Genomic DNA, 72,089 nt, shown 5'->3' with positions numbered 1-72,089 from the left:
CTCTATTGGCAAAAGAGTGAAACTGAAAATATGCCTGCTTAGAACTTTACTCTGATGATGTCACCAGTACAATCTGATATCATTTTGTTATTGTGAAGTTTCCTGAACTGTGTGAATTTCTACTTGTTTTGTTTTCCACTCATCAAGAAGTTTGGACATTCTCTCATAGATGACACAACAAAAAATCTATGATCTTGCACCCTGCTGGGTGGTATAAGAATTTATAATTCAAAGAAGTTTTGTATTCATAAGTGCTTTCTGATCGATGTTCATTAGTTTTTGGGTTGGCAATATTTCCTTTTTATTTCCGCCAGTTTTGAATCTAGTCAATCCCTAATTTTTGTAATTAATTTTCTACCAATCAAGGTCTTCTTCTTCGATTTTGAGTGTAACTTTTAAACTGACCAATAAACATGAGAGGGTGTGGCTAGTTTAATCTTGAATGATCTCGAACTTCCCCGAGGGTTTATAGGCTGCGGATTTTCTCGTTTCGTGGCCAACTGATCGTCATCTTACTGAGTTTGTGTGTCAAGCAGGAGGCGGGCGGCCTCTTCTTCAGCTTCTAGAACTTCTACATGGTAATGGCCACATAACATCTTCATTTCTTGCTAGCTCCGAATTTTAACCCGAGGAAAAGGTCGGAATCATTAACTGTGTAACACACTTTTGCTAAAAATGCAACTGTCTGCCAGCTAATGTAAAAATTTCATAAAATCATTAACTGTAAATTGGGGATAGAGAGTGATGTACCCTTTCGAGCTCCCCTCCATATTGGTTTGCGGTGACTACGTTTTGTAACTGGTTTTCTTCCTTTCCGTAATGTTTTAATTTATTCTCATACGAGTCACCTCCATAGTTTGGGAACAGCCCCTGTTTCATCGGCCTAGTGCCTTTTAGGTTTTATGAGTTCATATCTAGGAGTGCAAGTATACGCCTCCATTCATTTTGTTGTTCGGGCCATTTATTTAACCGTTATTTTACATGAAGGCCCAGTTGGTTGTGTGTTAAATACCCCTGTATAATCATTTTCCTATTGTAAGTTGTGCCTTCAGAGGCCAGAATTTGTAAGCTGATGTTGCCTTGAGTAGGCTTGGAAAACTGAGAGCCGGTTAGCTCTTTTGCAAGGTTTTTGTAAGATTTATAAATTCCTCTTGAAGGCAAGATGTTGTAATTTCGGGAGCAAGTGCTCTTTGAATTAGGGGATTTCTGCCATCGTACAATTTGTGCTCTTTTGTAAATTTGAGCTAAGAGCTCAGGAAAAGTAAAGTGAGGGCTTGAAGACCACGATCTGTTTATACCACCAATGTTGTCTTTTCTAGACTTGTTTAATGATTGCTACTTGTACCTGTAAAATTGTTAAATTTTGTGTTTTGAAAAGATAACCTTCAGTTTACGTTTTAAAATCAATTCTGGACATTGTAGTTAGACTCATTCACCCCGGTACCTTCTTTCACCTCTGCGATCCACAGGTAACCCCGGAACAATTATTATTATTATTATTATTATTATTATTATTATTATTATTATTATTATTATTATTATTATTATTATTATTATTATTATTGTTCTGGACCCCACAGCAAGATGCAAGGCGGCTACTTGGCGGTAAATTACATCTGCTGCCATTGTCATTGCTGAAAATGTGACCAGCACGATTTTCGCTGTTAGGCAAGTGCGAGGGATTTCTGGCGATACGAATGACATACTTCCGTGCATTACTGACCTTACTATAGAGGTGAACAATTGCACGGTCAATCTCATTCCTATCGTTTATTTCAAATGTGTTTAATTTTATATATGTATATATATATATATATATGCCAGGAGAATCTACTGTAATCTAAGAACATTCTCCAAAGGAAAACATGGCTCATGAAAACGAACCCAGGAAAGATTAAAAATGATCTGATCAGAATAAGTACATTGAAAATCCACAGCCTGTTTCCAGTCATTCGACCGAATCAGGAATTGAATGCATAAAGTCCCCATCTAGCGGCGAGGATAGGAATTGTACCGGCTGCCGAGGCCTGTCGCACTCTTCTGGGGCAATGATTAATGAATGACAAATGAAATGAAATGATATGGGAGGGTGTTGGCTGAATGAATGATGACAGGGTAAATGGGAGTACCCGGAGAAAAACCTGTCCCGCCTCCGCTTTGTCCAGCACATATCTCACATGGAGTGACCGGGATTTGAACCACGGTACCCAGCGGTGAGAGCCGGCGCGCTGCAGCGTGAGACACGGAGGCTCCTTATAAGTAAATTATGAACGGTAAAATCAATTAGTCTCGCCTCTTTTTTCACCCCACCATCGTTAAGTTGCTTTACCTCCCCTCTCCGCCCAATCCCAAAAGGAGGCGCGTTTCTTTTTTTTTGAAAAAGGAGATTCCAAATACCAATGTTTACGTCTGTTACTTTCAGTTTTGTGATATAAGTATCCCCATAAACATAATTACCTCTTTTCACTTCCTTTCACACTACCCCTTAAGTGAATTTTCCGGCAAAAATAGTTGTTTCCTTAATAGTAAAGTATATTCTAAATACCAATTATCACGACTCTAACATCTTCAGTTTTTGAGATATGTGTCCTCATGAAAGGAGTTTAACTCCTTTTCACTCCCGCCCCCCAAGATGATTATTCCCCGTCTGTAACATTTTACGTTTCTGAGATATACTGCAGATATCAGTATCCTAATTAAAAGAATTCAACCCCATTTTCAGTCACTTTAACCCCCGCACCCAAGTGGTTTTTACGAAAACTAAAAAAACACGTTTCTTTATTTTTAATAGAGATAAAAAAATACCATTTTTCAATTCTGTAACGTGTTAAGTTTATGAGATATACTGTAAACATTCTCATTTTAAAATATCACCCCCTTTTTACTTCCCCTTAAATGGAGTCTCCAAAAATAAATGGCCTATGTTTCTTTACTTTTAGAGGAGACTCCAAATATCAATTTTTACGTCTGTAACATTTTACGTTTCTGAGATGTACTGCAGATACAATCTTTCTAAAAATTAACCCCAAATTGTCACTCCTGTTTAAACCCTTTAATTGGAATATTTTTAAAGCAAAAAATACATGTTTCTTTATTTTTAAAGGCGATCCCATATACCAATTTTCAGGTGTGTAATATCTTCAGTTTCTGTGATATAAGTATCGACATTAAAAGCATTCAACCCCTTATTCACCCTTTTCACCCCTCCTATTGGGATTTTCAGAAAAAAAAATTAATGTTTCTTTATTTTACACATATTCTAAATATCAATTTTTACATCTGTAAACTTTTAAAGTTTTGAAATATAGATACACTCATTTTAAAAATTCTCCCCCTTTTTCACAACCACTATTTGGATTTTCCAAAAAAAACAGTAAATGTTTCTTTATTTTTAAAGAAGATCCCAAATACCAATTTTCAGGTCTACAATATCTTCAGTCTCTAAGATATAAATACCCTCATTAAAGGCATTCAACCATTTTTCACAACTTTTCAACCCTCCTCTTAGGATTTTCCGAACACTAAAAATTTGTGTTTCTTTATTTTTAAAGGAGATTCCAAATACCTATTTATACATCTGTAAATTTTAAAAGTGATGAGATATAGATACACTCATTTTTAAAATGAACCACCCCCTTTTAACCCCCTTAGCGACGGAATATCAAAAAATTCTCCCTTAGCGAGCACCTACATGTTAATATGAATGTATCCCCCAAAATGTCATTTCTTTATGTCCAGTAGTTTTGGCTCGGCAGTGATGAATCAGTCAGTCAGTCAGTCAGTCAGTCAGTCAGTCAGTCAGTCAGTCAGTCAGTCAGTCAGTCAGTCAGTCAGTCAGTCAGGACAAGTTCTTTTATATATATGGATAAAATATTGTACCATTCTATTTAACCGCGAGAATGGATATTTAACGCAGTAAAATGTTTCAGTAGGACGCCGCTTGTGAGGGCGTGATGCTATATGGAGCGCGGGAATCGAGAAGGTGATTTCCCGAGGCAAGGCGTGGTCATGTGTGACGAAGAAAGAATATGTGAGGAAGAAAGAAAGAGAGATGGGATTTTGTCTGGGGGAGATGCCTGCCATCTTAACAGAGATTTTTAGCGGGAGCAGACAGGCCCACCACATTACGGAAATTGAGTCGTAATTCCCGTAATTGGAGGTTTCTCAGGAAAATGAAAAGATGGAAATGATTGCCAGAATTTTACGAAGCTATAGATACGTCTAGGTTTATTAACATAGAATTAGATCAATAAATATAACCACCGTGGGAAGCTCTGTAGTGGCCACATTCCAGACTCAAGTTGTTTCTCGGGGCTTTCCCTGGCGTCTTTTGTGTGTTGCCTCATATAAATGTTGAGTGATATGGGGGGAGATGATCCAGTCGACGATCATATTGCTGCCAGTACGCGTCGCACGTCTGCCTAGATTGCGCCAGAAACCTTTTGTTTAGAACAAAGACAGTGTGTAATTATTGCAGTGCGATGACTTTGATCCAGTGGATCGGTGACTTACAGAGTTACAGGTGGTGGATTTATAGGTGGGGCGATGTTCAGATACCTATCAGTGAGATCGCGTGTGGTTAATTGTATCAGCAACAAAAGAACGCCGTACTTATAGACTCTGATAAATAGCGGTAGGGGCGAAGCTCCCGAGGTACCGAGGAAGAGCGGACGATCGGCTAAGGAGGTCTATATTTATCCTCTGATAGACTGTTGAATCCAAATTAAGCGGGCATAAAAACACAATAACCGAGTGGATAGTCTCTAGAGCAGAAAATAGTTTGTGGCATAGTGCACAAGTTAGCGAGTATGCAGTTATACGAGAATGGAGGACGAGGAATGTATATTGCAAAGTGTTAGCGCTGTGTGCTAGCTCAACCTAAATGAAGTCCAGAATGTTGCGTTGTGTTTAAAGTGAATATTTCATTGTAGTAAGAAGACGAGATATTCCGAGGGAAGTGAGGTGCAAGAACTTCAGAACGTGGCTTCGAAGACGCTACCTTGAACGAGGCATCCCTCAAGAAGAAGACAGCACCATGGACCAGCGGGGCGGGAAGACCGGACTCCAAGAATCGACCCTGGCCGAGACCTCTACCATGATGGGCTAAATCATGATAGCCTACCCGGAGGGACAGGGGAGGAGATCCTCATAATGAGATAAGTGGACCATGAGATACTAGACATGTAGTAGAGTTAGGGTGTCACGCAGAGATGGTAGAATTAAACTTGTAAATATTAACATAGGATTTGATTGTGGCCCATCAGGCTGCATATTAAGATAGTTTGGATATATCTAAAGGGTAAGTGTAGATAGGTTTTCTTTTCTTTATGTAAAGCAGACAATGATGTAAATTTGTTAACGCGGCAAGAGGTAGTGTGCCTAGTTGATACATATTGTTTGAGTACGATAGACCGGACATTTTTCTTTTGGGTCGGTTAGTTGTATACATGTCCCTTGTAGGATTAGGATCACTATGTGTAATTCCCATTATATCCCTGGGGGAAGGGCAGTCATACCTGCGTAAGGTAAGGCATGCTGATGGTATTTATTTAGTTAAGTGGCTCTATTAACGTGGCTTAGACGGGCGTAAACTATAGCGGAGGCGCAGGTTTTAAAGCTATTTGACTCTGTGCTACTCTGCCAAACGTTGGGTTTTAACCTCTGACGCCCAAGGTTACTGTTGACGCGCCGCATATTGACGGTGATGGTTTGATGTGATAGTATGGTAGAACACTTTATGTGATTCAACTGCGACCCGTGTGGGTGGTTAACTGAAGTCAGGTGCGTAATGTGAGATGTGTCTTTCCTCACTTATTTTGTGGCCATTTGCTGTTATGAGTAGAAGCTTGAAAGTCCCTTTGTGAAAGAATGTAGGGTAAGACGTCTAGCGGTAGTTTGTGTACAAGTTTTTTTTGATGTAGGGGGAGGCTCCAGACCAGACTGCGGGTTAATGTTCGCCTGCTCTGTGTTGGGGTGAGCTCGGCCATTTTTAAATCGCTCTGGAGGTAGGTCATTCTCCTTTGGCAGAGAAGCATTTTGCAAACACAGTGCGTCATTTATTTTAACCATTTTACCTCCTTTTCCTTTCTTGTTTGATTCGCATTCTTAGGGTTGCGTATTTTACTAATGTGATCTTGGCACTATGCGACTGTTATGATTGCCCTGTTGACACAAAGTTCTGCCTGGTGGACGTGGGTTCACGTCCGTGTAAATATGTCATTGAGGGCGCTAGAGTAGGTTATCTGAGATTATTTTTATCACTTATTGTGCTGCTATTTTTGTGTATATAAATATCCCGATATGGGAGGAAACTTTCATAATAGCGGTAATCTCTGCGGGTATCCTTAATTCTACCATCATGTCATTTTATGTCGCAGGCATAGTGATGATGTTTTCCATGTTGGAGACACATCCGTTTCGTTTCCTGGTTCACAGATCGACAAACTTCAGCACAACGTCATAACCCAGATTATGTTTTCTTTTGAACTGTAGACGTGAGCCTTTGGGGCATTTATTTTGGCACTACAGGTGCAATCCTTGTAAATAACTTGTGTTGTGAATACAAACTTATGCTCAAAAATTCTGATCACAGCGAAAGTGTTCCTCATTTCGTAGTTTAATGTAATTGTACTAGCCCCCATGATCCTCTCGTCACAAGAACCCAACTATCGACCATTTCTGCCGACTGCAGCTGAGCTGGTGCCCGTATGCAAGAGCAGGTGAGCAGGTAGGTATGATCCTGCAGTGTTGATGTGCCCTGTAGGGTACATAAGAGTGTCGCCCAAGAGCGTGCGGCGAGAGTATCTTTGGGGAAGGATAATAATATCCATCATAACGTAGTAATTTGCCTTTAATTGTGTATAACGAGAGTATAGATGCAGACGCTATGAATATCCAAGGTAGGATACAAAACGTGTCTGAATGAAGGTGGATTATTAGTTAGGAGTTTTCTTTGATAAATGAGGAACTGAAACAGAGAAGCCAGTAGTTTGGCATTGAATCTGTTCAAATTTTGGTGCGTTATTTTAACAGTGAATATTGTACATGTTTTGGTGTCGATATTCTGTCTTATATTTCGTAATCATGGTGAGGATGATTTTCTTTCAGGACTGTGATCTGGTAATAAACCATTGCTATGCAACACACTGCTATTTAGATTTAAACTATAGTGTGTTATGTCATTTTGGTCAAAATTTCTGACGTTTGTGGTTCATATCTGATCAGACAGAGCATAAGTTGATAGGTAGAAATTTAACGAAATCTATGGTGATGACGGTGTGCGGGTAAGACCTCTAAGTCTCTCTTGAAGGGTTGGCGTATTCGCAGTATAATAAAATGCCGCTGACATTAGAAAGTTTTCGGGAGATGTTGCGGGAGGAGCTAGGACTGTTTAAGGCACAGCTTCAGGAAGTGTGTGACGAATTGAAGGCGGTAACAGAGGGTATAAAGACACAGCCTGCCGAAGCTGGGAAGTAACGGAAAGTGAAATTAGGACAGTTAAAGATACAAGCTCCTGACGTAAAAGTACAGCTTACAGACGCAGATGAAACACAGTCGATAGACACTAAAGAACAATTAGACTCGGTAGCGGTCAAGAATCATCAGACACTCGTTAGTGTGGTAGAAGCAGATCAGAAAGTTGAAAATACACACCCCAGCTACATGGCTATTTAGGAGAACATAGAGAACACAGTTGAGGTAGAAAGGCAAGGCGAAGCGACCCTAGCTTCTCAGATAACCAACGAGGGGGAGAATCGCGCCAGTATGTCTGAGGCGACTAATGCTACAACGATGACAGATGAAGGTAACAGCCTCCACGGAGCGGAATTGGAGGGGAAGTTGAAGGCTGACAGAGTTGATTTAAGGCGTGAAGGAAGTCCAGCTGAACAGCGTACCCAAGAGATGACGGCAGGCTTTAAAGCGAATCCAAAACAACCCACACTACACAAAAATGCTAGACAACGGAAGAAAAGGAAGGAATTTCTGCAATTTACGTTGAAAGGATGCTACTCTAAATTGTACCGAGGATCAAGTAAGAAGAGGAGACGACAAAGAAGAGAAAAGTGGCTGTATGGAAGAAGGATGAGATGGCTACTGGTACCGCGCGCGAGGCGTAAGAACAAATTACGGTACGAAAAGGACCGGTATTATTATGGGAAGGCCGGTAGAAAGCGGAAGAAGAAAAGGGGAACTTTGAACTCTAAGCTCAAGAAAACGGAGCTAGAGATAGTAAAGGGTATCTCTCATAATGGACCCTCATTGCCACAGGTTGAATCGGAGACAGATTAGACCAAGAGTGCTGGCGTCGAGACTAAATTGTATCATATGTAACAAAAAAATTTCTAGATATAATTTCCTGTAAGTACTATATAATTGTATGCAAGAAACTCAGAAATGACACTGACACGAGAATCGAGGATAATACAGAGAATGAAGAGAAAGATGAAGTAGAAGAAGAAGAAGAAGGAGAAGAGGAAGAAGACGTGGTAGGTGCAGATGAATCAGTGGAGACGCGAGATGCTGGAAATGGAGACCTCGACCACAATCCGAATGAAGTATCCCTAAATGTAAGAAAGGTAGATGAAGTTTCGCCGCAGAGCAGCGCAATAAAAGGAATGGCTGCAGTGGAGTGCAATGAATGTTCGGGGAATCATAGAAAATTCTTGGCTTTGTTGGATACATACTTTGAAATTAAGAGGCAACGTGAAGAACTATTGGAGAAAGTTCCGAAAGCACCACAGGATGGCTCGGAATGAAAGAAAGGGCCACGTGAGCGTTAAATATCAGACGCAAAGAAAAATACAAAAAAAGAATTTTTTCATATTTTTATTTGGTGTGTAGGGAGGCAAATGTACCATTCTATTTAACCGCGAGAATGGATATTTAACGCAGTAAAATGTTTCAGTAGGACGCCGCTTGTGAGGGCGTGATGCTATATGGAGCGCGGGAATCGAGAAGGTGATTTCCCGAGGCAAGGCGTGGTCATGTGTGACGAAGAAAGAATATGTGAGGAAGAAAGAAAGAGAGATGGGATTTTGTCTGGGGGAGATGCCTGCCATCTTAACAGAGATTTTTAGCGGGAGCAGACAGGCCCACCACATTACGGAAATTGAGTCGTAATTCCCGTAATTGGAGGTTTCTCAGGAAAATGAAAAGATGGAAATGATTGCCAGAATTTTACGAAGCTATAGATACGTCTAGGTTTATTAACATAGAATTAGATCAATAAATATAACCACCGTGGGAAGCTCTGTAGTGGCCACATTCCAGACTCAAGTTGTTTCTCGGGGCTTTCCCTGGCGTCTTTTGTGTGTTGCCTCATATAAATGTTGAGTGATATGGGGGGAGATGATCCAGTCGACGATCATATTGCTGCCAGTACGCGTCGCACGTCTGCCTAGATTGCGCCAGAAACCTTTTGTTTAGAACAAAGACAGTGTGTAATTATTGCAGTGCGATAACTTTGATCCAGTGGATCGGTGACTTACAGAGTTACAGGTGGTGGATTTATAGGTGGGGCGATGTTCAGATACCTATCAGTGAGATCGCGTGTGGTTAATTGTATCAGCAACAAAAGAACGCCGTACTTATAGACTCTGATAAATAGCGGTAGGGGCGAAGCTCCCGAGGTACCGAGGAAGAGCGGACGATCGGCTAAGGAGGTCTATATTTATCCTCTGATAGACTGTTGAATCCAAATTAAGCGGGCATAAAAACACAATAACCGAGTGGATAGTCTCTAGAGCAGAAAATAGTTTGTGGCATAGTGCACAAGTTAGCGAGTATGCAGTTATACGAGAATGGAGGACGAGGAATGTATATTGCAAAGTGTTAGCGCTGTGTGCTAGCTCAACCTAAATGAAGTCCAGAATGTTGCGTTGTGTTTAAAGTGAATATTTCATTGTAATAAGAAGTCGAGATATTCCGAGGGAAGTGAGGTGCAAGAACTTCAGAACGTGGCTTCGAAGACGCTACCTTGAACGAGGCATCCCTCAAGAAGAAGACAGCACCATGGACCAGCGGGGCGGGAAGACCGGACTCCAAGAATCGACCCTGGCCGAGACCTCTACCATGATGGGCTAAATCATGATAGCCTACCCGGAGGGACAGGGGAGGAGATCCTCATAATTAGATAAGTGGACCATGAGATACTAGACATGTAGTAGAGTTAGGGTGTCACGCAGAGATGGTAGAATTAAACTTGTAAATATTAACATAGGATTTGATTGTGGCCCATCAGGCTGCATATTAAGATAGTTTGGATATATCTAAAGGGTAAGTGTAGATAGGTTTTCTTTTCTTTATGTAAAGCAGACAATGATGTAAATTTGTTAACGCGGCAAGAGGTAGTGTGCCTAGTTGATACATATTGTTTGAGTACGATAGACCGGACATTTTTCTTTTGGGTCGGTTAGTTGTATACATGTCCCTTGTAGGATTAGGATCACTATGTGTAATTCCCATTATATCCCTGGGGGAAGGGCAGTCATACCTGCGTAAGGTAAGGCATGCTGATGGTATTTATTTAGTTAAGTGGCTCTATTTACGTGGCTTAGACGGGCGTAAACTATAGCGGAGGCGCAGGTTTTAAAGCTATTTGACTCTGTGCTACTCTGCCAAACGTTGGGTTTTAACCTCTGACCCCCAAGGTTACTGTTGACGCGCCGCATATTGACGGTGATGGTTTGGTGTGATAGTATGGTAGAACACTTTATGTGATTCAACTGCGACCCGTGTGGGTGGTTAACTGAAGTCAGGTGCGTAATGTGAGATGTGTCTTTCCTCACTTATTTTGTGGCCATTTGCTGTTATGAGTAGAAGCTTGAAAGTCCCTTTGTGAAAGAATGTAGGGTAAGACGTCTAGCGGTAGTTTGTGTACAAGTTTTTTTTTGATGTAGGGGGAGGCTCCAGACCAGACTGCGGGTCAATGTTCGCCTGCTCTGTGTTGGGGTGAGCTCGGCCATTTTTAAATCGCTCTGGAGGTAGGTCATTCTCCTTTGGCAGAGAAGCATTTTGCAAACACAGTGCGTCATTTATTTTAACCATTTTACCTCCTTTTCCTTTCTTGTTTGATTCGCATTCTTAGGGTTGCGTATTTTACTAATGTGATCTTGGCACTATGCTACTGTTATGATTGCCCTGTTGACACAAAGTTCTGCCTGGTGGACGTGGGTTCACGTCCGTGTAAATATGTCATTGAGGGCGCTAGAGTAGGTTATCTGAGATTATTTTTATCACTTATTGTGCTGCTATTTTTGTGTATATAAATATCCCGATATGGGAGGAAACTTTCATAATAGCGGTAATCTCTGCGGGTATCCTTAATTCTACCATCATGTCATTTTATGTCGCAGGCATAGTGATGATGTTTTCCATGTTGGGGACACATCCGTTTCGTTTCCTGGTTCACAGATCGACAAACTTCAGCACAACGTCATAACCCAGATTATGTTTTCTTTTGAACTGTAGACGTGAGCCTTTGGGGCATTTATTTTGGCACTACAGGTGCAATCCTTGTAAATAACTTGTGTTGTGAATACAAACTTATGCTCAAAAATTCTGATCACAGCGAAAGTGTTCCTCATTTCGTAGTTTAATGTAATTGTACTAGCCCCCATGATCCTCTCGTCACAAGAACCCAACTATCGACCATTTCTGCCGACTGCAGCTGAGCTGGTGCCCGTATGCAAGAGCAGGTGAGCAGGTAGGTATAATCCTGCAGTGTTGATGTGCCCTATAGGGTACAATATGATCTCTCTCCTTTAAAGTATGCGTTCGAGTAGGCTATACGCGTAGGGTTTTTGGTATGAAAAATGAAATGTCGTATGGCTTTTAGTGTCGGGATATCCCAGGACGGGTTCGGCTCGCCAGGTGCAGGTCTTTCTATTTGACTCCCGTAGGCGACCTGCGCGTCGTGATGAGGATGAAATGATGACGAAGACATCACATACACTCATCCCCCGTGCCATTAGAATTAACCTGTTAAGTTTGAAATCCCCGACCCGACCGGAAATCGAACCCGGGACCCTCTGAACCGAAGGCCAGTACGCTGACCGTTCAGCCAACGAGTAGGGTTTTTGATGTAATGTCCGTACAGTATTTTCTGCAGAGTAAATGGTCACATCTGCTTGTTCAGGCAATTGTGTCAGAAATTCTTCCGAATTTCGTACAATAGATCCTCTGTCAAACCTGACCGATGTTCTGCATGTTTCTTACTTAATTCTGGGGCCAAGTTCGTTCGTTATGAAATGAAAAAAGTGTAAAAATATCTTCGTTCCCCGCTTATTTCTACAGAAATTCTAGCGTTAAATTTGTTGGACACTTAATCAGCGACCGAGGAACAATGCCTGTATTTTTGTGCGAAACATCTGCGAAATCTGGAGTTCCTAATAGCATACACCTAGATGTATCATTAATGATCAAGGGTTCACTTCGAATTATTCACAATCACCTTTACAACCAGCAGCGGCGATTAGGGGGTGCGAAGGGGCAGGGGCAGTTGCCCCTCCCACTTTGTGAAGGAACCATTGCTCTTTTATTCCAGTTTTATCCGTCAGAAACTAGGAATTATATGAATTATTAAAACAAGCAATTTCTACAAGACGTGTTGTCTTATTAGCTAATGATTTTTTTTCGCTAATAGCTTTACGTCGCACCGACACAGATAGGTCTTATGGCGACGATGGGATAGGAAAGGCCTAGGAGTTAGAAGGAAGCGGCTATGGCCTTAATTAAGATACAGCCCCAGCATTTGACTGGTGTGAAAATGGGATTCCACGGAAAAACATCTTCAGGGTTGCCGATACTGGGATTCGAACCCACTATCTCGCGGATGCAAGCTCACAGCCGCGCACCCCTAACCGTACGGCCAACTCACCTTGTATGATTTTCCTTAATTATTAACAAAATTACTAGCGGAAATACCCACAAAATGTCGTTCGTCGTGGATAACAGATTTGTATCGTGCCACAGCTAGTAGTGGGCACATTGGATGTGCTGTGAGGAAGGGTAGCAGGGTTTTATATATTGCCAGTCATGGACACTGAGGTATGATTCACCTGCTTGCCGTGCGCATTCGTCAGTCTGGCAGTCTCTTTAGTGTCTGTTAGTTTCTTAGTGTATAGCAAATGCTAAATTATTTTTAATTATATAGTCCCGCAGAACTTCTATTTAACTGTAATAGATGTGTACATGTTGTACGGCGAGTTGGCCGTGCGGTGAGAGTCGCGCAGCTGTGGGCTTGCATCCGTGAGATGGTGGGTTGTATCCCCACTGTCGGCAGCCCTGAAGATGGTTTTCCGTGGTTTCCCATTTTCACACCAGGCACGTGCTGGGGCTGTACCTTAATTAAGGCCACGGACGATTCCTTCCCAAGCCTGGGCCTTTCATATCACATCGTCGCCATAAGACCTGTCTGTGTCGTTGCGGCGTAAATCAAGTTGTAAAAAAACTGTCAACCTATACCTCTCTGTTGAAATTCGCTCAGAGGGCATAAAAAGCCATTTTGTAGCATTTTCTCTGTGTTGATATATATCCCCCCTCCCCCAGCCGCCGCCCGCTATATCCTTGAGACCGGGTACTTTTATTGTCTGTACACTTCTAATTCCCAATCACCGTTACTGTTTACAAACCATTTTAACGCCAATGGTTCATTATTATTTTCATGTTCAACACTGTGCCCGTTCACACGTCCGCGACAGCTTTCAAAATGGTGCCGACTGAAGGTATGGGCCATGTAATCTATAGGAAGCAAAGAATAGACACCAGTTGCGGTGACACAGAAGGCCATACACGTCATGGAACGGTCAAGTATTCAGGGTGAAACGGACAATGGACTGTCTACTGTATTGTTTTACAAAAAAAAGTAGAAAACTTGATTGTTAAGAAAACTCCATCTTAAATTTTCTCAACGGAGAGTGAGGACGGAATTACCGACCGCGGTATAATTCTTTTAGGAATAACAAAGGATCTAAAGATATATTAAAGGAAAAAGCATCGGAAACGAGAAGAAACAAGTCAAATCACCGAAAAATAGCATAGTTGACTCGAGATATTAAGAAGGAATCACCTACAAGAGCTACGAGATACGCGTGGGTGGATACTCAGTGCAGTGATCTATAGTCTGCAAAGGGAGACCAAGCCAACATAAAAAGGATCACACACAAGAAGAGAAACATCTCCAATGATTGAATCAGAATAAAAATAAGTTTGTCTCAAGTATTATTACTTGTAAAAAGAAGTTTTCCTCAAGATCTACAAGAAGGGCAGACAGAGAATAGATGCACTGAAATCATTACCAACGAAATCGAGGATACGTCGGAGAGCCACGAAAGAAATAATAAAATTAAGGATTACAGACGTCAAAAAAAAGAATTGTATAATGGCTGTACACTGCACTATAATCATTAATTTAGATGCTGACAAGAAGACCATGAGGATGATGTGCTAAATACACATGATGGACCAAGCTGGGGACCAGTACATCTTGCTATACGACCGAGCCATGATGAGGAAGACGACGGGAAACCATCCGACCGAGCCATGATGAGGAAGGCGTCGGGAATCCAGACAGCACTTCCGTGATGAAGAAGCGGATGATGTACCAGATGTCCAACCCATGACCTAACCGAAGACCCAACTACATCCATTTGGGAGCAGAACAGCTGGACCAGGGACAACCATGAGCGAGCTAAGTCATTTACAATATTTAATCGCATAATTTTTGGTTTGCCTACACATGTACCTTAGGTATGTGCCGATGGGCCAATTAGAGACCGATACATAAGAAATGCAAGTAAATGTTACCAACGAAGTGTGAGATATTTAAGTCCGTAGTTACATGATTTAGCAATATAGCAGTAGTTTCTGATGTAATGGATATATACGTCAACGTATATCGGTCAAAATACTCGTATGTAGCGTGAGGTTTGAAAGAGAAGTTTGGAAACAGCTGATTATAATGACATACTGGCAGATTACAGAGATTTCATAGAGGTAATGTTACAAGTTGACGTCACGATTGGTTGCGCGCGGTGTAAAAATAAACAGATGGAATCACACATTGTTTTGCTTCACAATAAGGGCATTGAACTCAATCATAGGTTATGAGATATAGCAACTTTTAAATGTTGTCTTAAGAAACAGTGTGGTACTTTGACATGGTCGTGTATTTGGGAACGCGACGAGTTATTATTGAGGCTACGATGTTAAGATATTATATGGATGTTGAAATAAGGTTACGATTGTGCCAACTGGAGGAAAGGTATGAGTTATATAGTGATATGAGAAGTTTTATTCGCACTACGCAGGGGCCATTGAGTGCCTGCAGCTTAAGATATCCCACACTACATTTTTTTAGATTCGTATACGTGAGATTGCCCACACCGCTGGAGCGACCTAAGCCAAGGTATGAACAGAATTTACTATTGTAGAAGTATGCTTGTGACGGAATCGTATGTCAACTTTAGATGTGTTGTAATGAATATAGGAATACAACGATACGTTTGATAGCTGTATTTGACCAAATGCATTCACGACACCGACATATATGAGAGTATGTTTCTGAACACCGCGGCATAGCGCTCGCATAGTAACTGCGTAAGAATAAAGTAGCTTGCATTGAAGTAGAATGTTATGGAATATAACGAAGGAAAGGGACATTGAACCTAAAAGGACATGTGTATGACAGCCAAAGATTATGTTGAAATTAGTTAGATAGCTAAATAGATTAACATTCTCTGTTTGAACTTACATTTTCTCAACGAACTATAGCTAGGGAAAAGCTAGAATAGGAGACGTATTTAACAGACACTAGGAACGAATGCCTTAGTTCGTAAGAAGTTATCCATGCACAACGAGAACGTAGCAATAAAACATGAGTTCGGATTTACTCAGATTTACTCAGATTTATTCAGATTTACTCAGATTTATTCAGATTTATTCAGATTTACTCAGATTTACTCAGATTTACTCCGATTTACTCAGATTTATTCAGATTTATTCACATGGAATTATGCATTTAAGTTCACTCATATGGATTCATCCAGTTAAATTTACGCATCTAGATTTACTTATTTCAGTTTGCTTATATGAATTTACTTATTAGTGACTCGTCATTGACTGAGTATTAGCTACAATTTACCATGTGATGTTTTTCAACGCTCAATCCTAATTGGATCGGCGAGTAAATATATCTGTGATACAGTTCAGTCCTCCGATTTAAAAATGATGTTTGGGTTCAATTTAAGGTTGAACTTATTAGTGGACTTGAGATACACTTCGGCTTAACATTGTGTCTAAGTGAGACTTGTTTAATTAGTCTTAAAGCAAATGAGCTATCGTAACAAGTTGATTGTGTTGGTATTACACCTATGTCTCAACTGCAGTATCGACCTTAAATGTCCAGTGATCTATTGTAAATATGTACATACTCAATTTTTACTTCACGAAGGAACTGATCTTCATAGTTTAATACTGGATATTGTTTCCCTTTCTACGAGCCAGCGCTGACTCATAATCCATACTTGTTTTTACGCAATTCCAAATAATGCCTCGCATAAAATGCCAATTTAATAATCCAATATTTTATCAATAAATATCTTATTTATTTTCTACAATTGTATGTGTCATGAATTCTTCCATTACAGCCTAGTTCATAAGTTAGTTGCTAGCTAAGAGAAGTATTGAGTAATTAAGTATTGCATTTAATCATGACCAGTTCTCACGTAGTCAAATATTCAGATAAAATTTGTCGACGGTTACTACTATTACGTCGTGAGTTTCTATAGGCGTCACCCGTGAGTTGCTAATCTCTTCGTACTCACGTTAAGCGTATCTTGTAGTAAGATAACATGTCTTACTTGCCATTAGAAAACCCTGAGGTATCCGCTGAGCGACCCCATTTCGTCTGACTAGGCTGCCCAACGACGAGTTGAAATGGAGGTATCGGGTAAAGAATGTAACGTTCGAACAGACGCAATTGTTACAACACTGTTGATGTGGTACATTGTGTCATGTTCGGCAATCCACAAATTGGGAAGTATTAATAAATTGTCCTCTATCTTCTCTGATTCTATAGGGAATCTATCTTCTGGATATGTTGACATTGGTTGCAAGGACAGTGTGGGGTAAAAACCTTTTCCAAGCTGAAATGTATATTTCACGATAGTGTTTATGAAAGGTAGAGCTTCAGTAGTTCCCAAGTTTCCTGCACAGTATCTGCATTCTTTGAAAGAAGAAAGAGAAATTTTGATCCTTCTAACACGAGTAGAAATCTTTGTAAATGTTTCAGCCGATACGGTCCGGACGACTTAATTCTTTTCCATACCAAGCGATCGGAATTGGCCATGTGAGGTAACATGGAATGGCCTATGGCTTTTAGGCCGGCCCCCTGATGTAGGGGTAGCGTGTGTGGCTCTTACTCGGAGGCCCCGGGTACGATTCCCGGCCAGGTCAGGGATTTTTACCTGGACCTGAGGGCTGGTTCGAAGTCCACTCAGCCTACGTGATTAGAATTGAGGGACTATCTGACGGTGAGATAGCGGCCCCGGTCTAGAAAGCCAAGAATAACGGCCGAGAGGATTCGTCGTGCTGACCACACGACACCTCGTAATCTGCAGGCCTTCGGGTTGAGCAGCGGTCGCTTGGTAGGCCAAGGCCCTTCAAGGACTGTAGTGCCACGGGGTTTGGTTTGGTATGGCGTTTAGTGCCGGGAGTGCCCAAGGACAAGTTCGGCTCGCGAGATACAGGTCTTTTGATTTGACGTCCGTAGGCGACCCTCGCTTCGTGATGAGGATGAAATGATGACGAAGACGACACATACACCCAGTCCCAGTGTCAGCGGAATTACCCAATTATGGTTAAAATTCAAGACTCTGCCGGGAATCGAACCCAGGAACCCTGTGGCCAAAGGCCAGCACGCTAACCATTTAGCCATGGGGCCGGAACCTGAGGCGAAAAGAATAATATTAAAAGCCGATTTTAGCTTCGTTTCATTTTCAGCAGCAAGATTTACTTAATATGGAGCATGAATATTATCAGCTAGCCTATACAGGGTAGCCGTAACTTAATGCGCATCATTTAAGGATATATTTCTTGTTAAACTCCATATATGTTGAATCAACCACATTAAATACAATTTCTAACAGTTTACGGGATAGGCAAGACAGAAAAAACGACAATTTATGTGATACGAACTGTTAGACTACGGCAGTAATAATGACACTAAATAATTATCTTTACTTTATGAGATAACTAATGACGGTCAGCGAAAGTCCTGTTGCTGTAGCAAGTTACTGCAAACTTATGGAGACCTTTTTTTTCCTGTCATTTGTATTTTTACCGCTGTTAGTTTCCTAGAAATGAACACATAATTGCCAGGTTTTATATGATTATTACTGAAATATTACACCATTCTATTAAAGGCACGTGATTTATAATTTTGCGTAGATCTTGACGCGGAATTACGTCAATATTGAGAAGATTATATTTAATACATTTATATGGGCCTACTGTGTGAGGTTGTCATAACAAAACCTCCATCATTTAAAAATATATTCCTGGTTTAATTCTATACCGTTTTTTCCAAACATATTTCAGAAAGAATTATGTCCGGCTCCATAGCTAAATGGTCAGCGTGCTGGCCTTTAGTCACAGGGGTTCCGGGTTCGATTTTCGGGAGGTTCGGAATTTTTTACCCTCATTGGTTGATTTCTCTGGCACAGGGGCTGGGTGTGTGTGTCGTCTTCATCATCTTTTCATCCCCATCACGACGCGCAGGACGCCTACGGGTGTCAAATCGAAAGACCTGCACCTGGTGAGCCAAACATGTCCTCGGACACTCCCGGCACTAAAAGCCATACGCCATTTCATTTCAGTAACAGTAGGTTAGGAGATGTCTGAAGTTAGGAACAATTCGACAGCGATTTCTGTAATAGAAAATTTAAGTTTAAAAAACTGAAGATATTGAAATATTCGGCATAATTGGTTAACATGGTAGCATGGTAGCTTCCGACGAATGGCTTGTATTTCGTTCCCAGGTGAGAAAGAATCTAAGATTGATTTGAGAGTCTCGAATAAGGTACATTCAACCACAAGAACACAAAGCGGGTTAAAATGCCTTTCTCGACATTAGAAGGGGGTTTCCTGTGGTTTCCCACTCCAACGTTAATACAAGTAGAAATGCCTATTAGAATCGTCCGTACACCGAACAATATGAAGGGCTGCAAGTAACCAGCTGGGACATAAATGGAAAGAGCTCCATCATATTTTGAAATGCTTCCTGCCTTTATGAATACATAACGGCAATGGTTAATCAGCCATCGCATGTGGAATGTTCTTGAAAAAGATGGGAAGAATTCATGTAGAAAGAGAGGTTAACGACCCGGTATTAAGGAGGAGTCCTCTATTATACAGGAAGTAAAGGAAAGAAATCAATCAGACGCCGCGTTCTTTTCAGAGCTGTGATGAAAACGCATTCATTGTAAATTGTTAGTTTAAGATATGTATTAAACCTATTGAGTGTGGTCAATGACCCCGGAATTGCTGTATGTAACTATCAGGTGCTCTTATAATAATTTAAAGGTGCATTGCTTTGTTCAGAAATTCTGCTATTTAATGAAGATGATATAATAATAATAATAATAATAATAATAATAATAATAATAATAATAATAATAATAATAATAATAAAAGTAATAATCTAGAGAGTTGGTTACCCGGTTTTAGTCACGTTAGCTGTGAGTCAGTAGGTGCGAAATCCACTTTCAGCAAATCTCAAGGTGGATTGCCTTGGTTTCCCATTTTCACACCAGGCAAATGCTGGCTGGGGCTGTTACTTAATTAAAGCCACGGTCGATTCCCTCTCATTAGAAGTCCTGTCCTACCCCATCGCCGCCATAAAACCTCGCTGCGTCGGTGCGAAGTAAAACAAATATGATAATAATAATAATAATAATACTAATAATAATAATAATAATAATAATCATAATAATAATAATAATATAAGAGAAGAAGAAACTGTGGACAGATACATTTTTAAAAAGAGGGTAGTAAGTATGGAAGGATTCCAAGGAAGATTGAACAAGAAGCCTGGTGCGAAGTGGTCCGAGGACAGGAGGAAAAAGCATAGTGAAAGGATGAAAGAATATTGGAAGGAGCGGAAGAGAAAACAACACAGTATTAATAACTGAATTGAAATTGGCACGCGGTCCTTAGCAGGCCTCATCCGAAATAATAATGATAATAATAATACTAATAATAATAATAATAATAATAATAATAATAATAATAATAATAATAATAATAATAATAATAATAATCATTTTTATTAAAACAAGCTTCATGGCGAAATAGCACCGAAGGGCCATGTTCTACCAAGTGACCGCTGCTCAGCCCGTAGACCTGCACATTACGATTCTTGAGTGGTTAGCACGGCGAAACTTCACGGCCGTTATTCCTGGCTTCCTGGACTGCGGCCGCTATCTCACCGTTAGATAGCTCCTCGTTTGAAACCACGTAGGCTGAGTGGACCTCGAACCAGCCCTCAGATCCAGGTAAAAATCCCTGAAACGGCGGGGAATCGAACGCGGGACCTCCGGGTAAGAGGCAGACAGGCTACCCCTACATCACGGGGCCGGCTAATAATATCTTAATATTAATAATAATAATAATAATAATAATAATAATAATAATAATAATAATATGGCTGCTAACGATTTTCAACGGCACTCGAACGCGTAGAAGCTTTTCGGTGACAAGGGTGAGAAGAGGCTGGGAATGGGACGTAAGGATCACGGCTTTAAGATATAGCTCCAGCATTTGCCTAGCGTAAAAAATGGCTAAACTACGGAAATCTATCTTCGGAAATGCCGACGGTGAGTTTTGAACCCACCATCTACCGAATGCAAAGCCAACTTACCCGGTAATAACACTAATCATCATCATCATCTTGTTCATTTTCCCAATTAACTGGGGTCGGCATATCGTATAGATGTGTTCCATTTTTACGACGGATGCCTTTCCAGACGCCTCCCAGGCACATAGATACAGGGTGTAACAAAATGTACGGCACACATTGCAGGACACATTCCTTAAACATAGATGAAGGAATTATGTTATATGAACATGGATCCGGAAACACTTTATTTCCATGTTACACCTCACTGTCTCCAACTCATTAATTATGGGAAACACACAACATACCACACGCAACTCTTCCTCACAGGGATGTTCAATATGCCCTCCGTGAGCGTTGATACATGTTTGCCAAGGTCGTGCTGACCACTGGAACAGTGGATGTTACCTGTAAACAAGCAATGAGGTAAGTCGCATGGCAACAGAGACATGTAAAACAAAACAAAACACTGGCGGTGCACCGTTACCAGACGTAACCAAGAGAGCATGTTTAAGGTGTAACATGGAAACAAAGCGTTTCGGACCCATGTTCATAGAACATAATGTATTCGTCTACGTGCGAGGAATGTGTCCTGCAATTTGTGCCGCACATTCTTGTTACACGCTGTATATGAAATCCATCAGGAGAATTTTCGTCGTAATGGTTTTCCGTGGTTTCCCATTTTCACACCAGGCAAATGCTGGGGCTGTACCTTAATTAAGGCCACGGCCGCTTCCTTCCAACTCCTTGTCCTTTCCTATCCCATCGTCGCCATAAGACCTATCTGTGTCGGTGCGACGTAAAGCCCCTAGCAAAAAAAAAAATCGTCGTGCTCCTTTTCCTATGCATGTATATAAAGGAAAGCGAACCTTACCGTAGCACACTGTAGGAATGCGAATCTCCATCACGTATTTACGCACTCGTACAGTGTACAGTACTTCATTCAAGGTACTGCCCTTTACTGTACACCTTCACATATGGAAATAAACACAACGGACTGTGTTGTGATGCACTGAATACCCATGTGTGATTGAGAGGCGTAACCAGTCTTATGGAAAATAATGGATAGGAAGAACATTGGCAGACAAGTGATATCTTTTGTTTCTTAACCCCCGATATAATGATGAACAGCCTATTTATAACAAGCATAGCAGTGCAGTTAGCTGATCATTTCCCTTCCGTTCTCAAAAAAGAAAGAAAGAAAGAAAGAAGGTTCGATTACAGCCCAGGATGGGATATTGTTCCTCCGCCGACGATATGTTCCTCGTAAATGTATTTGTGATACGGAACTGAAGTGAAATAGTCTCCCTATTTTAACTCCAAATATAGAATCCTCATCACCAGTTGATTTGCCTCCTAATTTCTCGCCTAGTGGCCGCGCGGTTTAGGCCACGTAACTGTGAGCTTGCATTCAAGAGATAGTGGGTGCGAACCCTACTGTCGGCAACCCTGAAGATGGTTTTCCGTGGTTTCTCATTTTCACGCCAGGCACACCTTTCAACTCCTAACCATTTACTATTACATCGTCGCCATAAGATGTATCTGTATCGGCGCGACGTAAGGCAACGTGTAAAAAGATAAAAAAAATAAAAAAATGATTTCTAGGAGCCGATGAGCTCGATGTTAGGCCTTTAAACAGCAAACATCATCATCATCATCATCAAAAATGATTTCTCGCTACGAAACTTGAGTCAATGTCCCCGCTTTGCTTCAGACGACTAGACGTGGGTTTTTCACCACTGTCCTTCGTGCGGCTCCATGTGAAATTTATACTGGACTAATTTTGGCTGAATTATATAGTTTTCAATATTTCCACTTTTCCAATCAATCTCATTCTATTATCACCTCATAGCAGTACGTCATGCCTTCCTAGTTCCACGTTCTTTTTCCTTGGTATTAATTGGGAACGTCAGCATCTATTTAAACATTTATCTGCAATCAAATTAAGTAGAATTGTATACCTGAACATTTTAATTATGTAACTGAACATACTTCCAATAATAATAATGTTACTGGTTTGTACGTTCCACTGGCTACTGTTACTGTTTTTGGAGACTCCTAGAACATACTACAATCACAGTTAACCAGCGTGACAGACCACGTGGAGCACTTGCACTTGTTGCTCTTTTTTTTTTTTTTTTTTTTTTTTTTTTGCTGACGACAGATGTAACTGACGACAAATACCTTCGAGCACTTGTGTACATTGGATTTGAAGGCATAACCAAATCAACGAGAACATAAATCAAAAGCTGTTTAAATCACTCGTGTATATGCATTACCCGAACGGGTCGAGGATAGTTTAATAACGGCACTCCTCTGACATGATCAATACAGCGAACTTACAAGGAACCTTTCCCAATCGACCCCATCAAAATCCCACTATTCATCACCCACTTCTGACGTATTTGTTGTGCAGGCATCTACCAACGAGAGTCTTGGCTAGTTACGATGCCGTGGTCTTGTGCCGCGTCAATAGAAGCATATATAAAAAGGAACTCCAGTTTAACTTGTCTTTCTTTCATTCAAAAATTATTTCAGAACTACGTGAGATTTTGGTTTGTTTCTTGAAAAGTTAAAAGTGCCTTACATAACAGATTGACAATAATGAAACTGCACAGCTATATTTACCATCAGTTCAAGTCTGAACGATATGAGCCGCTGGTTAAATATTTCATAAGTCCGATGACTCCATATACCGATCTGACTGCGTTGATAATCATATTCCTTTCGTTTGTACTACGGAAGGAACTCATCACTCTGGACAGGATAACTGTTCCCGTACCTGTTTCATTCGCTGTTCATATTGTAAACAAACGTCATTTCTTAAATACACCTCCGTCTCCTACCCGGTCATTTCCCAATTTATTAGGTTCGGCACATCTTGTGAATTTGGCCCATTTTTACGCCCGGATGCTGTTCCTGACGCCAACCCTATATGGAAGGATTATTCGCCATTGCGCATTTCTTTAGTGGATGTCATTGTGATGTGTTTTATGCGTACATGAGAAGAAGTGTATTATTAAACGAATGCAAACGCCCAGTTCTCGAGGCAGAGGAATTAACAAAACGCAGTTTAATTTCCCGACCTGGACAGGAATTGAACCTGGGCCCTCTAAATCGAAGACAAGTACACTAACCATTTAGCCAAGGATACTGATGAACCTCCTTGAGCTTACCCTGATATTTCTGGGGTCTTGGTCATGAGTTTAAGGCCAGATACGATTCCTGACGCCAAGTGATTTTGGGATGTAAATCTCATTCCAGGGTCGACCTGGAATCGAACCTCATCTTTCTGGGTGAGAAGCCAGCAGCTAAGCCAGTGAGATAATCAGGACCCCCATTTGCTAAATACACCAAGAAAATTCGATACTAAATCCAAACAGCAAATTTGATTTTAACTCACACCACAGTGTTGAAACACCTGAGTCGAGAAAAATAGTAGTATTTCGCAGAAAACTTTCGATGTGTTAGCGCGACATTAAACCAGTATCAGAATACAAAACAAAGGAAAAGTATTGAGTAAGGGAATTTGAAAAGAGTTAAATGTAGGATAGAAAATATCATTTTGGGAAATGCAGTATTTTTATCACTTTAATTTGATATTACCTGGGAGGGTACCTTGTTAATTGTTTGTCTTCGCATCCAAACATTTAATTCAGATTTCTGAAAATGAAAACCTACAACCTGTTTTCCAGTCAGTGACCGGGTCACGGATGGGACGAATGAAGCCCCCATCTTGCGGCGAGGATAGGAAGTGTGCCGGCTGTCGAAGCCTGTCGCACTACTTTGGGGCAATGATTAATGACTGACAGATGAAATGAAATGATAGTGGAGAGTGTTTCTGGAATGAAAGATGACAGGGAAAACCGGAGTACCTGGAGAAAAACCTGTCCCGCCTCCGCTTTCTCCAGCACAAATCTCACATGAAATGACCGGGATTTGAACCAATGTATACAGCGGTGAGAGGCCGACGCGCTGCCGTCTGAGCCACGGAGGGTCTAATTCGGATTTCTGCTGTTGCAAAATTGTAATTGGTGATCGTGGTACCTTAACTGCGGTTTAATATGATTCAGCAATCTATTCTGGTATTATCAAAATGATTCCGTTTTGCTAGTCCACATAAAGTCATAAACTTTAAATTTGAGTTATACTTCTTTAACATATTGTGGTCACCGGGTGAGTTGGCTGTGCGGTTAGAGTCGCGCAGCTGTGAGCTTGCATCCGGGAGACAGTGGGTTCGAATCTCACTGTCGGCAGCCCTGAAGATGGTTTCCCGTGGTTTTCTATTTTCACACCAGGCAAATGCAGGGGATGTACCTTAATTAAGGCCAAGGCCGCTTCCTTCCCACTCCTAGGGCTTCCCTATCCCATCGTCGCCATAAGAACTACCTGTGTCCGTGCGACGTTAAGCAAATAGCAAAAAGAACATATTGTGGTCAAGGTGTCATTCCTGTTGCTTGAAACCATTCGTCATACGCACCTGAATTTTTTGCATGGAACATATGATTAAACTGTAGTACTTCTTGTACACGGACGCTCATCTCTTTACCTATGGGGTCATTGGGTGAGGGTTCCTTGTTTGTTTTGGGCTCCACTTTGAACTGTCCATGCTCAGCATATGATGCTAGTGAAAGCGCTATCTGTTAACATAACAGTAACACAAGTAAGTTTTAGACCTCGCTGGGAGAGGAAAGACAGTGGTCGTGGCCTGAACTAATACGTTTGCCTGGAGTGAAAATGGAAAACCACGAAAATTTATCTTCATGGCTGCCAAATGTGGTTGGAATATAGCTTGCCTTATAGGTAGTTCGTTCGGGGAATTCCTACTTTATTTTTTCTTCTAATGATATTCATTATACTTTGAAAAATTGTTCGGAAGATAGGGATTTTTTGGGGGGATTTTTATTATTTATCATTCCTGTCTAGGTGAAGAATATTCGATGGGATGTACGCGTGAATTTCTGCGCCAAACTTTTTCCTAAACCTGCAATGTGCAACCTGGTCTGATTTAAATATCTCCTGGCCGTATCTTACGCGACATCTTACCGCAATTTAAATGCGCATATAGTCTCATGTAGGCTTCCCCGTACACAATAAAACCGTATCAGAGACAGTGAGTGAGGCCCATCTTAAAACACTGATCCCTTGTTATATAATAATAATAATAATAATAATAATAATAATAATAATAATAATAATAATAATAATAATAATAATAATAATAATGTTATTTGCTTTACGTCCCACTAACTACTCTTTTACGGTTTTCACTCTGTTATTTATTTTTTTTGCTAGGGGCTTTACGTCGCACCGACACAGATAGGTCTTATGGCGACCATGGGATAGGAAAGGCCTAGGAGTTGGAAGGAAGCGGCCGTGGCCTTAATTAAGGTACAGCCCCAGCATATGCCTGGTGTGAAAATGGGAAACTACGGAAAACCATCTTCAGGGCTGCCGATAGTGGGATTCGAACCTACTATCTCCCGGATGCAAGCTCACAGCCTCTCGCCTCTACGCGCACGCCCAACTCGCCCGGTCTCTGTTATTTAGGGCGGAGTCCACTTTTCTAATAATTGTTATGATAACTTACTGTACTGAGCAAACTATATCCACCTCTACAGTTGTTGCTGGAAATCGCGTATCTGATTGTTTCAAGAGCCCATTCTTTTCTGAAAGAAAATGACGGAGCGGTTGCATGAAAGGCTTGACAGCTTATGACCAATTACAGACATACTTATTCACCATCATATAATTCTGTTTCACCACATCGATATTGATGGTAACGCGGGTTTTCATATTATTCTATAAACTATGGAACATGAATGTTATGTAGGAGATGTGATTGCTTACGACATGTAATTACTTCTGTTACATAAACAAGTTTTCGAAGTGAGAACTTCGCTCCGTAGTTAATACAGATTTATTATTCCCGGCAGGGTCGGGAATTTCAACCATCATTGGTTAATTTCTCAGGCACGGGGTCTGGGTGTATGTGTCGCCTGCATCATCGATTCATCCTCATCACGACGCGCAGGTCGCCTACGGGTGTCAAATCGAAAGACCTGCACTTGGCGATCCGAACATGTCCTCGGACAATCCCGGCACTAAAAGGCATACGCCACTTCATTTTTCACAGAGTTATTATACACAAAACCGGACGCAGCAACGGAAATGTTCGATGTATTCCAAGTTATTCGAAAGCATTTAAGAAACTGTCCGCCTCTGTGGTGTAGTGGTTAGCGTGATTAGCTGCCACCCCCGGAGGTCCGGGTTCGATTCCCGGCTCTGCCACGAAATTTGAAAAGTGGTACGAGGGCTGGAACGGGGTCCACTCAGCCTCGGGAGGTCAACTGAGTAGAGGTGGGTTCGATTCCCACCTCAGCCATCCTCGAAGTGGTTTTCCGTGGTTTCCCACTTCTCCTCCAGGCGAATGCCGGGATGGTACCTAACTTAAGGCCACGGCCGCTTCCTTCCCTCTTCCTTGCCTATCCCTTCCAATCTTCCCATCCCTCCACAAGGCCCCTGTTCAGCATAGCAGGTGAGGCCGCCTGGGCGAGATACTGGTCATACTCCCCAGTTGTATCCCCGACCAAGAGTCTGAAGCTCCAGGACACTGCCCATGAGGCGGTAGAGGTGGGATCCCTCGCTCAGTCCGAGGGAAAAACCGAACCTGGAGGGTAAACAGATGATGATGATGATGATTTAAGAAACTATCAGGTAAACATTTGATAGAGAATCTTCCACCTGGACGACGGTGTCAAATGCGGATTGATTGATTGATTGATTGATTGATTGATTGATTGATTGATTGATTGATTGATTGATTGATTGATTGATTGATTGATTGATTGATTGATTGATTGATTGATTGATTGATTGATTGATTGATTGATTGATTAGTAAACAGCAAAATGCAATGCATGGGAAGCACAAGACTTAGTATCAAGAACGATTTCCTAGACGAACATAACCAACTGCAGATACGTTTCGAAGGGCTGAAAGACGTCTGCGATGTCCGCTGGAAGAGAACTACCCGTTCTGGGTGTTCTGGTGATGTCTGGTGATACCCAAAATGCAGTTGAGAACAACCTGCATACCAGTCATTGTGAGCACTTGCTTCATTTATTAGTTTATTAAGCGTCAAAAAGTTGAATGATCATCCACAATTTCATCGCACCTCCGGCTATAGGCTATCAATCAATAGAGATAAATTTAGAACTACAAACAGACAAAGTGAGGCAAATATTAGTTTATAGGAAGAGGAGTTAATGATTAGAGTAATTTGCTAGGGGAGGTGTTAGATTATTTTCCAGATTTTTTGAAATTATTTATGACAAAACTAAGTAAACAACTGATTGGGAATCTGCTACCAGAGCGACTGCCCTAAATGCAGATCGGGGTGATTGATTGATTGATTGATTGATTGATTGATTGATTGATTGATTGATTGATTGATTGATTGATTGATTGATTGATTGATTGATTGATTGATTGATTGATTGATTGATTGATTGATTGATTGATTGATTGATTGATTGATTGATTGATTGATTGATTGATTGATTGATTGATCTTTCCTACATGTAAAAGCTCTACTCAGGCTTATTCGTCTACTAATTTTATTCCACCTCATCTCTCCATACTGCTCTAGTCAAGCAGCTGGTCTCCTTACTCCCAAATCTTCCCAGCCCAAACTTTTGAACATTTTGGCAACGCTACTCTTTTGTCGGAAATCACCCAGAAAGAATAGATCAGCGTTTCTTTGGATTTTTTCCAGTTCTCGAATAAAGAAATTCCGGTGAGGGTCCATATACTGGAACCCTGCTCTTAACTGTGATCTTAGCAGAGACGTATATACTCTCTCCTTTACATCCTTAGTACAACTCCAAAATACCCTCATAAACTTATTAAGAGATCTGGACCTTTATTTACAATCACATTTGTGTGATTACCCCAATGAAAATATTTTTTGTACCACCTATGAACCCACGAGGAACATTCACCCCATTAGCGCAGTAATCAAAACTTAGAATACTTTTGATCTTTGTGATAACCACAAACTGATTTTTCCTTCCGTTTGCCATCATACCATTACCTGCTGTCCATCTCAAAACACTGTTGAGATCTTTTCTTGCAATCTCTTATCTCTTATTTATTACTCTATCATTCGCAAAATCCTTCACTCTGATGCCAGTTCTTTACCCATATCGTAAATACACTGAGTGGCCAAAAGTCATGGTATGACCCTGAATGTGATATTAATAACGAGTTGCTCCTCTGCGAAGCCTCAAAACGGCAGAAATAGGGCGGGGCAGCGAATCTACAAGGTGTTGAAATTGTTCTGGAGGGATCTGAACCCACACATCCTGCACTGCTACCCACCATTGGTCTTGTGTAGTTGGTGCGGGGTTCATGGAGCGTACACCAGCATCGACGGCATCCCACAAATTCTCGATTGGATAAAGATCGGGGGATCTGGAGGGCAAATCCATGCTCCTAACTTCACTGGAAAGCTCCTCAAACCCACCTGCGTTCCACCACATAGCGGTGACATGGCACATTGTCGTGTTGAAACATGGCATCTCCACCACGGTACTCTAGGGCCAGAAAGGGTTGCAGATGGTCTGAAAGAATGTCCACATAACGTGCACCTGTCAGCGCTCCCTGCAGCCGGAAAATGGGACCTAATTACGCCAATGAGAACGCCGCCCAGACCAGAACTGAGACACTTCACGGCTGGACACAACCTTGTTGACACGCAGGATCCATAGCTTCATGGGGCATACGCCACACTCCCAAGCGCCCATCAGCTCGATACAACTGGAGCCGGGATTCATCTGACCTTACCACACGCCGCCACTGTTTCATGATCCACTGCCGATATTCGCGGGCCCATGCACTTCGTTGAGCTCTGTGTCACGGTGTCAGCAAAGGGACACGAGTTCGTCGTCGGTTTGTGAAACCTATGAGGTGCAATTAGCTCCTTACAGTCCTGGTAGAAATGGGTTCCTGATTTCCAACATTCAAACGAGCGGCGATCTGACTCACAGTAGCCCGTCGAGTATGGTCTTCCCACGCGGCAGTTTACGCAGGTGGTAACATTCTCTCTGCGATACTGAAGATCCACGCTTGACACTGTTGACCTCGGAAACCCAAATCCGCGTGTAATCTCTTCAATGCTATGGCCCATGCGCCGTGCGCCGATGATCATCCTACGTTCACAGTCAGTTAACTCGTGACGTGTTGTCATATTCACGACACTGGTATCTGTGACAGACTGCTCAGCTACTCCGCAGCTAGCCGCAAAGCTCAGGAGTCATACATGGCACATTTTCTTGTGGGAAACCCCATCCCGTGACGTTTGGCCACTCACGAGGGAACACATATATGTTACGCTCGGATTCGGTTGAAATTTGGTAGGAATATTCGTGGGAGGCAGTAGAATGCTAAGGTGAAAGCTGTATGTGCCCAGCGCACGTTTAAACGCCAAAATTGAACAAATAAATAGTCGTAAAATCAGAAGTGCCGCGGGAGTATCGGGGTGTGGCAGAGAGGTAGGGAGGAGCGAAGCAGCGGACGTGAACCAAGCAGGCTGTAACGAGCTGCGCCAGCAGGCAGGCAGCGTATAGTTAGATCAGATGTGCAAAATATAAATATGAAAACAGCACATGAAACAAGTGTTCAAACGTCGTCCTTTGTATATTTGTTTCATGTGCTGTTTTAATATTTTCGTTTTGCACATCTGATCGGGAAGTTAAGAGGAACGCGCTAACTATACGCTGCCTGGCTGCTGGCGCAGCTCGACACAGCCCGGTTGGTTCACGTCCGCTGGCTGCTTCGCTCCTCCCTACCTCTACGCCAAACCCCGACACTCCCGCGGCACTTCTAATTTTACGACTATTTATTTGTTCAATTTTGGCGTTTAAACTTGCGCTGGGCACATGCAGTTTTCACTTTAGCATTCTACTGCCTCCCACGAATATTCCTAACAAATTTCAACCGAATCCGAGTGTAACAGATGTATGTGTTCCCTCGTCGGTGTATATACTGTATATACTGTACTACTTCACCAGGGAATTGTTGCCGCTAGACATGGAGCGCTGCTGCTGTGCATACATTACGTCAGCTCGCCACGGTATGGCTGCCGCAGACGGGAGAGAGGCAAGAGGGGGAACGCATGTACAGTCATACAATGAGAACAGTACCACTAACCTACTTGAAGTTACATTGTACTAGACGATGATGGTCCTGCACACAAAGGATAGATACCAGGTTCTTCATCAGCTGTGTCGGTCTCACTATTCTCACTATTGTCCGTACCAGGTTCACTTGCAGTATCAGTATCCATATCACTTTGTTCAGTGTTGTCACGACACTCATTTTCATTTGTATTTTCATCATCACTATCGTCACTGTCAAGGCCAACATTTATGATGATATTTTCTATGGTTTCCTCCATTAACCCATCCCTGTACCAATAACTTTCCTCAACTGTTCGTACTTTTGCGCAAGCTTTTGCCCAGTCCTGTTGAGTGATTTCACTTAAAGAAATGTTGGTCAGTTCCTTTAGTGTTTTTAAGCTAATAGCAGATACATTTTTAGCAGCAATCTTTTGTTTTAACAAATTCGAAATAAGTTCAATCGGATTAAGGTCACAATGGTATGGAGGGAGCCTTAAGACAGTAAACCCCTTTTGTTCCAACATTGTATCCAATCTATATGCCTGTTTTGGCTTATTACATGTTATAAGTTTCAAAAGTTCATCTCGTCTCCAAGTGGGATCACAATATGTGTTATGCTGAGTAAGCCATTCTACCATTTCAGCCTTACGAGATGCATTAGTGGGGGCTTTATTGACTTGCGCAGTATGATAGGGCGCGTTATCGATAACAAGTATGCTCTCAGGTGGAATATTTGGAATAAGTTTATCTTCTACCCATTTCTGATAATTATTGCAGCTATTAATTTCATTATGGTAATCTTGTGATTTGAATTTTGAGTCATAAATTAAATCTGCTCCCTCACGCATGGACGACAATAGCTCGTTGTCCTGGACTGTGATTCGTCATAACCCCTGCGACGTCTTCATGTTGCCTACATATTTTTACAGTGTAGTGTGTATGAACCCACGTTTCATCCGTGTACACTACTGGTTTATTTGGACCCTTCGCGTTATTTCTTATAGCTCGTAAGTAGTCCGCACGTCTAGCAACAATGTCTGACATTCCTCGAGGATAGTTCGTTTATTTTTACACTTCCGGAAATAAAACCCCATTTCCTTTACAGTTTTCCGGAAAGTTTCCTTTCCTCCCTTAAACTGTATTTCATGTTTCGCAAATACGAGCAGTTTCCGCAGTGTAGGAATTTATTTCTTTTGTTCGTAATACTCTAGGAATTTTCTACGAATACGACATTTATCAAAGTCATCAATAGAAATCATTTTTCTTTCAGACCGTTTTTTTTTTCGTGGTGTTGTAACCTTTTCGCCGGTTTGCTCCGCCTTTTCAATGTCTTTCAAAATATTTCTTACGGTTTTTTCGGACTTACCAACTATATGTGCCGCCCCTAAAACTGCTTTTTGAAGAGGTATAATTACTTTTCTTCTCTTTTTTTCTTTTGCTTACAAAACTGCACGATATTGTATATCGTTTTCTTCTCCGCGGAATGAGTCTATTTCCCCCTTTTCCTGTTTCGACGTTTCGATTATTATTATTATTATTATTATTATTATTATTATTATTATTACTATTATTATTCGTACTATGTACTATGCACTATTATTATGTTAAAGTACATCTACTCCACTGCTCAACGAACAATATAGTCTATTAACTGTTTTCACTTACGTACGTACTTACGTACACGGGTTCACTAATCTACACGCACAATGCACGACCCAGCACGAATCATTCACTCACACGACATGCGATGAAGTTTCGCTGGCGACAACTGCACTTCTATCGCAGGCGTGTGGCTGGGCGGAGCGCATTAGTTCCGATTTCCGCCACCGGCAACAATTCGCTGGCTGGGTAATATAAGAAAACATAAAGGCGCAAAATTACTGCCTTGAGTAATTCTCCTCTTAATCATTGCAGAATCAGATAGTGCTTCACCTACTCTAATTTTCTGAATTATATTTTATAGAAATAGTTCAGCATAAGAGTTCAACTATAAGAGCTGCTTTCACTATAATCAGCCCCTTTAGGACTACCCAACATGCAAACATAGTCGAGTATATCGAATGTGAAATGTGATCATAATTACTATTATGCGGCTTATGTGGGATTGAAGAAAATGCACAAAATATTTTGCCTGTTTTGGGTTTGAATCTCCGAGTACACCGTTGGTCGTTAACCACTACGGCCATACAGTAGTCTGTAGAAGCTCTCTGTTTAAAATGTGTCATTTCCACTCCGAATGTACTTATAAGGGCTTAAGTGAAATTCTGCGTTGCCTCACATTAGCGCTCGTAGTGGTGCTTAAGTGAAACAATGCATTGACTCACATTAGCGCATGTAGTGGTAGAAAAAGGCAAACTGCTAATCTAATCGACCGGATAACGATGATTAAGAAAAGGATTGCAGTTTTTAGGAATATTATTTTTTGCTAGTGGCTTTTACGTCGCACAGTCACAGATAGGTCTTATGGCGACGATGGGCCAGGAAAGGCCTAGGAGTTGGAAGGAAGCCGCCGTGGCCTTAGTTAAGGTACAGCCCCAGCATTTGCCTCGTGTGAAAATGGGAAACCACGGAAAACCATCTTCAAGGCTGCCGACAGTGGGATTCGAACCCACTATCTCCCGGATGCAAGCTCACAGCCACGCGTTCCAAACCGCATGGCCAACTCGCCCGGTGTTTTTTAGGAATAGATAAAGAATATATTCTCATAGTTTATTATATTTTATTTAGGCCACCTCAAATAATTCTCACCTCATATCCCTAGGATGTTTTTAACATTGAGTTGCTTGCCTGATGGCCTAGAAGTGTGAATTTTTAGATATCATTCATATTTAAAGGAACATACGGAAAATTCCGGAAAATGTAGTAATCGCTAATATCTCCGTAATTAATTATTTCTCGTAAGGTAAAAATTGTATGAAGCATAAAATGTTGTGAATTACATTTTGAGTAAGTTTCATTATTCACAGTTTTATTTTTTATTTTAGTTCTCAGCCCAGGAAACACTGTAGAGTTGTACTCGTTAAATGAGGAGTGAGCTAGTTTCCCGTTGCTTTCCTCACTGATCCAGAAGTTGCTATTACATATCAGTCTGCCAAGCCCACTGAAATGCCCGCACCAACTGACCCTATGAAGAACATGTTTACACCATTCATAACAGGCAATGACTGCATAAGAAAAGGCATTTCTAGCATTTCTCATGCCTCGGTCACTTTCATGTTGTCAAAGCCAAGGATGATACTGATACAGGTCAATGAAAGTGACAAATTTGTTTTAGCCCAGGTGAGAAGACCAGTGTAAACACTAGGTCCTGCCACCAAAGGCGTAAAGCTTGTTGATACAGCTAATAATAAAGGAAATTTAGGTATAGTCGCTGCTGTGCCAAAACCGGGAATGTGATAATGTTCTTCCTATCCATTATTTCTCTTCAGACTGGTCACGTCTCCCAGGCATGTATTTACATAATATACAGTTCTTCAAAACAATTCTTGTTGAGTTCATTTTTCGATGCGCGTATGTAAAGGAAAATTAAACGAACTCTAGGAACTCAACGAAAATTGTTCTGATGAGCCTCACCTCAATATGTGGCTGGGAGGCGTGACCAGTCTTAAGGAAAATATTGGATAGGAAGAGAATTGTGAGATACGCGGAATTTGGCACAGCAGTGACGATTATAACCTAGTACACACCACGGTCATCTTTGAACTAAGATGCGGAGATTCGAGAAATATTGTTGAGCATTTTAACCGTAATGTCGTCCAGCTCCATGGTTAAATGGTTAGCGTGCTGGCCTTTGGTCACAGGGGACCCGGGTTCGATTCCCGGAAGGATCGGGAATTTTAACCAAACATTTGTTAATTTCGCTGACACGTGGACTGGGTGCATGTGTTGTCTTAATCATAATTTCATCCTCATCACGACACGTAGGTTTCCTACGGGCGTCCAATTGAAAGACCTGAATCTGGCGAGCCGAAATGGTCCTCGGACACTCTCGGCACTAAAAGCCATACGCCATTTCATACCGCAATGTCAACACAGACGCATTGAGAGACAAAACTGAACGGAAACTTCCTTCGACCTTCGGCAAAAAAAAAGAAATTGCTACTTCGCTAAATGGTCAGCGTAGTGGCCTTCGGTTCCGAGGGCCCCGGGCTTGATTCCCAGCCAGGCCGGGAATTTTAACCGCATCTGGTTTATTCCTCTAGCTCGCAGACTGGGTGTTATGTTCGTCTTAACGAATATTTACACACAACACACCACACTACAAATAACTATAGAAAGACGCAATATTTAATACAACTTTCCACAAAAGGTTATAGTCTGGAAGGGCATCTGACCGTAAAACTAGGCCACGTCCATATTAAGTGCTGACCACAGGTATTGAGAAAAGGCCAGGAGGGAGAAAATAGCACAGCAAGCAAAGCTATCTCCGTGCTGGATTGTCTTGGAGAAAAGGAAGGTAATGACTTCCAATTTTCCGTTACCTCGGCACTAAGTGGAACCGTCTTTGCCTTCTGTAATTAACCTAGTAGACTGCTCGTTATTGTTGTAGACAGAGAGAAGATCGGGACCCTTTGCCTCTCCACAAACGAAAATCTGTCTACATTTTTCGGCTTTATGATGTTGAATCGAATCCACGTCTTTTAGGGTAAACCGAACACGCCTTTACCGCCTCAGCTAGGCCAACCCCTGTAATAATAATAATAATAATAATAATAATAATAATAATAATAATAATAATAATAATAATAATAGCCGGTCCCGGGATGTAGCGGTAGCGTGCATCTTATCCAGAGGCTCCGGGTTCGACCTCTGGCCGGGTCAGGGACTTTTACCTGGATCTGAGGGCTGGTTCAAGGTCCACTCAGCCTGCGTAATTACAACTGAAGAGCCATCTGACGGTGAGATGGCGGACCCGGTCTAAAGAGCTAAGAACCGCTTGAAAGGACTCGTTCGTGACGACCACACGACACCTCGTAATCTGCATGCCTTCGGGCTGTCCGGCGGTCGCTTGATAGGCCATGGCCCTTCGGGGCTGTTGCGCCATTGGTTTTGATTTTAAAATAATAATAATAATAATAATAATAATAATAATAATAATAATAATAATAATAATAATAATAATCTTATTGGTTTCATGTCTGAATAACTACCTTTACGGCTTTCGAAGGTGCCGAAATGTTTTTCTGCAGGAGTTCTTTCGCGTACCGGTAAATTGTCCAACATGCGGCTAGTAGGCTACATCTGATCACCTTCAATTACCACCGGACTGAGCTAGGATCGAACTCGTCGTTTTCGGAGTCACCCAGCCTAGCATTTTGTTAGGGTCATTAGTTGTTACTGGTAGAATGCACTTTTTGTAGATCTTGCTCTTTAAACTAATTTGTGGTCAAGATTAATCCTAGCTTCCTGAGTGTTGCCCAATTCAGTCCTTTTCCGCGAGGAGGTTGTATTTCCTTAGTTTGATGAAAATAACATCACCCCACTCTAATACTGGCAAAGGCTTTGGGGAATGCACAATGTAATTTTTCATTCTTAAGAATTGATCGACATGAAGACGGCAAGTCTTTCTCATGGTTGGATCTTATATTTAGAGCTATGGTTTATTGTAGAATAAACAAAACGAAACAAATTGTATGAGTCCGGCAGCTGCAAGCTTGCTAGGAAAGTTGCTATTCAAAGGCTCCGTCCAATAGGGGGAGTGGAACACAGTACAATGATTGCTGCAGGGTTCATAAATCCAGCGAATTTTCTAAGCGCACCTCCTATCCTTACCTGATGTTAGGAAGGTCTCAGACCTAGAAACCTATTGTTAAATTATGAATGAAGGAAGTTGTACTCGCAGACCATATTTCTCCTTGTACTTACAAAGAGCAGACGAAATACCGGAGGTTTGGAGTTAGCATGTGTATGTAACTTTCCATGTTCCAAATAGGAACAACGGGAGGTTGGGCTAAGATGCTATCGGCTGACGTGTTCAGAAAGTAAGATGAGGGAAGAGACACTCTTTATCAGCAAGATACTCATTAGAACGACGCAGCCAACTGGACAGAAGCATTCAATTGCAATTGCAATCTTCAAATTATGCAGAAAAGACGTCTTTGAAGAGGATGTTACTAAACTAAACATCATAGGACAATGAGTTGTATTTGACTGTACAAACTGAGGGCTTCTCATTCCGAGTAAACAATTCACGGTTAATCTCAGGTAAATTAATGACACGAAGATAGGAATGTAAAAGTTATTCGTAACGCTGAATGAAAGGTGAGTACTGACAGAAGACAGGATATAAGGAGCATTTACAGAAGCATACTAAGTGAGATGGGACATAACCATATGCCATAGTACTTCCTGGCGATTAACTACAAAATTAGGAATGAAATTTAAGCAATTATTCTTATTGTTTCTGATATGCAATTATAAATATCAAGCAAGTGTACTGTACCACCAAACGAGTTACAGTTTTGCATATTATGTTTCTTCGTGATTAGCCAACTCGCAGTTTTACGTGGTTTCCCAATCGCAGGAAGAGTGCTTGAAATTTTCAAAATTCCATGTGGGTTATCAGCAGATGCCTTAAAACCACATAATTGTAAAAATAAGTAATAAGTAGTTTGCTCAATATACGTTGTAATAGACTGTAATACATACAGATTAAATTTAAATTTAAGTCAAATGAAGATATCTTGCAAGGTAATTACAATAGTTCAATAATAATCCAACTGCTTTCATAATGATGATGCTTTTCAACTATGATAATTCATTTTAATGGACACGATAACATTCGCGGTTTAGCGAAAACTATTAATTTTTCTCTTTCTCTCGGAAGTTGACATCGATGGATCACTATTGAAGTTTTAAAATCTAACTAGTGGCCTGTGGCAAATGCTGCAAAAAGAACTCATGGTTTCAAATTAACTGAAATAATAAGTTATGACACTGAGCAAGCTTCTGTGGTGATAACCTAACACAGCGAAATCCTATTAGAAAGTCCTCTTTTTCCATGTTTACCTCTAAATGAAATTCGGTTTAAGTAGATCATTGTAGTCTCACAGGTATGCCATTCTTTAAAAAAAATGCATTTTCTATAACGTCTAACGAAATTAAGAAGGTAAATTCATTAATTCTTACTTCATTTAACAAATTTCTTCTTTCAAATACGATACGATGCGATATGGTTGGTACTGAAGGCATGAATGAGACTTGATTCATGTTACAGAAGAACGTCATCTTAGACAGTGCCTTTTGTAAAGAACCGTTCTTGTTTCCTCACAGATGTGACAGTGTATTGTATAAATTTTATACAGCGGAGGGAACTACGGTAGTTTGTAATAACAAACCTTCCAGCCAGAGCTCGTAGTATCTTCACGTTACTGTCTTAAGAGTACGCTAACACGCTACTTCTTCAAATGTATCATTCTCCTGCTATGGTGCTAACAACGTTGATAGCAGCTGCCACGCGGTATGTAGCAGAGGGCCTTCGTCTATGCGTGTTACCACATGGAACCTAGCCGCGCTCTTGGGTACCCAGAGTAAGACCTTATAAATATTCAAGAAAATTAAAAAAATGAAATAAGAAATTCGGCAATTCTATAAATATCTACGATTTTTCAATGACCTTCAGATTATACGCTTTACAATGAAGGGTCTCTCATTGAAGTCTGTTCAGCCGCTTTCTCACAATTCCCATTTTCGGAAATCGGCTCATCAAGCTATTATCTGCATAGAAATTGCGTTCTTCGTCCGTGATGGACCGCAACGTTCTCTGTACATTAATGTACAGGCTGCCTACGTTTCGAATACATTACAGTATGCTTCATATTGAACCTCTACTCGACGCGAGATAATCAGTATCCCCCGAATTTCAAGGTCGACTACCAATTCCTGTTATCCTTCCATGGAAATTGTGTTGAACCTAGATTATCACTCTCCACTGGTTCGACTTGGTAAACACACTATGGGAAATTTTCGCGGATGAGTGTAAAATGTGAGGATATTAGAAAAGTATACAATGGTAGAAATATTGACAGGAAACGTAGAAATGCGAATGATTTCTGGTTGTTTTCTTAAAAGTTTTGCTCCTTGTGTTGGTGACTGAATATCTGCAGAATGTTTCTTGGAGCGATTTTTCCTCCCTTGTAAGGATTCGTGGTTGTTATTCGATTAGGTTATGCTATGATGTTAGTGATTTGTAGTGTTCCCAAAATAATCTTAACTGAATGTCACACGGATTACATCCAGGTGAACTTGAAGATCTTTCTTTTCCAAACAGTTTAGGTCTATACCGTAGACAGAGCAACTCATTCGTTGTATTCACCTTCAACAAAGTCCGACTCGTTGGCTGAATGGTCAGCGTACTGGCCTTCGGTTCAGAGGGTCCCGGGTTCGATTCCCGGCCGGGTCGGGGATTTTAACCTTCATTGGTTAATTCCAATGGCCCGGGGGATGGGTGTTTGTGCTGTCCCCAACATCCACACATAACACTATCCTCCACCACAATAACACACAGTTACCTACACATGGCAGATGCCGTCCACCCTCATCGGAGGGTCTGCCTTACAAGGGCTGCACTCGGCTAGTAATAGCCACACGAAATTATTAAATTATTGTACCTTCAATAAAATGCCCTGTCTCACAGTAAGATGTTTACTGCTATAACAAATAAAGTTGAAAACAATGCGGTACTTCATGTTGTACCATTTACAGACGGACTAGTGAAGTACCCTTATGACAGTTTCACGTGCAGGGTGCAGAAAAGCTTTTCTTCCTAAATTAAAGGAGAGTTAAATTGTACAAATAAGTTACAAGTATTATGAACATAAGAACCATAGGTCTGCGGTGATTAGATTCGGCTCTACGACGTGTTGGCAGCCCTGAAGGTGGTTTTCCGTGTTTTCCTATTTCCTCAGTAGGCACAGTCATCGTCCTAAGACCTGTATGAGTGTATTTTACATTAAAAATATATCAAAATAAAGTAGAATGCCTTCATTCCCAAATTCCCAAGAATTAATAATGTTATATTCATTGTCCCTGGGTGAGTTTATAGCCGGCCCCACGGTCTAGGAGCAGTATACCTGTGTCTCACACGGAGGCTCCCAGTTTGATTTCCAGCCAGATCAGGGATTTTTACCTGGACATGGGGGCTCAGGTTATGAACCCGTCAAGAACAACCTGTTGGAAGAGCGTTTCTATTCTGTATGCACAAGCATGTCTAACATGAAATTTCCATCGTGTGACCATTCTTTCCTATGTTACTTCTTTGCGACGTATGTGAAAGTTCTAACTTTTTGGAAGTTCCAAAACATTTCAATGCAGCAGTGTGGCTTAAGTTTCTTCAACCAATCAATCAATCAATCAATCAATCAATCAATCAATCAATCAATCAATCAATCAATCAATCAATCAATCAATCAATCAATCAATCAATCAATCAATCAATCAATCAATCAATCAACATTGATCTTCATTAAGGTTTTTCCAAGGTGGCAGATTCCCTATCAGTTTATTACCTAGACTTTTCTTAAATGATTTCAAAGAACATGAAAGTTATCGGGCATTTCCCTTTATTATGTTTTTCCAATCCTTAATTCGTCTTCCTATAAATGAACATTTGCCCCGATTTGTCCTCTTGAATTCCAATTTTATCTTCATATTTTGATCTTTTCTACCTTTAAATGCTCCACTCATGCTTATACGTCTACTAATGTCATTCCACGCCGTATCTCCACTGATAGCTCGGAATATACCACTTAGGGCCGGTTGCATAAAAATCGCTAACTGTAGTTCAGTTTTGATCGAAGATCGGAAATGAACTTCGTTCTTTTCTCTGTGTGAGTTGTATAACACTAATCTGAGGTCACTGAACCAAGTTCAGTTTTGATCTAAGGTCTTCGAAACAGAGTTGACAACATCGCTAAACAAGAGAGATAATTGCGATTGTATCGAATCGAGTTGTATCGAACATGCGATTTAGATAGAAACGATCGACAATTCTCGACGCTATTCGACATTCATTTGTCTGCAATACGTAAACAAAGCCGCAAAATGGAGAAGAAAGATGAGTAACAAGAAGACGCGTACTGCAAATTTTAAGAAAGAGGAAAAAGATATGTCCTTCTTACTTCACCCTCCTCAGCAGGCATCTTGATGAATTGAGGTTTTAGAGCTGCAATCTCTCTAGTGACTTTGTGTATAGTCCTACTTGCAGTTCCTTTATTTACATTGAATACATCTCCAATTACTATTTGGAAGCTTCCAGTTGCGTAAAATCTTTAGTGTGAGAAGGATCACATTGGATTCAGTGCATGATTTCGTTTAATGTGTGTCCTTAATTGTAGATGTAATCTTTGTTCTACTTCTTCAACTACACGTTTTCCTAATCGAAACCGTATTTTAAATTGTCGATCATTTAGTTCTAACAAGGGATTCCTTCTATGTTGAAACACGCGAGGAGCTCTTTGGAGTTCAAACTCTCCATTCTCGGATGAAACGTCAGAGTAATCTGAAATCTGAAAATAGCATAACCTATAGGCCCTAAGCATAAAACAGTGGAGAACAAACAACTTGTTAATAGTAGGATTATTGTTCAAATAATTACAATTAGCATTAGGCCTACTTATTATTTTATTTAATCAACAGTAGGCCTATTTATTATTTTTCTTTGTTATTGTGTCATAGACACCTAAACAGATTTATTTCTCACAAAAATAATAATTATATTCCTTCTGCTGAACTTAGTTCAACCAGGTTAATCTGAGAAAATTCACCAGTCAGATTTGATCTACCATCAAGAAGACATGATCTTGGATTAATGTTTATGCAACCAAAATTCTAAGTTCAGCTTGACTGGAGATCAGTTTCAGGTGGTTGAACTCAGATTAACTTTTATGTAACCGGCCCTTAGTCGATCAGCTCGTCTTCCTTCTCCCAAGTCTTCCCAGCCCAAACTTTGCATCATTTTTGTAGCGCTGCTCTTTTGTCGGGAATTACACAATAAAAACTGTGCTGCGTTCCTTGCGATCATTTTCAATTCTCGTATCAATTAATCATGGTGTGGATCCCATGTAGTGGAAGAATACTCTAATTGAGGTCTTACTTACCCATCCTTACTATAACCTCTAAATACCTCATAATCATGTGAAAAGTCTGTAAATTTTATTTGCATCTTCGTTAGTGTTATTACCCCAATAAGATATTTCCATATGTTAACACCTGAGGACTTACAGTGATCACCGTGAGGCACTCTCACCCCATCAGCACGGTTATTAAATGCGAGAGGACTTTCCTCCTTGGTGAAACTTACAACCTGACTTTCGTGCCGTTTATCGCAATAGCATTGTGTACTGTCCGTCTCGCAACAATGTAGATGACTTTTTGAAGTCGTAGCAGCTGCCTGGCCTAGGTGGTAAAGGCGTGCTCGGTTCACCCGGAAGGACGTGGGTTCGAATTCCCGTCAAGGAGTCGAGATATTTAAGAAACGAGATGTTCACTTCTGGAGGTGCATATGGCCCTGGCGTTCACTCAGCCTACATCAAAAATGAGTATCAGATTAATTCCTGGGGTACCGAACTCGATAGTTGCAGTCGCATAAGTACGGCCAGTACCCAGTATTAGGGAGGTAGTGGGTTCGAACCCCAATGTCGGCAGCCCTGAAATGGTTTTCCGTTGTTTCACATTTTCACGCCATGCAAATGCTGGTGCTGTACCTTAAATAAGGCCATGAGCGCTTTCTTCCCACTCCTAGTACATTCCTGTCCCATCGTAACCTCCGAGGACCTTCATGGCCTGTAGGGAGGTGGCTTTGCCTTTTTATTTTTCTTTGCAGTCGTTCACTGTCCCCTTACTTATTTACTACTCTATACTATATAACATCACCTGAAAAAATGCCTTATCAATGATTGCAGTTCTTTACTCATATAATGTATAGCCTATACATAAGGAAACATGCAGGTCCGATAATCCTGCCTCGCGGGGCCACGTCGTAATCATTACAGGACCAGATAATGCTTCACTCTCTAGCAGTGTACTCACGTAACAAAGAATACCGCTACATGTGAGCTCTGGATACACTAATAGAGAGCGCTTAACTTTGCTACGTGCTGGGCCTACTAGAGCACAAATGTAGGTTAACAGATATTATTTGCTTGCCAAAGAAGGCAGTATGATGACGCCTTCAGTACACCGTTCACATTGCTCCACTCCTATATACCTAACTGTAAGTAGCCAGATTCAAGATACCAAAACCCGTTCCCATCATGACAGATAGTATCAGATTATGACGATGATAATAATAATAGCCGGGCTGAGTGGCTCAGACGGTTGAGACTCTGGCCTTATGAACCCAATTTGGCAGGGTTCGATCCTCGCTAAGTCCGGTAGTATTTTAAAGTGCTCAATTACTTCAGCCTCGTGTCGGTAGATTCACTGGCGCGTAAAAGTACTTGTGCGTGACACAATTCCGTCACCGCGGCGTCTCCAAAAACAGCAAAAATAGTTAGTGGGACGTAAAATCAATAGCATTAATGATTATTATTATTATTATTATTATTATTATTATTATTATTATTATTATTATTTTAGCCGGGCTGAGTGGCTCAGACAGTTCAGGCGCTTGCCTTATGTTCCCAACTTGGCAGGTTCTATCCTGGCTCAGTCCTGTGGTATTTAAAAAATCCTGCGGGACAAAATTCCGTCACCGCGATGTCTCCGAAAACAGCAAAAATAATTAGTGGGACGTAAAGCCAATATCATTATTATTATTGTACCGGGCGGTACACCTCCACGCCGCTAATTTAAAAGGTGCGCCAGTTGAAAATCCTCTGCTGGAGGAAGTCTGAACTTTATTGACGGTATTAATTTTCTACCTTCTCAGAAGATGTCACTACCTGTAAATTTTGGAGTTTTAGAACTGTGTCATTTTTGATGTGTTTTTGTTTTGCTTGAAGTAAGAACTGTGAACTTTCTCTTCTAGAGGACACTACTGAAGAACTACAATAGTGCACCCTAGTGCGAAGAAAAAGAACTGTTCCTTGGAGAAAATTTTATTTCAAAAGTTTGTTCTTTGTTAAATTTCTTTCAGTCATTGGTTAAGTTGGCAATATTACCCCTTTCTTTCCCCTTGTTTTAAATCTAGCCAATCCCGAATTTCTGAAATTAATTTTCCACCAATAATGTGTTTCTTCTTCATCTTGTGTAGGGGTTTCTCTTTATTCTCCAATAAAGTGATTGTGGGCGGGTGTTCTCATTCCCCTAACGCCTAGAACCTTCCGCGAGAGTATATAAACTGCTGATTTTAGGGTCTCTGCACCACTTCTGTTCCATCTTTCTGTGTGTAAAGTACATAGCAGGGGGCGGGAAGCGCCTCTTTCTTCGGCAGCGGTCAACAACAAGGTAATGGCCAATTAATAACTTCTTTCTTTGCTAGCTCAGCAGTTTAACTCTCGGGGCGGGTCCGAAGCTTTTTCCGTTATGTAACCTTTCTTAAAATGTAAAGAAACTTGTATCTATTTCATCTTTTAAACTGCATATCGGGATAGAGAGTGCTTAACCCTCTCGAGCTCCCAATCATATTGTTTTGAGGTGAACTTATTTTTCTCAACCTATTCTTCGTTAATATAATGTAAATTGTTCTTTTCTGAAGTCACCTCTGTAGTATGGGATTAGCCCTTGCATTAACGGCCTAGTGCCAAGTAGGTTTTAAATAAAGTGTATTAGGAGTGCGGAGAGCCTCCTTTCAAGTTGGTATTTTAGAGGCCATATAATTAACCTTTTCTCACTTAATAGGCCTCAGTAGATTGGGTATTTTACCCCTGTGTTTATGTCCGTTGAGGACAGCTTGAAGGTGGAGTTTGGTGTGGCCTGGGAGAGGCTTAAAGTTGAGAGTGAGTGGCTCTTTTGAAAATTGAGTGTTGTATGCCTCGTGGAGGCTTTTCAGTGTAAATTGGAGCAAGGGCTCCTAGGCATGAATGGGGTTTTCTGCCCCTCTGTTGAAACTTGTGTTTGGGGTAAAACTGAGCTGATTGCCCAAGCATTGTGAAGTCAGGGCGCGAAGCCCAAATCCTGTAAATATTGTAACTACCCTTTGGACTTGCTACTTTGTACCTGCCATGCTTATTATTTCCTTGTTTTTGAAAAGAAAATATAACCTTGTTAAATTTTAAATTAATTTTACTTTCGTAGCTTGAGACCCGTTCACACCCGCACCTTCTTTCACCTCTACCTACCGCTAAAACACGGTAACAAGTGGTAGCAGAGCATGGTTGAATGGGTCTCAATTTAGCCCTTTTTTGACGACTAAACATTGTTTTGTTCCGAACTCTAACAATTTTCTCAGTTGCTGGAATTTTTTTTTTGAGTTTTTCAAAATTGTTCTGTCATCATGCCCGGACCTCGCGATGTTCTTCATCTTAACTATTTGCGCAAAGAGGAGTTGATATATGAGTTAACTATTAGAAATGTGCAATCTGGAGGCACGGTTGCAGTAGACACAAACAAGCTTAGAGAGTCCCTTGAATTGCCCATTTCAATCCCCACCTTGGGAGAGAAAGAAATTGACGACTCTCTTTCCACGATCGTCGAGAATATTACTGGGCTAGCATCTGTAGTTAGTTTTTTTGATGAAAATGATCCTTCTCCTAATCAAATTAAGCGTGTGCAAGCCAGGCTATATCACTTTTCAAATAGAGTTAACGATCTGTTGTCTCTGAAGTTGAATGACGTTCAGAGGAAGGAAGCTAGTACGCTGCTTGAAAATATTTCTGAATTATCTAGCAAGGTCACTCAATTGTTAACTGGGGAGGTTCCTCCCAAAACTGATCAACCCGTCACGGTGAATGTAGGTAGCGAGGAAGAGCCTCATAAGGAAGAAGTCAATAGGAAAACCATTGCTGCTCAAACAACCTCTGCCCCATTGGACGAGTCTGAACGCCGTAACTCATTAAATAATGTACGTTCTGAATTAACCACCTTGCCATTGAAACCTTTACCTACTATGTCACCCGGGTTTAGTAGCTTGCCTCATCCATTGGCAATGTTGCTCAGAGGTATCTCTAAGTTTTCCGTTAATACCACCAGTGACGTATTTTCATTTTTAAGATTTCTAGTTGAATTTCAGGATCATGCCCTTGTTTTTTCTCTTTCTCCATGTCAAATTTTGCAAATTATCTATCCGTATGCTATTGGTATTCTCTCTGATAAAATCGTAAGAGCCATTGCCGAGCAATCATCTATTGAGGATTTCCATGCCCACTTGCTAGCTAACTTCATCCCTGCGAGAGCCAGGTCCTCCCTTATTCAGAAGTACTATTATCGGGTACAGCGCTTGGATGAAAACTTGGCAGACTTCATCCAAGATATTAAGTTTTATACTAGCGTGTTTGCTCTTCATTTCCCTGAGGATCAGATTGTACAAGCTATTGTGGAAGGGATCTCACCACCCTACAGGTCATATTTGTGTTTCGCGGCGTGCCCGCAAACTTTCTCGGAACTTGAAGCATTGGCCGTCTCAGCGGAAGGAGTTAGATACGCCGATTCTTTGCGTGTAGCGAAAGAACCCCCGCCTTCCTTTAGTAATACTCGGCCTCCACCTCGCCGATCAGTCACCCGTCGTAAATGTTATGCTTGTGGGTCGCCTGACCACCTGCGCAATAAGTGTCCACTGATCAAGTCGAGTGGGACAAGTAATGGGGCTGGTTCATCACAAGGCTGTTTTAAATGTGGGGCTTTCTCACATATTGCCAAGAATTGCCCAAATTCGAATAGCACCCCCTCCTGCTCAACTTCTGGTGCAAATTCCACCTATGCCAATAATAAAAAGTGACTAGTGGCTTCGGCTGAGTCGACTAATCCATCTTCCCGAGACTCAGCCCCTAGTAAACAGGTTGTAAATTCAGGGAACGAGCAATTTTCAAATGCATCTTTTGAATGCCCCAAAGAGTGTCTTAGGATTGCGGCGGATTCCCCCGCACCTATTCCTTTTCTTAAGATTGAGTTAAATAATGAGCCTATAACCGCTCTATTAGATTCAGGCAGTGTCTGTTCGATTATTTCGGCTGAATGGTATTCTAAATTGAAATCTGTTTGTAAACTACCTGACTATGTCTCATCTCCTGTTCTATATGTTTCGGCTAATTCATCTCCATTAGAAATTCTAGGTTCCTTACTGGTCAAAATTCGTATTTTTAAATTTACATGGAAAACCAAACTGTTTGTGGCTAAGCACTTGTCTTGCCCCATCATACTGGGAGCGGACTTCATTTCTCACACTGGTCTTGTGCTCGATCTTCAGAGTAAGTCGTGCACATTCAAATTTGCGTCCAATTGTAACATTCCCTTGTTAAAGTGTAATTCTGTATCATGTTCATCTATTTCGCCTACCCAGGATGAGATGTTGTTAGACCTTAGACATCTACCTGAGGAGCAGGCTGATAGTATTCGCAAATTGTGTCAGTCCTTTCCAGAGGTGTTCTCTGATACTCTTGGTGTTACTGACCTTATTGAATACAAAATTGAGGTCACGGATTCGATTCCTGTCCGTTTTCCACCTTATAGGCTATCTCCACCTAAAATGAAGGCTCTGAAAGAAATTATCGATCAGATGTTGAAGGATGGTATTATTAGGCCCTCTAAGTCAGCGTATTCTTCGCCTATTTTTCTAGTCCCGAAACCCCAAGGGGGCTTCAGGCCTGTCATTGATTACAGGGCTCTCAATCGGAAGGTGGTGTTACAATCTGTGCCGCTTCCCGACCTTCATTCTTGTTTTTCATGGTTTCGTAAGGCCAAGTTCTTTACTATCTTGGACTTGAATCAGGCCTATAATCAAATTCCCCTTGCCGAAGAGTCTAAACACCTTACAGCGTTTGCCACGGACTGGAATTTATATGAATACAACCGCGTGCCTTTCGGGCTCCCCACGGGAGCAGCTGTACTCACTAGGCTGCTAGATAGGGTCTTCTCCGACATCAAATTTGAATACTTGTACCACTACTTGGATGATGTCGTCGTATTTTCGGAAACCTTCGAGGAACATCTAGATCATCTGCGAGAAGTTCTCAATCGCCTTCGTAAGGCTGGGTTAACTGTCAAGTTGTCCAAGGTTGCCTTTGCTAAGCCCTCTATGTCATTCCTAGGGCATATTGTGTCACCTGATGGTGTTGCAGTCGATCATTCGAGAACACAGGCCATCCGTGATTTTAAACCTCCCAAGGACGTTAAAGGTATCGCCAGGTTTATTGGTATGGTGAATTTCTTCAGAAAGTTCATTCCTAACTTTGCTAATAGAGCGGCGCCCTTGAACCTTCTTCGTAGGAAAGGCATCAAATTCGAGTGGGGACCTTCTCAACAAGCCGCTTTTGAAGATCTTAAATTAGCTCTCTGTAATGCCCCTGTACTTGCTATGCCTGATTTCTCGAAGAAATTCATCGTCCAAACTGACGCGTCGTCGTCAGCAGTAGCTGCAGTCCTTCTTCAAGAGACTGAACTAGGGAGGCGACCCATCGCCTATGCATCTAGGACCTTGTCGGCTCAAGAAGCCAAGTATTCCATCTATGAGCTCGAAGGTTTGGCAGTTTTATTCGCCTTAGAAAAGTTCCGTCTCTATCTGGAACACGTCAAATTCGACCTGGAGACAGATAATCAAGCCTTAAGCTGGGTCTTAGGTAGGCCGCGTCGTACTGGTCGTATAGCCCGTTGGGCCATCCGTATTTCTGCCTTCCAATTCGATGTCAGGCATATCAGAGGTACCGAAAATGTTGTTGCTGATGGACTCAGTCGTATGTTTTCTAACGACGTCGAGACCCATGAACCGGTCGACAGTTCGTCACCTCCCGAGTCCATACTATCTGGTGTTAATGCCATCTTAACAGATGCTCCCATGCTTTTTAGGGATATTGAGAAATACCAACGTGAAGATCCGACGCTGGCTCCGGTAATGGAAACCCTTTCTTCTGGGAAACATGTCGTCCCTTATGTTCTGAGGAATGGTGTTTTATGTTGCCCTTCGAGGCATGACAAGGTGATGAAGGTTGTCGTTCCAGCTGTTCTTGTGCCTATGATCTTCAAATACTATCATGAGACCCCATTAGGGGGGCATCTTGGAATCTTTAAAACTCGTGAAAAGATTCGTGAAATGTTCATCTGGAAAGGTATGGACGGCGAAATCCGTGAACTTGTAAAAGCTTGTAAAGCTTGTTTGCTCAGTAAACCCACCATGTCCACCAAGGTAGGCCTTTTGTCTTCGCATCAAGCGTCGCGCCCCATGGAACGCCTGTATATTGATTATGTAGGACCCTTCCCCCAGTCAAAGGGAAATGCTAACAAGTTCATCTTTGTATGCGTAGATGGCTTTACTAGATTTTCTTGGTTATTTCCGACTAAGCTGGCTACCGCTCAGTCTACCATTACTTGCTTAATTTTTTTTTTTTGCTTCTTTTGGTCCGTGCCAATATATTGTATCTGATAATGCTAAGGCTTTTACATCTAATTTATTTCGTAAATTCTGTTTTGACTTGTCCATCTCTCATGTAACTACTTCTGCTTATTACCCTCAACCATCTCTGGCTGAACGAGTTAACCGTAATCTCAGGTCCGCACTTATTGCCTATCATCATGAAGATCATTCCAGGTGGGACACGTCCCTGCATTGGTTAGCTTTTGCTTTGAATTCGGCGGTTCATGAATCACATAAATTTACTCCAGCCTCGTTGATGTTCAAGTTTGCTCCCAACACGCCGCTCTCTAACCTCTGGTCTCTGAGTGACATTCTACCCGAGACAATAGATCCGGACAACATTAAAGATCTTTGGAAGAAGGCTAAAGCCAATCTTAAAGTGTCTCATGAAAAGGTTAGGGAAAGGTATGATCGTGGACGGAGACCCACCCCTTTGAAGGTAGGTGACCAAGTTATGGTCAAGAACTTTGTTCCCGCGGGCAAGCTTGCCCCCAGATTTCATGGGCCTTGTATCATTCTCGATTTTCTTACGCCGGTTACATTGTTAGTAAGCAATCCAGCCACCGAGAGGATATTTAGGGTTCACCTGTCCCAGGTGAAACCAGTGTAAATTTTGTGTCAACTTGCTTCATATAATTTGATAGGAATATGAAGGTTATATTTTTTTGAGTTTCCACTCTTAAGGCATTCTGCTCCTATAATATTTTGTTTTATATGTAAGCTTTTTGTAAAACCTTCCCCGATCCGTTAAACTGCCATTTTGTCCTTACCATGGCCATTACCACGCTCCCGTCTCCTGCTATACACACTGTGGCTTGTTTATATTAAATGCCATGGATATCTGCACGCCGCTGGCCCCTCAACCTCTCCAACAAGCCTGCGCCCTCAAAAATGATGATAGTCCAACAATTCTGCCGCCTAGCTTAAATGTTTCAGTGCCCCCGCAGCCGCGCGGCGCCGTGCCGCGACTGGGTTTGAGGATGGGCCCCCTCGACCCCAGCGAGGACGACATGTGCACGGCGAGCCGGAGCTCTCCTCCCGGCCAAGGCTGACGTGCGGCGCACGACCTGCTACTTGCCCGCAGCCTGTATATCTTCACCGCGGGTGCGGCGTGTTTCAACACCACTGCTCCCCTCATGGTGCGGGCGAGCGGTATCTCAGGGTACTTGAGGGGTCCGAGCGGCCTCTCCTGGACGCAAGCGGCAACGGCCGATCTGGCCATTCAACTTAGTCTACATCAACTACATGGACATTCCAGTTCGACATTACTACCTTCTCTTGGATTTTTCTGCTATACCTGGTGGATTTAGAAATTTTTTTTTCTCAACTTTAAAAACTAAAGTTTATCTTCTGTATTCAACTTCTACAAGCATAAAGACTTTACTTCACCTGCAACAACAAAATTTTGAAACTGAATCAAACCATATTAAGAAAATCTTAAAAATACTTCTGCAATTAATCTCCACATCTACATCAAAACTTGGACCTAGTTTTCAAACAAATTTCATGTGTCACCCGTGGAGGAACTTTTTTTGGGGGGGGGTCTGTACCGGGCGGTACACCTCCACGCCGCTAATTTAAAAGGTGCGCCAGTTGAAAATCCTCTGCTGGAGGAAGTCTGAACTTTATTGACGGTATTAATTTTCTACCTTCTCAGAAGATGTCACTACCTGTAAATTTTGGAGTTTTAGAACTGTGTCATTTTTGATGTGTTTTTGTTTTGCTTGAAGTAAGAAGTGTGAACTTTCTCTTCTAGAGGACACTACTGAAGAACTACAATAGTGCACCCTAGTGCGAAGAAAAAGAACTGTTCCTTGGAGAAAATTTTATTTCAAAAGTTTGTTCTTTGTTAAATTTCTTTCAGTCATTGGTTAAGTTGGCAATATTACCCCTTTCTTTCCCCTTGTTTTAAATCTAGCCAATCCCGAATTTCTGAAATTAATTTTCCACCAATAATGTGTTTCTTCTTCATCTTGTGTAGGGGTTTCTCTTTATTCTCCAATAAAGTGATTGTGGGCGGGTGTTCTCATTCCCCTAACGCCTAGAACCTTCCGCGAGAGTATATAAACTGCTGATTTTAGGGTCTCTGCGCCACTTCTGTTCCATCTTTCTGTGTGTAAAGTACATAGCAGGGGGCGGGAAGCGCCTCTTTCTTCGGCAGCGGTCAACAACAAGGTAATGGCCAATTAATAACTTCTTTCTTTGCTAGCTCAGCAGTTTAACTCTCGGGGCGGGTCCGAAGCTTTTTCCGTTATGTAACCTTTCTTAAAATGTAAAGAAACTTGTATCTATTTCATCTTTTAAACTGCATATCGGGATAGAGAGTGCTTAACCCTCTCGAGCTCCCAATCATATTGTTTTGAGGTGAACTTATTTTTCTCAACCTATTCTTCGTTAATATAATGTAAATTGTTCTTTTCTGAAGTCACCTCTGTAGTATGGGATTAGCCCTTGCATTAACGGCCTAGTGCCAAGTAGGTTTTAAATAAAGTGTTTTAGGAGTGCGGAGAGCCTCCTTTCAAGTTGGTATTTTAGAGGCCATATAATTAACCTTTTCTCACTTAATAGGCCTCAGTAGATTGGGTATTTTACCCCTGTGTTTATGTCCGTTGAGGACAGCTTGAAGGTGGAGTTTGGTGTGGCCTGGGAGAGGCTTAAAGTTGAGAGTGAGTGGCTCTTTTGAAAATTGAGTGTTGTATGCCTCGTGAAGGCTTTTCAGTGTAAATTGGAGCAAGGGCTCCTAGGCATGAATGGGGTTTTCTGACCCTCTGTTGAAACTTGTGTTTGGGGTAAAACTGAGCTGATTGCTCAAGCATTGTGAAGTCAGGGCGCGAAGCCCAAATCCTGTAAATATTGTAACTACCCTTTGGACTTGCTACTTTGTACCTGCCATGCTTGTTATTTCCTTGTTTTTGAAAAGAAAATATAACCTTGTTAAATTTTAAATTAATTTTACTTTCGTAGCTTGAGACCCGTTCACACCCGCACCTTCTTTCACCTCTACCTACCGCTAAAACACGGTAACAATTATTATTATTATTACTATTATTATTATTATCATCATTCCACTTCAACGTCGCACCAACTCACACAGATTGCCTGGCGACGATTGTATTAGAGAGGACTAGGACTGGGAAGCGAGCGGTCGTAGAGTTAATTAAGGTACAGCCCCAGCATTTGCTTGGTATAAACATTGGAATCCTAGAAATTAATTTTCAGGGCTGCCGACAGAGGGGTTCGATTCCCCCGTTTCCCCTGAAGAACAGATATACCGCCCAAACTGCGTAGCCAACTTTTATATAATAATAATAATAATAATAATAATAATAATAATAATAATAATAATAATAATAATAATAATAGTACTAACAGCCCTACTCTCATGAACGTCTTGAATATCCTTCAGGAAGTACGACTGGACCAGAAGACCCATAACCTTATCCAGTAGACTTTTAATAACACCAGGTCACAAGTAAAGTTCAGAGGAACGCTCTCATAACGTTTTGAAATCAAGACAAGTGTAGGATAATAAGGAGACGGCCTCTTCTCTCTCCTCTTTAACTGTGCCCTGGAAAAGGTAATAAGAGTGTGGCGAAAGGAGCCAACTAGATAGGGGATAATATGTGGTATCTCTCTGGGACACAAGCCTTCGCCGACGGCCTGTTACTTCTATCTAATTCACTAGAAACATCGGTGAAGGAACTCAATGTTCCCAGTCAACAAGCAGTAAAGGTACGGCTACAGATTTCACTCGAGAAAACACAATGCATCACGAACATAAGTGAATGTCCTTGAACACTGCATCTGAAGCAAGGAAAGATCAGGAAAACCAACAGGTTTAAAGACCCGGGAGAATGGCTGGAACCCAATATCTCTGAAGGAGTAGCATTATCAACTCGAGTTAATAAGCTAGTACTGGCATACCAACTAACCAAGAACACCTACATTAAAAAGTGTCTCTCCCAAAACACTAAAATGAAGCACTACCAGTCATCCACCCTGAAGCCTTATTTACTTCAGCATGTCTAATATTCAACAAGAAGGGACTCACGGACAAGCTCAAAATCCAGGAGAAAAAATATTGTGTAAGATATTGGGATCAGCCAAGGAAGGGAATGAATACAAAAGGTGACCTAACCAAGAGCTCTACAAATACTGTGAAAAAATCACGGACGTGTCCCGGAAGAGACGCCTAGCATTTTGTGGACACGTCTACAGAATCTGACTGACAAACCAGCTTCTTGTTTATTGGCTAAAGAAGAAGACCAAGTCACCATAGTTGATGGAAGTAAACAAAGATCTACAGGAAATGGGATTAATAGAAACAGAATTGAAAGACCGGACATCTTTCAGGAGGGTGCTGAAACAAAAAACGTTCCACGACAAACCACCAAGAAGAAAAATAAATACCCTCTGGACAAATGAAAGAAAGGAACAACACGGCGAAAAGATGCGCAATTACTGGGTAAACATCAAAACCCACCCCAGACGCAATAGTTGAATATCGTCGTCTTATGCCGGCCTATACGAAATAATAATAATAATAATAATAATAATAATAATAATAATAATAATAATAATAATAATAATAATAATAATAATAATAATAATAATAATGCGCTCGTGACCAACATTCAAGAGGCCCTTCACTTGTTGAAGATAGGAGACAAAAGAAAGGAGAGTTAAGAGCTTTATGTACTTGGGAGAAACATTAAAACAAAATGGGTCGGAAAAGAATGCGGGCGAGAAAAATGGAAATTACATTTCAACTGGCAAGGAACACCTACAACGAAAAGGTTTGATCTTATTGGGCTAAAATGAGGCATCTGAACCCGAGTGCCTGTATGCAGGGGTAACAATGAACATGATTGGTAAAGGTGTTCATGAAGAGAGAAAGAAAAATGCTATGAAAAATTCTGGACACAACTGCAAACATGGGGAGAGGAGACCAAACTCTAACACATAATTTTAGCTAAGAACGGAAGGAGTGGTTGAACTGATGAGGAAGAGAAGGTTACAGTTCTATGGACATGGGTTGAGGATGGGCAATAATAGACTAACGAAGAGAATCTTTAAATTCTTCGGAAAGAGGAAGACAGATAGAGCTGAAAACGTTTCGACAATAGAGGTTGGAATTTACGAAGATGGGAGTTCCGGAAGAATTATCATGGACAGAAATCCATTTAAACAACTTGTCAAAAGTTTCCGCGGTTTCAAGGAGACTGGGGAAAAGCTACTGAGGAAAGGGAGGTCCTATACAGAAGAGCAGAAGAAGGAAGTAGGAGAAAGGATAAAAAGATATTGGCAGAGACTGAACTCAGAGAAGGGTAAAACTACTGCAAAGATTGTCAAACGTGGTCAGAGACGGCCAAAACAAAAAAATTAAAAAAGGTATGTGGGAAATAGAAAAGGAGAAAGAACGAAGACTTTCACAGACACAGAAAGATCCGAAGTGAAATAATGAAGAGGCTGTGGGAAGAGAAGGAGAAGAAGAAGAGATTTACAGATGATATTACGTTCGCTAAGACACATAGTTGGCCAAATTCGGATTATTATGATTATTATTAACAATCATAATAATCGTAATAATAATAATAAAAACAACAATAGTCCCCCTCTGTGGTGTAGTGCTTAGTGTGATTACCTGCCATCCCTGAAGGCACGGGTTCGATTCCCGGCTCGGTCACGAAATTTTAAAAGTGGTACGATGTCTGGAAAGGGGTCCACTCAGCCTCGGGATGTCAACTGAGTAGAGTGATTTCGACTCCCACCTCAGCCATCCTCGAAGTGGTTTTCCGTGGTTTCTTCACTTCTTCTCCAGGCAAATGCCGGAGTGGTACCTAACATAAGGCCACGGCCGCTTCCTTCCCTCTTACGTCCCTATCCTTCCCAAACTTTCCATTCTTCACAAGGCCCCTGTTGAGCATAGCAGATGAGGCCGCCTGGGCGAGGTACTTATCCTCCTCCCCGGTTGTATCCCAGGCCATAAACGTCTCACGCTCCAGGACACTGCCCTTGAGGCAGTAGAGATGGGATCACTCGCTCAGTACGGGGGAGAAACTAAACCTGGAGGGTACCCAACGGATTAAATAAATCAAATGTTAAAAAAAATTGCTTTACGTCGCACCGACACAGATAGGTCTTATGACGAAGTTGGGATAGGAAAGGGTTTAGAGTGGTAAGGAAACGGCCGTGGTCTTAATAAAGGTACAGCCCCAGGCTTGGCCTGGTGTGAATGTAGGGAAACCACGGAAAACCATCTTGAGGGCCACCGAAAGTGGGGTTCGAACCCACTATCTCCCGATTGCAAGCTATAGCTCACTTCTAACCGCACGGCCAACTTGCTCGCCAAATAATAATAATAATAATAATAATAATAACATAAGCAGTATATTATTATTATTATTATTATTATTATTATTATTATTATTATTATTATTATTATTATTATTATTATTATTATTATTATTATGACAGATCAAAGAAGTTCTTACTTAAACTGAAGGGAACGAATCTTCCCATGTCGTAACAGTTTTATGAAAGATGATTTGTGAGGAACTTGAAGGCACTAACTACTACGCGAAGAGAGGTCTCTGGCTGTGACGCATGCTATCATTAGCCCAGATCGTGCAGTGCGAACATCGAGCGCAGGCCAGTCCCTCCAGAGGAAGAGAGACACAGGGGAAATTAATGTGAAGAACTGATGAGGCGACAAAATGTAATGTGAGGGTTGAAGACAAGACACGGCCAGGCCCGGGGAGCGACTGCAATTACTGACAAGGGAGGGGTTCTTTAGGCACGTACTGCATGCCTGACTCGCTCGCTGGACACCAGACAGACCGAAAGATGGACGAACGTGCATACTGCCTTCATAACTCGACCAAAGCTAGGATTGTCCACACCAGACTGTCGCCCTACAAAACATTTCGTAACATAAGCAGTATGGGTATGAAATACGAGTAATTCTTGTTCATGTCGTTGTTTCTTTTAATTTTACAAATTCAGTAGGCCTACTGCGCTTGTGATGTGATTTTCTAAACTGTCTCACGTTCTTCTAGAAATTATGTAACCGAGCTCGATAGCTGCTGTCACTTAAGTGCGGCCAGCATCCAGTATTCGGGAGATATTAGTTTCGAACCCCACTGTCGGCAGCCCTGTAAATGGTTTTCCGTGGTTTCCCATTTTCACACCAGGCGAATGCTGGGGCTGTACCTTAATTAAGGCCACGGACGCTTCCTTCCCACTCCTGGCCCTTCCCTGTCCCATCGTCGCCATAAGACCTATCTGTGTCGGTGCGACGTAAAGCAACTAGAAAAAAATGTGTACATTAAGATTCAAGAAACATTAAGCAAAGTGATTCACAATTTGTTAGGTACATTATTATTTATTCATTTTTAATCCGTTTACCGTTGGACTTAGCGAGGGATCCCACCTACACCGCCTCGTGGGCTGTGTCTTAGAGCATGAGACATTTGGTCCGGGATACAACTTGAGAGTAAGATCCGTACCTCACGCAGGCGGCCTCACCTGCTATGCTGAACAGGGGTCTTGTGGGAGGTTGGGAAGATTGAAAGCGACCTACCATCCCGGTATTTGAATGAAGAGGAAGTGGGAAACCACGGGAATCCACTTCGAGGATGGCTGAGGTGGAAATCGAATGCCTCCCTATTCAGTTGATCCCCGGAGGCTGAGTGGACCCCGTTCCAGTTCTCGTACCACTTTTCAAATGTCAGGTAAATGTCGGGATGCAACCTAAATTAAGTCCACGGCCAATTCCTTCCCTCTTCCTTGTCTATCCTTTCCAATCTTCCCATCCCCCCACAAGACCCCTATTCAACATAGCAGATGAGGCTGCCTGGGAGAGGTTCTGGTCTCCCTCCCCAGTTGTATCCACAAAGTAATACAACCTTGCCGCGCTGCCATATCGCACGGTCTACATCAAATATCAGTACGTACCTGGAGTTAACATGTTTAATTAACTGACCACTCTTTGTCGGGGGTACAACTGGGAAGCACGGCCAGTATCTCGCCCAGGCGGCCTCACCAACTATGCTGAAGGAAGGAAGCGACTGTGCCGTTACGTTAGGTGCCATCCCGGCATTTGCCTGGAGAAGAAGTGGAAAACCACGGAAAACCACTTCGAGAATGGCTGAGGAGGGAATCGAAACCCCCTCTACACAGATGACCTCCCGAGGCTGAGTTAACCCCGTTTCAGGCCTCGTACCACTTTTCAAATATCGTGGCAGAGCCGGGAATCGAACGCGGGCCTCCGGGGGTGGCAGCTAATCACACTAACTACTACACCACAGAGGCGGATTTCTTTCTTTCAATTTGTTTTACATCGCACCGACAAAGAGAGGTCTTTGGAGACAAATGGAATATGAATGGGCTATTATTGGGAAGGAAGCGGGTATGGCTTTTAAAAGGACTAGGTAAACAAGAGACAGGAAATCTGTCGCCTGAGTGACTGCCATAAATACAGGTCAAGTGATGATTATTTGATAAGGTACAGCACCAGCATTTTGCTGGCGTCAAAATTGGAAACCACGCTAAATCATCTTCAGGGTTGCCGACAGTGGAGTTCAATCCCACTATCTCCCGAGGGCAAGCTCAAAGCTGCGCAATCCTTGCCGCGCTGCAAAATCGCACGGTCTACATCAAATATCAGTACGTATCTGGAGTTAACATGTTGTTTAATTAACAGCACTGATGAAAGCTTGTGTCATGACCGCATGTACCAAATGTATACGTTTCTTACTTATGGCATAATTTTAAAAAACATTTGAAAAAATTTCCTCCCCGAAAGTTTCCGCTCTAGGGTCAAAGCCCATGTCGGCCCATGCGTAAATAGGGTCCTTTATCTCGAAGTTCACTTAATGTCATTGCTAGGAGTTAATTAGAAGGTAATTACCGCATATCTTCTATCTGTTCGCTCTGCCATACGGGCTAGTTAGTCTTTTGTATTTTCTCCTTCTGGTACAACACGCTTGTCGACATGAAGTGGCGCACTTGGGTTAGTCCAGAGCGATTGCAATCTAACTTGGCAAAATGATCCATTTCTTCTAAGGTTGTCAACCCTGAGGCTGGCTGGCTGCTGTTCGCCGAGTGTCCTGACTTTGTGCCAATCTCTTCAGCTTCACGTAAGATTGACATCCCAGCTCCTCCATTAATTGCCCGTTGTATTTCAGTCTAGGACTGCCACTAGGATTTCTTCAATTAAATATTGATCTATGCATGTGTTTCACGCATTTGAGGTAATATTATCCCCACCGTGCAAGCCTGTGGCGTAGTGGTTAGTGTGATTAGCTGACACCCTCGGAGGTCCGGGCTCGATTTCTAGCTCTGCCACGAAATTTGAAAAGTGGTACGAGGACAGGAACGGGTTCCACTTGGCCTCGGGAGGTAATATACAGCGTAAGTCACTCAGAAATTCACTCAAAATTTACGGCACAATTACAATAAAAATGTACACGAAATTTACCGGATACTGGAGTCTTTGCTCGAATTAATTTATATGTTTGGGAAAAGGCTACGACTTCACAGTCCCAGGACCAGTTCCCAAATGTACAGACAATTTTTACCATAGTTTGTTTTCTGCGGCCTATAGAGGAGCATGTGAGCCTCCGTGACTCAGGTGGCAGCGCGCCGGAGTCTCACCGCTGGGTTCCGTGGTTCAAATCTCGGTCACTCCATGTGAGATTTGTGCTGGACAACCAGGAGGCGGGACAGGATTTTCTCTGGGTACTCCGGTTTTCCCTGTCATATTTCATTCCAGCAACACTCTCCAATATCATTTCATCTGTTATTCATTAATCATTGTCCCAGAGGAGTGGGACAGGCTTCGGCCGCCGGCGCAATCCCTATCCTCGCCGCTAGATGGGGGCTTCATTCATTCCACGGTTACTAGACGGTAGGGGTCACGCGCAGGCTCGCTTTGGCTGGTGACGTCATGTGGCCTCCACTGCCGAGCTTACAGTGAACACGACCCATTGTATTTGTGCGCTTCTGTTAATGATTTGCTTGTTTATATTTAACCACTTGATTAATATTTTTCAATTTTGTCAAATATAATTGTCAGTTGTTATGTGTAGATAATTAGGCCTATGTTGTAATTTATTTCAGTATTTTTTCAGAGCATTACAAGTAATATAATAACACTGATTAACACGAACAATTCTAGTAGCTTTCTCAGTACTAAATTATATTTCGCCACGCAAATAAAGTATTTACGTTTCGGTTTTCGTATTTTCTATCCATCCAGTGATTTTAGAACTGTTTTAAACGCAGTTTTTACTATTTTATTTCTAAAACTACTTACTAAAAATTAAGAAACATGACCAATCGCATGGGATGCTTTTTACCGCTGTTTTGTTAGCATTAAGTAGTATTGTAAAAACCTAACATTATATTATTGTATAAGTAATTATTTATAAATGTGTACTGGCCGGTGGAATGTTGGTGAAAAGCCCCTGAAGAAACGTCAACCTCTTCCACCATGTCAGGGGTCACTCGTTTTTAGGGGAAAGAGACTTCCCATGGTGAAAATTAATTCGAATAATTCGTCAAGAGCATGCTTTTGTTGTTCTATACAATTCCCATAGGCACTTTTTAAGCTGTTCGTACCACACACCTGGACACGGGAGTTTAGGACTCAAATCCATTACTAATAGTGATTACAGTCTCTCCTACATAGCTGAGCTCTGAAAAGTTGTGGCATATTGCTTTACCCACAGTCAGTGATAACAGTTCAGCGGCTTTCCATACATTTTGCCTCTCCGTTCCAGTCACAAGAATATGCTGCATTGAAACAGTATGCTCATATTGCAGGTTTTCGCCCTCACTTTGCATTTCAATTAATTCTGTAAATGCTTCTTTTGAACAGATTGCCCACTTTTCAGCTGATATCCTTCCGCAGTAATTCAAGTGCATGTGGCACATCGCAAGAAAACCACACATTACGTTCTGTACTTGATGAGTTTTTCAGCGAGGGTTTGTCCAACGAAATACTTAGATCAGTCATACATTTCCTATCTGAAGTTCCCATGTCACAAACAACTGCTCTAACTTTAAATGCAGTGGTTTCTACGACTTGAATTACTTCTATTAACAGTTCTCTTGACATCGCTGTATCAAAGTTGTAGTAGATAGGTTGCATCAATTTTTGAGCTAAGCTTCAAATTACAATGACTTGGATATTATCATGGGGTCCTCTAATCATTTCTTCATTTTACCACAAACACAAAAAAAAATCTCAAGACAACCGAGAGTGGTGTAACCCGCGAGTCTCTCGAATGTAGGGCTTGTTTCCAAAGCCGTAGCGCGTTAAACACGCACCACCACTTCGCTCGGTTACTGCAAAAAACGACATCAGTCACTATCACCCAACACGTCTTATTACGAGGTAAAATTTCAATTCATTTTTCTCCCTCTTTTCAAGGATTAGGCATACCTTCAACAGTTTCACATAAATATAAGCCTTGCGGCGAACGGACACGGCTGATGCCTATATACCACCTATTCCGCCATTGTTATCTAAAATTCATGTGGCCGCCAATAATGTTGCCATCATGCTATTTCTAGCTGACATTTTTGCTGAATTTCATATCCTCCAATTTCTCCTTACTCCCGCAAACAATACTAATTCTACTTCTTTGTAATCTGCACTTCCTTCCGAATTTTATTCCCTGTTACAACATAATGGGTCCTTACCATCCCTTTCCATCTTGAAAGGCACATACTCGTTTTCACACTCATCAACGCTTTTTTTACAATAGGCTTTACGTCGCACCGACACAGATAGGTCTTATGGCGACGATGGGACAGGAAGGGGCTAGGAGTGGGAAGGAAGCAGCCGGGGCCTTAATCAAGGTTCAGCCCCAACATTTGCCTGGTGTGAAAATGGGAAACCACGGAAAACCATCTTCAGGGATGCTGACAGTCGGGTTTGAAACCATTATCTTCCGAATACTGGATACTGGCCGCACTTCAGCAACTGCAGCTATCGAGCTCGGTCAACGTTGTTTGATTAACTACTAAACGCGGCAAATTTCTAAGGGTGTTCAGTCCTATTTTCTTCAGACTTCGGAAATGGCAATGCAAGGATAAGAAATAAGTTTACAAGATATGCTTTCGCACAAATTGTCCAACAAGAAGTGTAACTGAATTTGCATCAGAACAGGTTTCAGCGATATGTCGTTAAAGACGTGATATGAGCGAATTGATTCGTGTGATCTGTGTTATTGATGTGAGAAGTAAATCGTAGAGACGAATGAACATACCTAGCAGAGGGATCTGCCATGTAATACGAGTCACAGACATATCTCCTTGGAAATAATGAGGAGGGTGTAATGTCGGAGTGACATCGATCATGTACAAAATAGACATGATAAGTGGCCATTTTCCCAGGACGGACGTCTCTCCTTCAGAGCCGAATGTGGTTCCAGTTAGGAAGTGTAATTATAGACCTCCAACACGGTAGTTGAGTGGGAGCTGAGCCACAAGTCTAGCACTAGTACCAGCACAACTGTAGAATGTGCTATAATAATAATAATAATAATAATAATAATAATAATAATAATAATAATAATAATAATAATAATAATAATAATAATAATAATAATAATAATAATAATAATAATAATAATCGAGGTATCTCATTGATTAGTATACCAGGCAAAGTATTCACTGGCATCTTGGAAGGGAGGGTGTGATCAATCGTTGAGAGGAAGTAGGATGAAAACCAGTGTGGTTTCAGACCATAGAGAGGCTGTCAGGATCAGATTTTCAGTATGCGCCAGGTAATTGAAAAATGCTACGAGAGGAATAGGCAGTTGTGTTTATGTTTCGTAGATCTAGAGAAAGCATATGACAGGGTACCGAGGGAAAAGATGTTCACTATAATCTGGGACTATGGAATTAAAGGTAGATTATTAAAATCAATCATCATCATCATCATCACCATCATCATCATCATCATAGGCTTACCCTCCAGGTTCGGTTTTTCCCTCGGACTTAGCGAGGGATCCCACCTCTACCGCCTCAAGGGCAGTGTCCTGGAGCTTCAGACTCTTGGTCGGGGATACAACTGGGGAGTATGACCAGTACCTCGCCCAGGCGGCCTCACCTGCTATGCTGAACAGGGGCCTTGTGGAGGGATGGGAAGATTAGAAGGGATAGGCAAGGAAGAGGGAAGGAAGCGGCCGTGGCCTTAAGTTAGGTACCATCCCGGCATTCGCCTGGAGGAGAAGTGGGAAACCACGGAAAACCACTTCACGGATGGCTGAGGTGGGAATCGAACCCACCTCTACTCAGTTGACCTCCCGAGGCTGAGTGGACCCCGTTCCAGCCCTCGAACCACTTTTCAAATTTCATGGCATTGCCGGGAATCGAACCCGGGCCTCCGGGGGTGGCAGCTAATCACGCTAACCACTACACCACAGAGGCGGACTATTAAAATCAATCAAAGGCATTTATGTTGACAATTGGGCTTCAGTGAGAATTGATGGTAGAATGAGTTCTTGGTTCAGGGTACTTACAGGGGTTAGACAAGGCTGTAATCTTTCACCTTTGCTGTTCGTAGTTTACATGGATCATCTGCTAAAAGGTATAAAATGGCAGGGAGGAATTCAGTTAGGTGGAAATGTAGTAAGCATTTTGGCCTATGCTGACGACTTGGTCTTAATGGCAGATTGTACCGAAAGCCTGCAGTCTAATATCTTGGAACTTGAAAATAGGTGCAATGAGTATGGTATGAAAATTAGCCTCTCGAAGACTAAATTGATGTCAGTAGGTAAAATTTGACAGAGTTGAATGTCAGATTGGTGATACAATATACAAGAGGTATATCAGAGGATGGGTACCCGTCCAAAGCAAAGTCAAGTCAAAAAGCATGATGATACAACATTTCATTTCAAGAAACATTTCAAGAAACATACCCCAGGGGGTAAATCTTCGGATAAATCCCTCGTCGTGAAAAAAATAACAGACAGGGAAATAAAATAACAAACATGAAAATAGCAAGAATGATTGCTGGTACAAACAGGTGGGAACAATGGCAGGAGGGTACTCGGAATGAGGAGGTAAAAGGAATTCGATGAATTCGATGCATGAAGCTGTACGCATAAGCCGGCTTCGTTGGTGGGGTCATGTGAGGCGAATGAAGGAGGATAGGTTACCTAGGAGAATAAATGACTCTGCTATGGATGGTAAGAGAAGTAGAGGGAGACCAAGACGACGATGGTTAGACTCGGTTTCTAACTATTTAAAGATTAGAGGTATAGAACTAAATGTGGCCACAACACTAGTTGCAAATCGAGGATTGTGGCGACGTTTAGTAAATTCACAGAGGCTTGCAGACTGAACGCTGAAAGGCATAACAGTCTATAATGATAATGTATGTATAATAATAATAATAATAATAATAGTGGAGATTTACCGGTTACCTCCATCGGGCGCGTCCCATTGGAATTGGGGAAGCTCGCTGGCTCTGCCCCCAGCAGAGTCAGAGGGTAGTAGGGAAATAAAATACCACCGTGAAAAAAAAACTGGTCCCTTGCCAGGGTTACGGCGAAGACTGGTAAATGGCCAGAAGCCAGAAAACACCTTGAGGCAACCTCTAGGGCTAACAACACTAGTTGTAAAAGGATGGGTACCCGTCCAAAGCAAAGTCAAGTCAAAAAGCATGATGGTACAACATTTCAAGAAACATACCCCAGGGGGTAAATCTTCGGATAAATCCCTCGTCGTGAACGCCACGGCGCACGAGTCTCGTTCGGATGCTGGGGGAGACTCGACATCATGCAAGAGACGAGTCGGAGCGTCTCGGTGTACCCCGAAGAGTCAAAAACTCAGGCGAAAATCTAAAATCTTTGCAGCAACTTTCAACATAAATTCAGTTACACAAACTGGCAAGCTGAAAACCCTTACCAAAGCTCTTCACGAAAATCAGATATCCATAATGGCACTACAGGAAACAAGGTACCCAGATGAAGAGATTTTTGAATCCAAAGGCTACCGATTTTTTAAGAGCAAAGCGCAAAGAGGAATCCTCAGTGGAGCTGTAATGCTTGGAACCGCGTTTGCTGTTAGAACCAAGAACCTTAAATCGGTTGCAAATTTCGAACCTGTGAATGACAGATTGTCTATACTCACAAATAAATGCGCGAACAAAACCTACGCCCTAGTTAACGCACATGCTCCTACAAACGATAAGAACAAGTCTGATCCAGACGAAGTTGATAATATCTGGGACATACTGGATGAAAAAATTAAAAAAATCTCCAAACACCATGTCAAGCTTCTATTGGGTGACTTCAATGCCCAACTAGGTCGTGAACAGAAGTACAAGAAAGTTATATGAAATTACCCTGCTCACAAAAGAACCAATCCCAACGGCAAAAGACTGGTGTCCATTTGCGAAAATCACAATCTGCAGGTCATGTCGACCCACTTTCGCCATCTACCCAGAAAGCAAATGACTTGGCGTTCTCCCGTCCAAGCTCTCGGAGAGTTCCAAATTGATCATGTTGCAATCTCCAGGAGAAACAGCCCTGAGATTATGAATGTCAAGGTAAAGAAAGGCATCAATGAGGCCTCAGATCATTATATGTCTCTTATCAAATTCAAACCAATTCCCGCAAACACAAGGAAGACAACTAAACAGATCACACGCTTCGACAATGATAAACTTCGGCAAAGGGTCGAGGAGTTCCAGGAGAATGACTGTGACTCTAACAACGCCAAAAGTCTCCTTGTTGAGGCCGCCAAAGATGTTGCAGAAATCAAGAGAAGCAAAAAGCATGCCTGGTGGAATGGTACCTGCGAATCAGTCCTCCAAGAAAGACTCAATGCGTGGAAACAGTACTACTCTACGAAATCAGAAAATGATTGGGAAACCTACAAAACCCAACGTGCCCAAGCAGCTAGGGTGTTTTCAGAACTGAGAAACGTAAACACGAAAAATCTCTCATTGAAAAGATAGAACAAAATTTTAGGAAGAATGAAAGCAGAGAGTACTACAGAGCCTTCAAACGCAAACTCACTGGCTATAAACCACCATCTCTATGCTTTGAGCGAAAGGACGGCACACTGGCGACGTCAAATGAAGAAAATTGCAGCATTCTGGCAGATTACTTCAAGAATTTACCTAATTGCTCTAAACCGCAAAGCGCCATTGAGACCAAGGAACCCTTACTCAGGTACCCAGATTCCAGACCACCCTACAGAGATGAAATCAAGCGCCACATTGCCCGTCTCAAAAATAACAAAGTTTACACACCAGGCAAATGCTGGGGCTGCACCTTAATTAAGGCCACGGCCACTTCCTTCCAAATCCTAGGCCTTTCCTATCCCATCGTCGCCATAAGACCTAACTGTGTCGGTGCGACGTAAAGCCCCTAGCAAAAAAAATAACAAAGCGCCGGGGGAAGACTCAGTAGTAGCACTATGGAAATATGCCACAGAGGAATCACTTGGTATTTTGCAAAAGCAAATAGAAGACATTTGGAACAAGGAGACCCTACCCGAAGATTGGAAAATAGCTTTGATCCATCCATTACACAAAATAGGCAGCATGAAGAACATCAACAACTACAGCTACCCGTGACTTACAAAATTCTATCACTCGCCATTCTGGAGCGTTTGGAAGCACAAGTCGAACATCAAATAGGTGAATACCAAGGAGGGTTCAGAAAAGGTCGCTCAACAGCTGAACAGATCCAAAATCTCAAAACGATCATCAGATATTGTACACTAAGGTCCAAGCAGTATGTGTCTGTCTTTGTGGACTTTAAGAAAGCGTACGACTCCATTGACCGGGAAGTCCTGCTAAACATCTTAAATGAATTTGGAGTTGATTTGAAACTGCTGGCATTAATTAGAGCCACCCTGACCGATACAAAGCCAAGGTGAAGTTCCACGGATGTCTCTCGCATTCCTTTGACATCAAAACAGAAGTCCGACAAGGTGATGGGCTATCCCCGATACTCTTCAACTGTGTTCTTGAAAAGATCATCAGAACCTGGCGGGTGAGATTACAGGAAACCAACTACAGTCCATTGAGAATAGGAACCAAATCCAAGGGGATCGCAACAGACTGCTTAGCATTTGCCGATGGTATTGCTGTTCTCTCAAACGATATAGAAACCGCTAGAGCTCAAGTTGAAATTTTAAAGGAAATTGCCGAACAAACTGGTTTGCAGATATCGTTTGAGAAAACAGAAGTAATGACTAACATCACAGAGGCTTCACCAAAACTCCAGACAAAATACGGGGCATCACCCGAGTAGACAAATTCAAATACCTAGGAGAGATCATCATGAAAAATGGACTGGACAAAGAAGCACTTCAGGAGCGAGTACGCAAACTGGAAATAGCCTACCAAACATCCCGCACAATCTACAACAAAAAATGCCTTTCCCAAAACACCAAGATACGTCACTATGAAACAGTTCTGAAGCCAGTAGTTCTATATGCAGCCGAAACCCTGTCTCTAAACGCCAACAAAGGACTCCTTGAAGAACTGGAGAAAAGAGAACGCAAAATTGTGAGAGGAATCTTGGGATCAAAGTACATAAATGGAATCCATCAAAAGAGATCCAACAAGGAAGTCTACAGCAAAATAGAGAAAATTACCGAATCAATCTGAAAAAGACGGGCACGATTTTACGTTCATCTGAAAAGAATGGACGGAAGAAAGTTAACTAAAGAAATCTTTCACTTTTTTGATTCACACCCCAAAACCACAATTCCCTGGTTTAGAAATACCAAAGAAGACCTGCAAATGCTACATATCTCAGCTGAAGACGCCCTTAACAGAGATCTCTTCCGCAAGAAAATATTGACGAACGGGCTAAACCGAGAAGAGCAACCGAAGAGAAGACACGGTGCCCCTTGGACAGAGGAGCGTAAGCAGGCCCACTCACAAAGAATGAGGGAAATTTGGGCTCTAAAGAAGGCCAAGTACAGTGTCAAAAGCAACAAGACTTAACGTGGTCCTTGATGGCCCCAGCGAATTATATATATATGTATATAATAATAATAATATCTGCCTCTCTTGTGTAGTGGTTAGTGCCACCCCCGGAGGCCCGGGTTCGATTCCCGGCTCTGTCATAAAATTTTGAAACGCAGAACGGGGTCCACTAGGCTCTGGGAGTTCAACTGACTAGAGAGGGTTCGACTCCCACCTCAGCCATCCTCGAAGTGGTATTCCGTGACTTCTCACTTCTCCCCCAGGCAAATGCCGGGATGGTACCTAACTTAGGGCAATGCAAAATCCTTCCGTTATCTGCGTCTATCCCTTACATCTTCCCATCCCCTCCCAACAAGGTCCCTGTTCAGTATAACAGGAGAGACCCCCAGGGCGGGGTACTGGCCCTCCTGCCCAGTTTTATCCCCGACCCAAAGTCTCGCGCTCTAGGTTACTGCCCTTAAGGCGGTAGAGGTGGGATCCGTCGCTGAGTCCGAGGGAAAAAGCCTGCCCTGGACGGTAAACGGGTTAAGAAATAATAATAATAATAATAATAATAATAATAATAATAATAATAATAATAATAATAATAATAATTTTTGATTTCCCATCTAGTGATCTACCTTTTGATTTGATGAGTTCTGACTCTACAGTCAGATAATAGAACTGCAACACATATTAGGATACAGTCCACTCACATATCAATACGTGGGTTATTGTCCAAAGATATCTCTCTGTACCTTGCAAGTGGCCGTGTGGTTTGGGTCACGTAGCTATCAGCTTGCATTCGGGAGACAGTGGGTTGAAACCCCACTGTCGGCAGCCCTGAAGTTGGTTTTCCATGGTTTCCCATTTTTACACCAAGCAAATGCTGGGACTATACCTTAATTAAGACCACGGTCACTTACTGCCCAATCCCAGCATTTTCCTATCTCATTGACGCCATAAGACCTATTTGTGTCCGTGCGACGTAAAGCACATTTTAAAAGAAAATCTCTCAGGAAAAAATACAACACACCTCGCGAAAGTTATGCAGAATCGGTATCCACCACGGTATAGACTCCCTTGTGAGTGTTTATATTATGCATTGTGGAAGGCTTTATATTCCATCCTCTAGGAGCTTCGATGGTTTTATCGAAGATGGTTCTGCTTTGTTTTAATAGTAATAATAACAAAATAACTAAGGCTTCGTGAAGTTTAAGGAGTCCGCAATATTTCTGAAGAGGTTGAATTATTCAATCTTTCACCCACGCCATGGTCTCATCAACTTAAAAAATCGACAGCTTAGACTGTGACTGAATGCATAAGCAACCACTAGCCTTCAAAGAAGTAAAATAATCTGGGCCGAATGGAAGTTATCAAGATAAGAAAATGAGTAAAAAATGAGAGAGCGCCTGACCATGATTGATGTACAAAGGGTTAGAGATCCAGCTGAAGCAACTCTGTCCTCACAAACTACGTCATACCTTTTGACAAGTAGCATGTGCAAGCTGCTGCACTAGTGACCACTTCTCGACAGAATCAGCTTCATTTCTACCGTACAGTAAGCTGACTAACGTAATGAAATGATATGGTGATTATTATTATTATTATTATTATTATTATTATTATTATTATTATTATTATTATTATTATTATTAACAACAACGATGTCCGGCTCCATGGCTAAATGGTTAGCGTACTGGCCTTTGATCACAGGGGACCCGGGTTCGATTCACGGCAGGGTCCGAAATTTTAACCATCATTGGTTAATATCGCTGGCACGGGGGCTGGGTGTATGTGTGATCTTCATCATCATTTCATCCTCATGACGACGCGCAGGTCGCCTACGGGAGTCACATCAAAAGACCTGCATCTGGCGAGCTGAACTTGTCCTCGGACACTCCCGGCACTAAAAGCCATACGCCATTTCATTTACAACGATCAGTGTTATTATGAACCGACAATTAATAATAATAATGCTATTTGCTTTACGTCCCAATAACTACTTTTACGGTTTTCGGAGACGCCTAGGTGCCGGAATTTTGTCCCGCAGGAGTTCTTTTACGTGCCAGTAAATCTACCGACACGAGGCTGACGTATTTGAGCACCTTCAAATACCACCGAACAGAGCCAGGATCGAACCTGCCAAGTTGGGGCCAGAAGGCCAGCGCCTCAACCGTCTGAGCCACTCAGCCCGGCTGTACCGAGAAATTCACAGAACAAATACGGTGAGAGAAGATTAGGAGTACTAGTGCCATGCCGGAATTTCAAACCAAACTACCAAATAATCTGAAATATCTGCATTCAACAACAAGACAGAAAAAGGTTCAAATCGTTTCTTGTGAGAAGTACACTGACTGACAGAGCAAATGCAACACCAAGAAGGAGTGGTTCGAAAGGGATGAAAGTTGGGGAAAAAACAGAGACGGCACGGACGAATAATTGATGTTTATTTCAAACCGATATGCAGGTTACACAATGCGCACGGCATCGACTCAGTAGGATGTAGGACCACCGCGAGCGGCGATGCACGCAGAAACACGTCGAGGTACAGAGTCAATAAGAGTGCGGATGGTGTCCTGAGGGATGGTTCTCCATTCTCTGTCAACCATTTGCCACAGTTGGTCGTCCGTACGAGGCTGGGGCAGAGTTTGCAAACGGCGTCCAATGAGATCCCACACGTGTTCGATTGGTGAGAGATCCGGAGAGTACGCTGGCCACGGAAGCATCTGTACACCTCGTAGAGCCTGTTGGGAGATGCGAGCAGTGTGTGGGCGGGCATTATCCTGCTGAAACAGAGCATTGGGCAGCCCCTGAAGGTACGGGAGTGCCACCGGCCGCAGCACATGCTGCACGTAGCGGTGGGCATTTAACGTGCCTGGAATACGCACTAGAGGTGACGTGGAATCATACGCAATCGCGCCCCAAACCATGATGCCGCGTTGTCTAGCGGTAGGGCGCTCCACAGTTACTGCCGGATTTGACCTTTCTCCACGCCGACGCCACACTCGTCTGCGGTGACTATCACTGACAGAACAGAAACGTGACTCATCGGAGAACACGACGTTCCGCCATTCCCTCATCCAAGTCGCTCTAGCCCGGCACCATGCCAGGCGTGCACGTCTATGCTGTGAAGTCAATGGTAGTCTTCTGAGCGGACGCCGGGAGTGCAGGCCTCTTTCAACCAATCGACGGGAAATTGTTCTGGTCGATATTGGAACAGCCAGGGTGTCTTGCACATGCTGAAGAATGGCGGTTGACGTGGCGTGCGGGGCTGCCACCGCTTGGCGGCGGATGCGCCGATCCTCGCGTGCTGACGTCACTCGGGCTGCGCCTGGATCCCTCGCACGTGCCACATGTCCCTGCGCCAACCATCTTCGCCACAGGCGCTGCACCGTGGACACATCCCTATGGGTATCGGCTGCGATTTGACGAAGCGACCAACCTGCCCTTCTCAGCCCGATCACCATACCCCTCGTAAAGTCGTCTGTCTGCTGGAAATGCCTCCGTTGACGGCGGCCTGGCATTCTTAGCTATACACGTGTCCTGTGGCACACGACAACACGTTCTACAATGACTGTCGGCTGAGAAATCACGGTACGAAGTGGGCCATTCGCCAACGCCGTGTCCCAATTATCGTTCGCTACGTGCGCAGCACAGCGGCGCATTTCACATCATGAGCATACCTCAGTGACGTCAGTCTACCCTGCAATTGGCATAAAGTTCTGACCACTCCTTCTTGGTGTTGCATTTGCTCTGTCAGTCAGTGTATATAATGAACACAGTAATATCAAATAACAAAATGTGTACATTTTAATCTCAAATATGTTAAAATCAATAATTAGGCCTAAACTGTAAAATGTCAAGGATATATTCAAGCATTATAATAACATGCACGTAAGTTAATACCAAACAATTTGGGGTAAAATATATTTCAATTACTATCATCTTCTGACAAGCCCATGGACGTTTAGAAGACGTAAATGGTAGAAAATATAAAATAATAACTTAGACTCTGCAAATAAGTAAAGATGAATAAATTGTAATTTTTTAAAAGATTGAATTAGAGCAGTCCGCCTCTGTGGTGTAGTGGTTAGTGTGATTAGCTGCCACCCCCGGAGGTCCGGGTTCAATTCCCGGCTCTGCCACGAAATTTGAAAAGTAGTACGAGGCTGGAACGGGGTCCACTAAGCCTCGGGAGGTCAAGTGAGTAGAGGTGGGTTCGATTCCCACCTCAGCCATCCTGGAAGTGGTTTTCCGTGGTTTCCCACTTCTCCTCCAGGCAAATGCCGGAATGGTACCTAACTTAAGGCCACGGCCGCTTCTTTCCCTCTTCCTTGTCTATCCCTGCCAATCTTCCCATCCCCCACCAAGGCCCCTGTTGAGCATAGCAGGTGAGGCCGCCTGGGCGAGGTACTGGTCGTTCTCCCCAGTTGTATCCCCGACCCGAAATCTGAAGCTCCAGGACACTGCCCTTGAGGCGGTAGAGGTGGGATACCTCGCCAAGTCCGAGGGAAAAGCCAACCCTGGACGATAAACAGATTAAGAAAGAAAGAAAGAAAGAAAGAAAGAAAGAAAGAAAGAAAGAAAGAATTAGAGCACCTTTTTTTTCACACGAGATGTCAT

This window comes from Anabrus simplex, chromosome 2 (genome assembly GCF_040414725.1).
Source record: "Anabrus simplex isolate iqAnaSimp1 chromosome 2, ASM4041472v1, whole genome shotgun sequence".
In the NCBI taxonomy this organism is placed as follows: Eukaryota; Metazoa; Arthropoda; class Insecta; order Orthoptera; family Tettigoniidae; genus Anabrus; species Anabrus simplex.
The sequence above is the reverse complement of the archived record's forward strand: the minus strand, read 5'-3'. Positions refer to the sequence as shown.